The 72,089-nt window shown below is 37.6% G+C and overlaps 2 protein-coding genes across 9 annotated transcripts in view; both read right to left on the bottom strand.

Annotated features, from left to right (window-relative positions):
- Positions 1 to 14,345: 14,345 nt before the first annotated feature.
- Positions 14,346 to 53,224, bottom strand: LOC148843653 (uncharacterized). Of its 6 annotated transcripts, none has more exons than XM_088958262.1 (9): positions 52,743 to 53,140; positions 52,421 to 52,618; positions 38,781 to 38,857; positions 24,006 to 24,235; positions 17,251 to 17,589; positions 17,126 to 17,172; positions 16,953 to 17,015; positions 15,289 to 15,421; positions 14,346 to 15,210 (listed from the first exon to the last, which is right to left on the bottom strand). In XM_088958262.1, exons 4-9 carry the CDS (start codon positions 24,127 to 24,129, stop codon positions 15,194 to 15,196), a joined length of 723 nt encoding a protein of 240 aa, XP_088814388.1. In that variant the 5' UTR covers positions 24,130 to 24,235; positions 38,781 to 38,857; positions 52,421 to 52,618; positions 52,743 to 53,140; the 3' UTR covers positions 14,346 to 15,193. The 6 variants fall into 6 exon arrangements, with proteins under 6 accessions (XP_088814388.1, XP_088814386.1, XP_088814385.1 ...); XM_088958260.1 differs by having other exon boundaries at positions 52,421 to 52,565; XM_088958259.1 differs by lacking the exon at positions 38,781 to 38,857.
- Positions 53,225 to 56,101: 2,877 nt separating this feature from the next.
- LOC148843652 (serine/arginine-rich splicing factor RSZ21-like) overlaps positions 56,102 to 72,089 on the bottom strand; it is a 16,230-nt gene continuing 242 nt past the window's right edge. The window contains exons 1-8 of one of the 3 annotated variants that reach the window (XM_088958256.1): positions 72,048 to 72,089; positions 70,616 to 70,720; positions 59,473 to 59,561; positions 59,090 to 59,306; positions 58,351 to 58,470; positions 57,468 to 57,581; positions 57,066 to 57,224; positions 56,102 to 56,429 (exon numbers count right to left, since the gene is read on the bottom strand). The exon at positions 72,048 to 72,089 is cut by the window's right edge and continues 27 nt beyond it. In XM_088958256.1, coding sequence (XP_088814382.1) covers positions 56,354 to 56,429; positions 57,066 to 57,224; positions 57,468 to 57,581; positions 58,351 to 58,470; positions 59,090 to 59,306; positions 59,473 to 59,561; positions 70,616 to 70,704 — 864 coding nt within the window. In that variant the 5' untranslated portion in view covers positions 70,705 to 70,720; positions 72,048 to 72,089 and the 3' untranslated portion in view covers positions 56,102 to 56,353. Of the gene's footprint in view, positions 56,430 to 57,065; positions 57,225 to 57,467; positions 57,582 to 58,350; positions 58,471 to 59,089; positions 59,307 to 59,472; positions 59,562 to 70,615; positions 70,721 to 71,777; positions 71,914 to 72,047 lie in introns of those variants that run through there. The other 2 variants (XM_088958257.1, XM_088958255.1) reach the window with 2 other exon arrangements.

The raw sequence follows: 72,089 nt of genomic DNA, 5'->3' as shown, positions 1-72,089 counted from the left end.
GGCTTGGAACAAATCATATTTTGGCCAAATCTAGGACCACATTCATACACTATCAAACAAAATTTTCAATTTACAAATGTCCCATCTGAATGAAGAACAACATCACTTACTTAAGTCCCTAAAACAATAGTACCATTATTGGTTGTTGAAAGAAGAGCAATTATGGAGGCTCAAATCCCATGAGCTATGGCTCCAATGAAGGTGATAAAAACACCAAAAATTTTCACCGCATGGAAAATTTCAAGAAGACAAAGAACAAATTGAGTGGCTTAAAACCTCTTATGGCTCTCGGACATCCAATCGGGAAACCATAGCTCTCACCTTCAAGAATGTAGTATTAAACACAAGAGGACAACTAGAAACCTTTGAGCCCAACATGTTAAGTGATGTTCCACTACCCATGTTATCTGCCTCACAAAAAGATGCACTACTCTTTCCCCCAACCTTAGACGAATTATCCATAGTAATAAAGAGGATGGACCCTCACAAAGCACCGGGTCTAAATGGTTTCACAACTTTTTTTTTTCAATAGCTCTGGGAAGTGTTCAGTCATGATATCCTCTCCATGATTACAAATTTCTTCAACACAATACAAACCTAGTTTTTATCCCAAAAAATAATAAACCTGTGGATACCTCCAGCTATCATCCAATTAGCTTATGCAATGTTCTCTACAAGATCATATCAAAATGGATGGTGCACCAACTTCAACCCATTCTACAAGAGTTGATATCCCCTTTCCAATTGGATATGTCAAAATGGATGCTAATGGCCTATTTGCTAAGTAAAATGGATTTTCCATCGAAGTTGTGTAACATGATTCATCACTGCATTTCCACGGCCACATTCTCAATCAAAAGTATAGGTGAAACCTATGTGCAATTTCATTTGAACTGCAGGTTACAACAGGGTGACCCGATCTCCCCATACCTATTTATCATTGGTATGAAAGTATTCTCACAACTCCTGCTTCAAGCTTCTAAATCAAGTCAAATTGAAGGTGTCAAACTTTGTACAAGAGGCTCTCCCATCATTCATATGCTATTTGCTGACGATCACTTCCTTTTCTACAAAGCTGACATATCACAAGTGAGAGCACTAGTAAATATTATTAAGTTGTTTGAATACTTGTCTATCCAGCAAGTCAACTATGTGAAATCAAGCATATTCTTTAGTAAAAATGCCCCCTGTTAGCATAGGAAATTTCTCTCTCATATTCTTAGAGTTAACAAGCCTCTCACCGATACAAAGTACTTGGGATCTCTACTAGGAGTGAACACTCACCTTTAGGCTTCCCATAAAGATGTCATTGATTGTGTGTCTTCTAAGGTGAGTACATGGAGCTCTAAACTTCTATCACAAGCGGGTAGAACAACCCTTATTAAATCGGTTCTGCAATCAATCCCCACATATGCAATGTCAACAACTATCTTCCCAAGTTCAGTTAACTCACAACTTGACAAATTAGCTCGTACATTTTGGTGGAGTAACCCAAGTCATCCAACCCAACATACCATTTCCTGGAAGAAGCTCTGCCGTCCAAAGACTCTAGGAGGATTGGGCTTTAGATCAAGTGGTGATATGAACAAAGCCATGTTTGGTAAACAAATATGGCGTTTACTCACTGATAAACGAGGATTATGGAGCAAATTGATAAATGAGAGATATTTTCCCTCTACATCATTATTTGCGGCCAAGAAAGGACACTAGCTCATATTGGTGGTAGCAAGCTCACCGATTATCACAAACCCTGAAGTCTAATATGCTCTAGTCAACAAAGGATGGCTCAGCCATTTCAGCAATAGTCGATCCTTGGATCCCATCTATACCTGGTCATATCCCACATACAATTACCCCACCAAGGCAAAACAATAATAGGGACATCAAAGTAACAAAATTACTAACTTTTGACTTCAGTGGAACCTTGCAAAGCTCCATCAAATGTTTGATGAATTTACCATTGCTCACATCCAATCCATCACACCTCAGCCCAACCAACTAGAAAATTTACTCATTTGTAAACATAACACTTCTGAAATGTATTCAGTAAAGTCAGCTTATCACTTCTTTAGCCAAGCAGAATGCTCAAGTTTAACTATACACTTCAATTGGAGTCTGCTATGGAAACTTTGAGTACCTTATCGATTTCAACTATTTCTTTGGAAACTACTATGAGACGGGTTATTCACGAAAGATAAATGCCACAAATGGCTTAACCTTTTAGATCAGCTATGCAGCTCCTACAAGGAATAGAAAGAAACAACTTTTCATATATTCTTTCAATGCCCATTCACAAGAGCTGCTTAGTGTGGTTCGCAGATTGGATTAAATCCAGTATCATTTACACCCCAATCACCACATATCGTCCTATCAAATTGGTATGAGACAATGCGAATCCATTTTGGCAAAGCTCAAGCTCAGTCAAGCCTAAGCAAGTTCAGTTTGATTAGTTATTTCATATGGAAAGCACACAACAAACTGCTTTTTGAAAATATCATCCCAGATCTACTATCAGTTGTGCATATAGCTTCTCAACACTGCATTCAAGAACTAGTGCCATTCACAAGATCTCAACTTCATTCCCCAATATCATTGCACTCACTTACACCCACTTTGCATATTAATGGATCATTTGATCCAATTACAAGGAATGCAGGACGAGGATTCATGCTGGGCCATCAACAGCTACGATGTTGAAATATGAGCACTCTTGCTGGGCCTTCAAGCAGCAATATCATGTGGCATCAGGCAACTTTTGGTATTTTCTGATAGCTCCAACTTGGTGGCTCTTGTAAATACAGATCGACAAACTAAGCAATGGGTTGAACAACTACATCGTAGTAGGCTAAGTCACCTCATTGCAAACTTCTCATCTATATATTTTGTACATATTAATAGACACTATAACCAAATTGCTCACCTTTTTGCTTATATGTCATGCATGGGGCAGTTATGTATACACTACGACTCTAGACGATATTCTCATGTAATATTTTCAATGATCAAATGAAGAAGGTCACATCTTTTTGCCAAAAAATAAGGATACATGATCCAACTCTTCTACACCAATAATTTATACCCCATTTGAATATTTTGTTTTAAAATAATATAATGTAATTTAATTAATAACATAGGTCTAAAATTCTAAATTTAAAAATGAGGTCCTATCTAACAAAAGTAAAATCTAAAAAGCAGAGTCTGAATACCCTAGACTCTTCCTCTCTTCTAACTTCTAAACAACTGAAAGAGTGACAGTGAGAAGAAGGCGAAGAACCCTAGCTGCCGCACGCCACTGTGTTGCCGCCTGCCGCCATCGTCGGTGACCGGTCATAGGTTGCGACTTGTCGTTCGCCCATTTGGTTCAACCTTGACCATTGCTAGTCATTGATTGCCTCACATTCAGCCATTCATGACTCAATAGCATCGTCGGTAATGTTTCTTCCCCCATCTTCTATTTTTTCCATTCCCTTTTCTATGAGTTTTATCATATGGAATAGGTTTAGCCATTTAGGTTTGCCAACAATTTCTGATAATTCACAGGTTAACTTGTTGAAAAATTCACAGGTTAAATTGCTGAAATAGTGAAAATTTTATGTTAAATTTATGTTAGAAGTCAATGTTAAATTGTTGATATAAGAGGTTAAATTACTAAAATTTTAAAGGTTAAATTTGTGTTAAGTGTAAGTTAAATTGGTGAAAATTTACAGGTTAAATTTATGCTTAGAAGTGTGTAAAATTGTTGATAATGCATAGGTTACAAGTTAAATTGGTGAAATTTGAATCAGATCGAATCAGATATTTGATTAAAAAATGCTCAATCGAATCGACTCGGATCTGTACTAGATATCCGATGAAAAGGTCTGAGTCGAATTTGAATTCGAATCATTTGATTTTTGTTTATGAAATCAAATTCGAATCCACCCCAATTCGAATCCGATTCGATCCATTTGCATCCCTACTTTCCATCCCTTCTCCAAGTGTTAAAATTAATTTTGAATGCTCCACATACCGGTGGCTTGTAGCTCACTAACTCTGTAGCTCATGCTCGAGCTTGACTTTATGATAAGATGTTCTCATAAAAAGCTCTGGCTCTTTCTAAGACTAGATGAGACAATATTTATTTCCTGGTATCAAAGGTCTTGATGTTTCCATTCTTCCATAGGGTCTTGGAAACTATTCCCAACAGGAAATTTCTATTGAGTTTTTTATATCCTTTTACTCTACCCCACCATGAAAGGATGTCCGCATTTACATGAGCACACCAATTTTGGGAGGGCACCCTATTCTCCATATTTCAGCACAAGGAAATCTATTTTTAGATTCCATATCTCCAGCCTAGTCATAAGCCGATCTTATTGAAAATTTTCCTTTTAGGTTGGGTTTTCAAATTAATTTGTTCTAAATCTTTTCCTACACCTCCACTGGAACTTTTTGCAGGATTTTTTCCTCAATCCAACTTTGGTTTCTTTAGAGATAAAATTACTCTTTATTATTCTTGTTCGTCAGTACCATTGAGGTATTGGGACAATGGACCTACTCCCAACCAGTTGTCCTTTCAAAGGTAAATGGAATTTCCATTTCCAATTTTGTATCTTATTCCCTTAATCAATTCTCTTACAAAAGTCGTCTGTTTTGAGGTACTTGTGTTTGACCAATCTGGTTTAAAGATTCATTGGTTAGGTAAGGGTTTTCCATCTCAGTGTTTGACAATACATGTTGCATTCATCCATTGAAGGTTTTTAAGGCCCCAACCACCATACTACTTGAGTTTGCATAATTGCATAAAGTACTTCACTTTACCAAGTCTATCACATTTTTTACTTTTTTGTTGATTTTGTTCAATATTTCCTTTGGAAAATTGAAAGATCTCATAAAAAATTGTGGTACCATACAAATAGTCCATTTTAATAGGTTCACTCCCTACTAATGATAGGAAGTTTCTTTTCCACTTGGTTAACTTATCAATTTGATCTTCTACTTTTTTGAATGTATCATTGGTTACCCTTCCATTAATTAATGGAACACCCAAATAGTACTCATTTTTTCTCTCTATTGGAATTTTTAATATCTCAGAGATGATTATCTAGAATCTTCTATGCGTATTCTTTGAAAAGAAAACAGGAAATTTCTTAAAATTTGGTTTTTGCCTTGTGGTTTCTATAAATAACCCAAATGTTTCTCTTATTTTTATTGCATTATTCATACTTGCTCTAGAAAAAATGAGACAACCATCAGTCAACTAAAGAAGGGGAACATTTGGCCCATTTTTTGGGCATTGAATCCAAGGTGGATTTCCCTTTATCATGCTTATAGCTGATTAGATTACTTAGGACTTCCCCACATAACACAAAAATGTTTGTGGACAAAGGATCACCATGTACGACCCCTCTTGTGGGTCTGAATGATCCCCGCATTGTAATGCATTGCACTACCCAATTTATCGATTTCTAATGGAATCAAATTTTTTTAAAGAATTTTCTCTATAAAATTTCATTCTAATCTATCATATGCTTTTTTATATCAATTTTACACATTTTTTCTTTTTTCATAGTGTTCATAATTTCAAAAGCAATTAATATGTTGTTCATTATTTGTCTTCTTAGGATGAAAACACTTTGAAATGGGCCTATTAATTTATCCATAATAGGTTTCAACCTATTAGATAGAATCTTTGCAATGATTTTGTAAATTATAATACATGCATTTAAATATTAAGTTCTTGACCATATTTCGGTTCTTGGACTTGTGGATTAGAGCAAAAAAAGTCCTATTAATAGATGTTCCCACTATATCCCAATATTTTTTGGACAAAATTCACATTGAGCCGATCAAATTCAGATCCCAAGGCTTTGAACTCATTGAACTCAAGGCATCTCAAATTTCTTGGGAAGAGACATCCTTAGTAAGGTGTCATTTTGATGATCTAATATTACTCTTTTTAACCCCTCCAGAGCTTTGTTCATATTTCTTGTTTCACCTTTTATGAATCTTTTGCTGAATTTTTGAACAAACAAATTTTTATCCCTTTCACAGCCTCTATCCAACTACTCTCATCATTTTTTATTTTTAAAATTCTATTTCTATTTATCCTAATGAAGATAAGAGTATGAAAAATGCTTTTTTATGTCCCAACTTAATCCAATTTATCTTGATTTTTGTGCCTAAAAGTCTCCTCTTTGACTAGGGTGTTGTTCAATTGCTTTTGGAGGTCTAGTTCTTTATTGACAATGTCTCTTCTATTTGGGTTGTGGGATATACAATGTTTTCTTTGAAGTTTTCCAAGATTTTTCTTTTTCTTTTCAATCACATTTCCAAATATTTTTTATTCCAAACTTTTAGATCAGCTAATGCTCTATTTCAATTTCCTAAGAACTGTTGGCCCTTTGAACCATGATCCACAACATTCTAAGCTCGGATAATAGTCTCATTAGCATCATAATTATTGCCCCACAATCTCAAATCTAAATGGTTTGGTTGAAAGTTAGTCGCACTTTCCATAGTTACTAAGGCTAGGGTGTGGTCTAAGCTTGGAAAGGGAGAACTTCCATATAAGCATTTGGATATAAGAAGGGTCTCAAAGTTGGGTTAATTAAGGTTTAATTTAGTTTTTTGTATACCCATTTATTTCTCCAATTATAATGGTTACCTCTCGAATCCATTTCTAAGAGGTAGCATTCCTCTATCATATTGTTGAATGCTCCATTTCTGCTCACTCCTATTAGGAGGAGAATAAACATGTGCACACTAGTGGAGATTTTTTTTAGTCACTAACTAGGCAATGAATAATTCGATCATTAGAGAAAATCATGTTGACATCACAAACATCTTTTTATCCATAGGACCCAAATACCACTTGAGAACCCCACAAGATTTATAACATACCAAAGATTCAAGACTAAGTACTAGAAACAAACTTGCTAATCCTATTAGCCTGTACCTGAGTTTCTAAAATAAACAAAACATAAGAACAATGACTTTGTATAAGTTCTTTGACTTGTCTTCTAAGATTGGAGCGACCAACTCTCCTAAATTCCATGCAAGAACTTTAAATTACACTAGTGGGTCAATGTTGAAGTCGGTGTGGGCAATTGCCCCCACTGAGATTTAAAAAAAAATATTACATTGTTATGAAACATATGAATAAATTTAATTTTTTTTTCACAATTTCCCCCACAAATCAATTTTGTTTTCTGAAATGAGATCATTTTTTAGTACTGAATAAGTAAGAAATAAAGAAAAAATATACAAGAATGACATCAATATCCCTATCCCATGTGAACTAAATTATGAGTTTGGGCCTTAAGGTTTTACTTTAAAGTTTTTATGCTTTCCTTTTCTTCCTTTTCTTTTTTTCCTCATTTCACATCCTTCAACAGCTCAATCTTATATCTCTACTTTGTCTCCTCAAACCTAGAGATGACAATTTTTCCCAACCTTATTGGGTACCTGGCCTCTTCGACTTAATCAGGTCAGGGATGGAAACTACCTTGGCGGAGATGGGAATTAATAGGGATACACAATTGAGGATGAGGACAGGGATAGGGAGTGAAGTTCCTACCCTACCCTAACCCCAATGGAGAACTTGAGGATTTGGGTAAAATTTTTCCTTTATTTTGAGTAAATCTTTTTCTCAAATGAACTTTTTATTAAAAAGTAGAGGATTTGGGTAAAATTTTTCCTTTATTTTGAGTAAATCGTTTTCTCAAAAGAACTTTTTATTTAAAAAGTAGAGGATTTGGGTCCCTGGTGGAGAACTCGTCTCATCATGGATTGGAGATGGAGGTTAACCTTTCTCTTTATGGATTAGGGTTGGGATGAAGAGTTGGTCCCTACCCTCAACTAGGGATGTTAATTGAACTGGGTTTGGTTCAATCCGATCCAGTCCAATGTGAGTCCATTATAAATGGATCAGGTCCAATCCAATCCAATGAATATTTTGGACCATTTTGAACCAGTCCAATTCAATGTTTGGACCATCCAATTTGTTCAAATTCGTTTTGATTTAAATTGGTTTCAATCCAAACCTGGTCCATTGACACCTATATTCTTATCTTATATCAATGGACCAGATGTTGGCTTAATCCAACCCAATCCAATATAAATTTATTATGGACGGACAAAGTCCAATCCAATCTAATAAATATTTTGGATCAGATTGGTCCAATCCAATATGTCTTGCCGGTCCGTCCAAATTGATTTTGGATTGGATGGAGTTCAATCCAAAACCGGTCCATTGACACCCTTACCCTCAACCCACCCTGTTATGACTAAGTTGATACTATTACAATGCTTGCACCCACTGGTCAAAGGTCTTGGATCCACCACTAACTTATTGCTATTAATTTATGGGATAGTCTTGGACCCATTCCTTCCAAGTTATACTTGACCATCTTACCTTTTTGCCAAATGTTCAGTACAGGAGCTTCTGGTCATGCACTTGCCAGCACATTCTCCTTGTATTGCTCATTGCTTTGTTTGACCCATTCTTGGTCAATTTTGTCCATAGTATCACCTTCCTCCTCGAGATAGTCTTCTTCCTCTCCTCTATCCTCAACATCCGCCAAGTCATCATCATCCATGTTGTTGAATTGTAGACTCTTGTTGTCCCCATTTTCACCTATTTTGAGTGTACCTATCCCCAACAATTCTTTTAGGCTGTGTTTGGTTTGAAAGAAGTAGGGAAAGAAAGGAAAAAGTAAGAAAACCTTTACAAAGATTGTATAGGTTTTTCTTTCATTCCCTATTTTTTCCTTCAAACCAAACGTAGTCTTATTGTGGAACCATCCACCATTTAACTTGAGTTGGTCATTGCCTAATTTAGCTGATATCTCTTCACAGTCTAGTGTTTATTACAAATAAGCACTAGAGAGGTGCAACCGGCTCACATCTTACTATTAATATAACCATTTTTCTTTCCATTGGGATCCATTATCTTATCCACCATTGGATTTTTAGTAGTAAATTTCCTTCTCTTCTTTGTCTCAATCCAGCCTTCCCCAAACATTCGTGGGCAATTGTATGATTTGTGGCCAATGAAGCCATATTTTGGATATCTACCTTTTTCTTTGGTGCCCACATTGTAGCCACCTTTACAAAGACCACCTCCAATGAGAATATTTCACCCAACACCTTGCCTTGCATGCAAATGTCCCACTTGTTGAATTTTTCCTCATCAATCAGCTGGTTCGGTAATTTTCATGTATCCTTCATCAGCTGGCGGTTTATCTTTTCCTCTACTTTGACTTTATCTTCCTCAATGATAAAAAGCCTACCAAGATTCCTCCTAACTTTGCTCATCTTACTTGACTTAGCCATTGAGTGCTTAACAAATTTACATGGCCCATTTATAACTCATTTTCCTTAGAGCCTGTTTGGTTTGTTTCTTTTGGATTTTAAGGAGGGGGGATTTGGTCAATGGATTTTGATTCCCATTAAGGTTTTAAAAATCGATCCAGATCGAACAGTTTGACCTGTGACATTATAAATAAATTAAAGAACAAAAAATATTTATATATAATAAAAAATACCATAAAATTAAATAAAATACGGAAAAAAGAAAAACATATGAAAAGATAAAAATATCTAAATATAAAAATAATAAAATACAAAAAAAAAATCTAAAAAATATAGAAAAAAATCCAAAAAATACAGAAGACTAAGAAAGGAGAACTATGAAGGGCCATAGGCTACATACAATAAATTCCTTCCCAGGCCTAGAGGATGAATTGTGAAGACTAAGAAAGGACAATGCTTGAATCAATCCAATCAACTAGTCTTTTCAATTCTCCATTTCATTCTCAATGGATAGGTTAGCTAAACCAAAAATGTTTTTGATTGATAAAGTTTCTTGATTCTTAGTTTGCCCAACTCAAACTCAAAACTTTGCACACCCAAAAGGATTAGGCATTTTGAGATGCCTTCCATTCCACCCCACAGATGCTGCAAATGCAATCAATAATTAATTGCTGAATGTTGAAGGCCTCTCCCCCTACATTATTCACTGCCTTTTCCTTTTTCCATGCACCCTCAACTTCTCCATCTCGTCTCTCCTCACATTTTTTACTGAGAAATTTTACAATCAAGAATTTTATAGAGTATGCCAACTAAATGTGACAAAAAAATCTTGTTTCTCTATGCTGTTTTGACTTATTACTACCAACAATGCAAGCTGCATTATATAAAATCCAAATTTTAAGGTTTTAAGCTTCAAATAAGAAAGAAATATACCAGTTTAAGCTTCAATTCAAAATTGGAAAACAGGGGATGCCTAAATGGTGGTTCAGTTCCTTGAAAAATCGTAGTATTGCAAAAAAAAATTAATTAAAAATCATTCAAATGGATAAATAAGAGATAAGAACTGAAATCTGAAGTTCTGAACTGAATAATGGTGGTTCGGTTCCTTGAAAAATCACAATGGTCATCGGCTCACTTAGTACCTGAAAAATCACAGTGGTCGCCGGTAGCCGCAGCGGAGATAGTCGTCGGAGCTGTTCCTTTCAAGATGCAGTTGAGAAAGACTCGAAAGTCAAAGCTTTGGTCACTGGCTGCCACTGCAACTTTGGTCACTGGCAGGTGCTTGCTCGGATTCTGGGAAGGATGGTGCCGGTGTATCGCCGTCGTCATCTTCAGTGAACGCTTGAAGGGGGCAAGGGGCTTTTGGTTTTGGGTTTGGCAAAACAAAACCCTAAGAGACTTTCAAAGGTATTTGTCATTTTATTTTTATTTTAAAATTAAAATAAAAAAACAAAATTTACAAAATACTAAACCGCTAACTGTTGCTCGAGTTGAATGAGTCAACAGTTCGACCATCCGAGTTGACGATTTTTTTACTTTTTCAATGTTTTTCACTAAAAGATTATTTGAGGTAAACCTAGAACCATTCAAGTGATTGGTTTCCGATCCAAACGGTCCGACCATCCGTGTCGACGACGATTCGAAAACGTTGGTTCCCATTGACCAAGATACCCATGTTCTTTTTTCAGATTTATGTGGGGTCCATTGAAAAATTATTTTCCCTATGTAAGTGATACCCATCCCCCAGGTGGGTAAATAACTTTTCCACCTCTAGGTGGAAAGTTGCTAACACTGGGATGAGACAAAATTACCTTTTTAATAATGACTTTTTATGTCTAAAAGGATCCTTATTTTATTTACCTAAAAAATAAAAGAATATAAATAAAATACACTTACCCAAATAAATAACTTTCTGAAAAGCGAACATGGCCTGAAAAGAACAACATTTAATCTGTTTTTGGTTCCTACAATAAGTTCTCCATTTAATGCATGGGTGGGGAACTATCATTCATCACTTCAGTCTTAATTAATGTGCGTAGGTGTAATTCTAAATTTTATATCCATGTCCATTACCACTTCATCTTGTTTGTTTTCTACTCTTATTGTTCCTTTTAACATTCGAAATAATCATGGACATGCCACTATGTCTTTGAGGCATTCAGTAATTTTCTTTGTTTCTCAATTTCTTAGAGCTCCAGGAACATTAATGAGTTGATTGTTCCCTTTGTAGTTTAATTTCAAACTCTTCGAATTTTTCAGTCATTTAATTACTTTGGGGGATTACAGGGCTACCTCCCATCTGTTAGGTGATCCTTTGGTTTATAGTTTTACAGCTCTATCCTCTTACCTAAGCAAATCTTTGAAGATTTTCCTATCTTCCCCATTAATGGCCATGGATTCTCATCATATATAGTTTCTCATATCTTGTTTTCAATTCTTGTCTTCATATTTATTTGAATTCATTTCTTTTTTTTTTTTTCGAAATCTTCAATTTTCCATTAACACGCCTTAAAAAAAATAAAATTCCATTAACACTCACCATTTCATGATTGTTTCCAGTGATAATGACTTCTACATTATTTTTTTCATGGTTTTCAAAACCGGAACAGACCAGATGGTTAGGCCAGAAAAACTGGAAACTGGTCACCTGACCAGTTTTCTCTCAAACCCGTTTTTTTTTCCCAAAACTGTTGATTTTGGTCAGCAAACCACTGAACCGGTTGGTTAACCGTTTGAACGGTTTTGACCATTTTTCAAAATTTTTTTGTCAAAACAGGCCGACCGTTCAGGTCAAAAAGTCAGACCATTCGAACCAGTAAATGGACCCCTGACCAATTTAGTTTTTAAAACTATGTTTTTTTTATAAAACCAAAAAGGGCTACACAGAACGGAAGGTAGCACATCCCTAGAAATCAAAACAACTGATAACTCTTAAAGATAGCAAGATGAATTAACCTTCTACACGATTTCTTTCCCTTACGTTTACTTCCTGAATTAACAATCAATATTTAGTAATGCTTTCTTTCTTTTATACTTGGCATGGCCATTGCCTCTAGGGACCCGATACCCTATTTTCTTGAACGCCTGGTGGTTCAAAATTTAAATTTGAATATGCAGGTATTCTTTTCAAGGCAAGATCTTTCCTCATCCCACCTTTAACTACACTAGGATTCATCTGTTCAACTTTAGTATACCTTCCATTGATGTACTCATTCGTTGCTTCTTACTATTTGATTGTTGGTTCAACTTTTAAATTTGAATTGCAGGTTGATTGGGTTATCCCCATTTTAGTCCTTAGTTCATTGTCCATGGTTTTCCAATCAGTAGTGTTGTCACAGTTGGATATTATCTTTTTCTTTTTGATACAAATCACATTAAGGAATTATCATATCTACTTTACCCAATCCAGTATAGGTGGTGCCACCACTTCTTAATTGAGGCTACACAAATTTGCATAATTTAAGGCATTCCTCCCTTTAATTTCACTAAATTTGTTTAACTTAAGATCTAATGAACCGAGAGGGTGTTGATCATCATCAACTTTATTACCACCTTTCAAACCTTTTCTTATGGAGTTGAGTCTGATCTGCTTTCTAACCTCTCACTTTATTCTTGATATAATTAATTCTGACCAGATTTTCTCCTTAACCAAAGTAATACGTCGCATCCTATGCACCCTCTAGTTCATGGAGCATACATCGTCTGCATCCAGGGTGCAGAAAATTTTCTGCATCCACGAATAGGAAATTGCAACATTAGTTTTAATTTTTAAACTCCAATTTAATGGAAGTTCAGAGTTAACCGAACTTTGGCTCTGAAAAAATTTGATTTGGTTTATCCCGCCCAAGGTTCAAAATATCGCAACGTATTGGGCCGTATTGGCCAAAACGTATCATTCTTACAAGAATCCGATACATGTGTATAAATAATTTGTTCCATTTCTTTTCATATGTATCGACCAAAACAATTCGATACATTTGATTGTTTAGGCCTAATTTCTCTCATTAATTCCTTCAATTAATGATTCCCTCTCATTAATTTCGTTTTGTTAGTGTAAAAAATTCAAATTTTAGCTAACCACAAGTTCACCAATGAGGTACACACATTTGTTTGTTATAATCATATGTATTTTTTATTTTAAGTAAATTTTTACTTTTCTTAATGAGTGACAAGTGTTAATTAATAAATGCTAGAATTAATTATTAAAATTTATATACTAATAACTATTAAGATTAATTATATTGGTTATTTGAAAATTGACATTTACATTTTAGTTTTTTCTGTTTTCTTATTTTTTTCTTTTACATTTTTGTTATTTTATCATTTTTAATGGTTAATAATTGTGTCCCAATATGTCACACTTTATATAAACCATTAAATTATGGCTTTTTACATTTAAAATAGCTTATTTGCAATCATATAAAATTTGTTAGTAATATATTTTTTTAGGATTTATTTGAATTTTCTACTATATTTATACATCTCTTGATTTTTTGTTTGTATCCATACATATCCAAAGCATATACCAATATGTCTCTTAAAATTGTCTTTCAATACACCTTGATTGCCCAATACTTTGAGCCTTAATTCCAATTCTGATTTCAATCACCTATTCCTAGAAACCAAACATATTCTAAGTCTCCCTCTTTCTTTGCCCGTCTCCCAAGAAAAAACTCCAAACTAACTTAAAGAGCGGCAAAGGCGAAAGCTGGTAGTTTGTAGAGAAACTTTCAACCTCACTCCCACCGGCCCCATCATTGAAGTTTGCACCTTTGATACCCCTGATGGCATTTATGGTTGCAAAGAAACCTTCTCTCTCTCTCTCTCTCTCCATTTCTCAAAATAAAAAATCCCCTCAGAACCCAGCTCTAGATCATAGCATCTTTGTTCTTTATCGCGTTTCACTAGTTTTGAATTTATGTTAAAATTAAATGATATATCTAAAATCTACTTGTACATAGAGTAAAAGGAAGCATTGGCCTACATCATGGGTGATGGTCCTCGTAAAAAAAACATCAATTTCAAAAGAGTTTGCATCAGCGGCAACTACGGTATCAAAGAGATTGGGATTCAGTACTCATTCAAAGCCAATAAATAGCACCAATGACAATGGGCGGATTTGTTTCAAAACCTCAACCAATTTAATGTTTGTTTAGGTTCCAGGCTTCCAGCTAACCCCAACATTTGCTCAAAAATCAACTACTCTCTTTGGAGTAGACCAAGGGTAAAACCGTGAATCACGGTCCTTCATGTATTAATATGACCCCATCTTGAATCGGATGAAGTGATGTAAGTTGCAGTCACAGCAGTGCATCATGGATCGTGATTTTACAGTCACCATACCCTCCCATTTGCTCCACTCAAACGAGAGTTTCTCTTCTCCCCTTCTCTGAACTACAAACCCCACCCCATTCTCCAATCTGGCGACCACAGTAAAGTGAGTTTCCTCTTCCTACAGAAACAAGTCTGAAATTAGTTGCCTCTGTCGCTTTCAGGGATGGGGCCGGAGTACAATACTTATTATCTGCAACTCTGGCGACCACAGAACTCGTATCTGCATCATCTCTGCGTTCATTAGAGTACAGTAATTTTGATATAAAAATCCATAAGTTGGTCTGGATATTTTTCTTTTTATATATAAAAATCCAGACCGACCGCCTTATCATCCACTCACAAGTCTTCAACTGATGATTTTACACGTACTTAGAAAATGATGTTCCTAACCAAGCTTTAAAAAACTAAAAGTTATTCACGCGAGCAGATTTGCAGCTTATTGGGTAACATATCATCACTGCTGGCACAATGGTGTGGGAATCTTCATGATCACCTTCACGATGATAAACTATGTAAAATCTCAAGATCCATGGTTCATACCCAAGTAGTTGAAACTCGAAAGTAGTCAACCTTCTTCTGATTCTGCATATTAACAGTCAAAAGAAATAAACAAGAATAGCACTTGATGAGACATATCTATTTGGTTTAAAAAACACATACCATGTATTGCTTCCATGTTATCTTCCTTGTAGACTCCAAGGGGTGAACCATGGATAGAAAGAAGCATTTCACCATTCTTTGGTAATCTTCGAGTTCTGGGTGTCATTCCAACAGATAGCCTCTGAGTGCCAACCTATAATTACAGATAGGAACAAGTAAGCCACTGCATGCACCTTAAAAGGTATAGGATCAAAACCTAACAGGGCATCAAGGAAATACTTTATACAGAAACAACAATATAAAAAAAGTTATGAAGAGTCACTATTGAGCAAGTTACTTAACAACAGCAACAACCATTGTAAAAAATGAAAAGTGCCATATCAGACAAATGCAGAGTCACTATTGACCAAAGTTTCTTGCCTCCTTTTGTTCCTTGATTATAGGGTAACCTTAATTCATCTCCATTTGGGTAAATTGCTTAAACCCCCCCTGTGTTTTCTGACAAATGCTTTAATCCTCCCATGAGCTTTGACTAAGGATCAAAATATCTGTATCGGTGCACCCAGGTACCCATGTATACACTGATACAGAAGTGTTTCAAAACTTTTAAAACCTTGTGACTATCAAAGGCATCCCTCTAATCATTGTAAAATAAAATAAAATAAAAGTTAAAAGAGTAGCAGTGATATTGATATGCACCAATGTCCAATTTTAGGTATCAGGCGTATCGATATTTTGATCCTCGACTTTGACCTTTGCAAATTTCTACCTTCACATTTACAAGAAATTATACAAACCAACCCCTTCAGTCAGTTCAATGTCAACAACTTAACTGAAAATGATATAGTCATGCTTTAAAAAAATAAAAAATTCCCAGTTTGACCATGTATGACAATATTGGAGTCTCTATTGATGAAAATACCCCCTAAAGACTTACATATTTCAATAATAAATTTATATTTCAATAAATTAATACAAGAGCCTTTGGGGCGGGGGGGGGTGTTGTGGTCAATAGAACTCCAATATTGTCAATCATGGGCAAAGTGGAAATTTGAAGTGTTCAAAAACATGACATCATCATTTCCAGTTAAGTTCTTACCATCAAACTAAGGGGTCCGTGTATACAGTATAATTTCTCTAAAATGTCAAGGGAGAAATTTGCAGATTGTCAAAGTACAGGGGGAAGTTAAAGCATTTGTTAAAAAACAAAGGTAAGGTTGAAGTACAGGGGGAGGTACACGTGCCTCCATGTACCTCATTTTAGTTTCATCTTGTAACTCTACTTTTGTATGCTCATTTATCAAAATGCATTTTCCTTTTAGATCATTACATGATAGAAGATTTGAAATCACCAAGATTTATATTATTTAATCAGTAACAGTTCAAGGAGATTTTATTCATGTAATATAATAGTAGAATTATCTTAACATATTAAAGCAATGAGAAGGGGCAATAAGAAGTTGACTTCATGGTATCATTACTAATAAAATCCATAAACCTATTCCACTGACCTCACATACATGCTTGGTACAGTAGTTTATCTTCAAATAATAAGAATAGTGGAAAGACTTCATTTGTTGGAATCGGTATGTCTGAACTGTGTTTTGCTTCCTAATTGATAAACGTACCTATATCTAGGTAATATAACCTATAAACCATGCAGATATGGTACACAATTGAGCTTAATATTGGATGAAACATTGTATGGTCAAGAATCTACTTACTCCAGGAGTTTGGAAAGCATCTTGCAAGCCAAGCATCTGAGTTTCTGATGGTTCCTCCAAAACCTACAAAAGGGAAGGATCAGAATGGAAAAAGGAAAAAGAGTACAAAGAAAAATGGGATTCTTTTTGAGGTTCAAAAGTTTTGACCATAATAAAAACATGGAGTTACATACCAAATCAGGGATCTTCAGGTTTGCAGCACCTACAAGATTTGTTTTCACTGCCAAGAAATTGAATGCAGCTTCTATTACATTATAGCTAGGACATGAAATTTATGAAGCCTAGTAAGCAAAGTTACCTGATTTACTTGAAAATTCAAAACCACCAAGTGCTGGCATTGCACTGGTGCAAGCAGGGTATGCTATGGCCATCTGATGTAAAAGAGATGCATGTATATTACTATCATCTGCATGACTAATGGATAAATGACCATCTTTATCCTTCCATTTCAGTTCAAATTGCCCATTTTTTTCATTTCTTACTACTGATAGATTGGGCAAAGTTTCCTTGAAAAACTGTAGCACAGGGGTTTGCTGCTGTTCCTTGTTAAAATTTGAGCGAAGCAACCGCAACCCAGTTACCAGATGTTCAATCTCCACATTGCGAATAGCCCTGATAGCTGTAATTCTCCGTTCAACTGTATGCAGGAAAATAATATTTAGCACTTCAAGATCTTCTAAAGAGAATGAATAAAGAATAAATGGTATGTGTTGAAGTTTGACCTGCCCTAGAATTCTGTCTTGTTTGTTGACTGTAAAGTAAAGTAAACAGCAAGAAGTAGGAGAGGAAAGAAGAAAGAAAAGAGAGAAGGGCTGGTTCGAATTAGAGAAAAAAGTTATCCCTAGATCCGGCCAGACCTGTTATTATATTATTAACTTACTGGAAAAGACTTAAGTGCCCTTCTTTAAGAAAGATGCACTTGAACTAACATAACAGTACACATCAACATTCTCAACAAGTACAAAGACCGAAATACCCCTTCACTAACACCACTAACAGTATGTATAACAGAAAGACAAGATTTTATCAATTTCTTATTACTATGTAATATCTACACACTATATGAACAGCATGTTTATGATAGCTCTGCAGCTTTTCAAAACACGCCATCAGAATTTCAATCTACAATCTCTTTCTTATAAATGTAATATTCATCTAAGCTCCTAAAGATATATTAATAATTATATATGTTAGAAATAAAAAAAATGCATGCATTTTCAAACGATACAACTCAACTCAACTAAGACTTGTCCCAATTCCCAACCATATGGGCTAAGATACATGAATCTTGTTCCACCATTCCACTCAGTTTGTACCCATTTGCCTAAATGCACTTAGGGAATGACATTCCCTTTAGGATTCAAAGCAGTCCTCCTAGTCCCCTCAGACTGAACCAAAGCAAATACTTCTTCAAGACATGGAAACTCCTTACCACCCAAAATCTGAGCTCCAATAGGCTCATAAACTGAGTACAAACATGCCAAAAACATAAACACCCTTGCTTGAAAGAGCAACTTTCTGTATGTTAAAGCATCCTCTTCACTTTTCCAAGTGGAAGGAGAAGTCCCTTACAGCCTACTATTCAACTATTACTTCCATGTGGAAGGAGCTGGATTGTTACAATGCTGATGACCCCCGCTTGGAGTTGGTAGATCCAAGCAAAATGTCTTTGTTTTGAGTATGTTGCCTTTGCTTGGTCCCACATCTCCTTGGCTGTTTCAGCCTACATAATTTTTTTTTTCCAAACAAGCTGAATCAAAGATGTAAGCCAAGACATAATCAGATAATTCTCTTGTTCCTAATCCTCATTCTTAGCCCCTTCACTAGTAGGCTTCTTATGGTCCGTTTGGTTTGCAGAAATAGGGGTTTGGAATTGTAATCGGAATGGGCCATACCGATTCCAATTGTATCTCCTTACCATACATACCAAGGGAGAGAGACATATATACTTCTTTAGTGAAGTCACCATTCAAGAATGCATTCTTAACATCAAACAAATAAAAGACCAATCATAGCTCACTGTCAAAGATAAAAGAACCTTCACAAAGTCATTTTAGCAACTGGACAAAAGGTCTCAATGTAATCTATCCCATGCACCTGGGTATATCGCTTGAAAACAAAACATGCCTTATATCTCTCCATCGACCCATCAACATGATACTTGACAGTGTAAACCCACTTACACCCAACAGGTTCCTTCCCAATTGGCAAGTCAACAATGTCCTAGGGATTATTTTTATAGAGTGCTTCTATTTCAGTCCCCCTCAAAAGGATGACTATAAAAAGGAATTGACTCTACAAAGGTGACATCCATAGAAACAAACCAAGAGCCACTAATGGGATCAAAACAATAGTACCCTTTTTGTATGGAGGCATAACCAAGGAAGATACACTTCTGAGCCTTGGGTTTAAACTTATGTATCTTGCAACTAGGAATGTGGACATAGCAAGTACAACCAGAGACACGCAGAGGAATAGAGAAGACATCAAAACTAGGAAAGAAGGCACCGAAAGGAGACTTTATCCCAAGACTAGGGAAGGCATAAGAATAATAAAATAAGTAGATGTTAAAACTACATCACCCCAAAATTTCACAAGAACATAGCTAGCAAAAAGAATACTCCTTGCATCTTTCACAATATATCTATTTTTCCTCTCCACTACTCCATTTTGTTGTGGAGTACAAGCGCAAGAACTCTGATGAACAACCCCAAAATTTTGAAGATAGGAAGTAAGGTCTTTCTCAAAATATTCCTTAGCATTGCTTGATCGGAATATTTTGATGTGGGTATCAAACTAAGCGAGGAAATATTGGTGGAATTGTTGCACAAGTTTAGGCACTTCAGCACAAGAGCGCATAAGGTAGATCCATGTATATCATGAAAAATCATCAATAAACTGGATGAAATATTTATAGCGACCCACACAAGGTAAATGGTAAGGCCCCCACACATCAAAGTGAACAATATATTCCTTTGAATAACGTTGGGAATAACTGACTCAATGAAGAAAAAGACAAACGATCCAAATGATAATGACATAACATAGCACAATTAGTGGACTCTAAAACAAAAGTAGTTAATTGTGCTTGGCTCTGCTCAGGCATGTCATAGATATATCATGTTTGCCTCATGGCCACTCCCAATCACCTTCTGAGATTTCATCTCCTAAAACACAATATCAAGGATTAAAGGTAACACTACAATTCAAGGAATTAGTTAAACTATTAATTGAAAGCAAATCGGTATTAAGTTTAGGCACATGAAGAACAAATGATAAGGTCAAGGCATGTGATGTTGTGATGTCTCCCTTTCCTATGATAGGGGCAAGAGAGCAATCAACATGGGATATTTTGTCTCGACCAGATAGGAGTTAGTAACAGGTAAACAAGTGTAAAACACTAGTCATGTGATCAGAGGCACTAGAATCAATTATCTAAGGGATTTTATGAGTACCTGAGATAGAAGCATGATTTGCAGTGGCACGAATACCTGAGTGTGCATATGTAGAGGAAGGGACTATCTCTAATGAAGTAGATGTTGTAGCAGTAGACTCTAAATGACTGATTATCCGGTCATACTTCTCATACTCAGCCTTGGCAACTGCAAGTTGCTCTCCTATTGACCTCTCACCACTCTGCCCCTATTCACTCTGAGGAGGTGGCTACATTTGCATTTCCACCTTTTCCACTCTCAATCCTTTTTCCATTGTTTCCATTCTTGAATCTAAAAAGAATGAGCTCTAGGTGCAGCTTCCAACAGGTGTCTTTAGTATGTTTGGGCTTCTTGCAGTACTCAAGATAACATCTTTCTTCCCAGTGATGATCTTCGGCTTCGTCCCGACATTAGTATAGTGATCAACCTGTGGATCTACAAACTGAACCTGTCATCTACTCTCCTCACTACTCACCATAGCATAAGCTTGAGGTAAAGTTACCTCATCCTTTGCCAAAACATTCAGGCTCACAATATTATACTTCGGGTTAAGTTCGGTGAGGAACTCAAAAACCTAATTTCTCTCCACTAAGTTCCTATGTGTTTCAACATCCTTAGTGGTCGTGCATCCCTAAAAATTAGTTTCCATCAAATCAATCTCCTACCAAAGAAATTTCAGCATGGAGAAGTAGACAACTAAAGGCTTCTCTCCTTGTCTTAAAGTATCCACATCATTCTTCAATTTGTTGGCCCGAGCAACATTCAGCTTCTAGGAATAGGTCTCCATGACACTATACAACTAGGGATGGCAATTTTCCCCATTTCCCCAATCCCCATGAGGATTTTCCCCAAATGGGGTGAGGATGGGGATGATTTCCCCCACGGGGATGGGGATGGGGAAATTTTTATCCCCGTTAGCGGGAATGGGACGAGGACGGGGAGAGCACTCCCCGCCCTGTAGGGACCCCAACCTCCACCCCGTGGGATCCCCACTAATATATATATGTATATGTGTATGCATCTATTATATATGTATATATGTAAACATACATCTATACATTAATATTTTTAAAAATATGTTTGAATATGCTTGAATTTTTTCTAATAGCATTGTAAATTTTAATTATTTTATTTTTATTTTTTAAATAAAATAAAAAACAAAAAGAAAATGGTTAACATTATAAAAAATCACAAGGAATGGGGATCCCCGTGGGGATTAACCTTGTCCCCGTTTGCAGGGATAGGGATGGGGATTGGGATGGGGAGAGGCTCCCCATCCCCGCCCCATTGTCATTCCTATATCCAACACTTCCTTAGCAATTTCCATCCATAGATAGTGTTGACTAATATGTGGCTACATAGAGTTCACTAACCATTCCACTACTGTGTAAATTGTGTAATTTTCCCGCATCTACCTTTCATAGGTAGGGTCATCCTCCACTAGTTTCTTCTTACTCTCGGTGATGTAACCCCATTTCCCTCCATTACATACATGTATCTTTAATTGACTAAGACCATGCTAAATAATTGGTCACATCCAACTTTACAGTAGTCATTGCCCCTAATAGAGTCTTCACTGACCCTCCATGTCTAAACCTAGAATCTATGGAATATTTTGCTTCTCCAGTTTGCTAAAGAATTAAGTGTGTATTTCTTGGATATTCTTTCACTCAATGAGATATAATGTTAGACAATGCATGCCCTTAGCTCCGATTAGATTGATGTACATAAACATTTATAAATGAATAACATAAGTACATTATTGTTTTATGTTCAGATCGGTGTTTTTTGTGAATTACTCTTTAAACTGAACACTTGTGAGACTCATGTTAGTTTAGAATGTTCTCAGCCATTGGAGAGTTTATCCTGACAAGGCTGACACTAATGTGCTACCGAATTGGTGGAGCAGCCTGTCTCAACTACTAGGGTTAGACCCCAATCATAGTTAATGGGTGTTTGAAAGAAACACTGAACCTAGACCAATTTCCATTTTTGACTTAGACCTTGGAGACAAATGGGAAAACTTGGAAAGTTGCACTTAACCCCAGACTTGATTATGATACTGCACTAGGTCTTGGACTGAACTGTTTTTGATATACCAACCAGTGGGATCCGTCAAGGGTCAAATAATTGGGCATGTTAGAGTAGTTTGGGAAATTACCTGAGTGGGTGATCATAATGATAGGATCGACCCCTTTTTTAGACAAAGTGAATATCAGGGTTTACACTCTCTCATGGGATCCATCTGAGAAGAGAGTATGGCACTGCATTTTGTAATTAGGGGAGGGGTCCTTCCCTATGAGCAATGTTTGGATGATTATGGGCCGAGAGGTTAAGGGCAAAGACCATGATAAGGCTAATTACCAAGTGGGCTTCATCTTGCATAAGTCTATTATCGTTGGGTCTTCATAGGGTGGTTGAATCCAATGATCATTTATGTTTAAATATTGAGTCCAAACTGATCCCAAGCCAATTAGGTTAAGGGTTCTACCCTTATGCAGTGACCACACAATATTCAGGTCTTAAGTGGCCATACAATGCCTTGGGACATGAGCCATTAAAGAAAATGAGCCTTAAGCCCATTATTAATGAGATTAATTAAGTGATCACATGGCATGGGTCTAATATGACATGAATATGGTTATGGAGCACCCATTTCTATTAAAAAAGATAAGGCTTATCTAAACACGGAAGAGTCCTGATCCAAATCTGATTTGGATCAGTTTCTAATAGGATTACAAGAGTGGTCTATATAAGAGATGAGAGGGAGGGGCAAACCATCCAATTTCTCTCCACTCTCTTGCATTTTTTCTCTCTTCCCTTGCACCCCAAAACCCTAGTTTGAACCAGCCATTGTAGGGGCTGATTCTCTTCAGTCCTTAGTTGAGTTTTTAGAGAAAAAATCAGTCACATCAACGTTCACATAGCTACGTCGATCTAAGGAGGTTGGAGTTCAATTTTGCTAAAATTACATTTTTGAATCGGCTTCACACACACTGCTATACCATCTACAACAGGAGGCTAATCTAGGTCTAATACTAAGCGTGAACTACCAGTTTAGGAGCTGCTTTTGTAGACTCCGTACTAGGTACGACCAGCATTTAATTTGGGTTTGAAATCTGGTCCAATTCAATGCAAGATTGATCCAGAAATTCATATTTCAAATTACCGAGAACTTAGTTCTCAGATTGGGTTAGAAATTTTTTTATAATTTGGCTAGCCACCAAATCTGGTTTGGCCATGTTAAAATTGATTTCTAACCTAACCAACATATAAGTATTATTACTCTTCTAGTACGAGTATAATTTCCAAGGATATTACCTTTTTTACCATTAATCATATTCCCCCCCCCCCCAGTGTACTGACTAGCAAAACTTGCATTACTTTCTAAACATAATTTTCCATGGGCCAGGTTTTGAAAGCTAAGATATTTCATGACTTAATGAAAAAAATATAAAATTTTATAGAATATATCTAAATCGGATATCTTCTAAGGCCCTAAACTTCAACAGTTTAACTAGCAAAGATGGTGATCATATATAAATCTAATGATCTAAGAGAAAAACAAAAAGGTAAAAAAACAAAAGCAAGTTACAAGTGAAAAAAGTGTAACTTTTACCTTCATTGTCATTTGATGTATCACATTGCTTTTTGACTTGTAGCTCTTCATAGGTACCACCTAAGTTGTTACCAAGGGACACAGATTTTCTTTTGGCATTTTTCCTAGGCCTTCCTCTTGCCATTAGAAAATTATTATGAAAACAAACCTTGATAACATAAGTTGATAGAGGTTCTCTTTACACCAATGAGAAGAAGTCATGATGCGCCCATTTATGAAATCGCTTCTTTCTATGGCATCATACATAATAAAGATGTGAAATATGCACATGGATAGAAGCAAAGTGAAAGAAGAGATCCATTAGGTTATAAATCATCATAGTGAAGTGCAAATATAAAATACATATAAACTATCTCTCAAATGAAAATGTCAGCAAAGTCGAATAAGCAGCTATTTAACAACCCAACAAAATCAATAAGTACAATTTCTTCCTTGAAATTTTACTTGTTTTTTTGCAATTTGAAACTTTTGCTCCCATTTCAAAAGAACCTTCTGCTTCCATATTTTAGATAATTGCAATATCTCAAATTTTTAGAGAACATATCTAATCGCTTTCAACCCACTTTGTACAATGAGATACACCATAGAAAATTTACCAAACAATGGTGACCTTAGTTCAGCTCATGAATGCTCACATTGTGGACAAAAAGGTTACACAGTTAACTTCTACTATGATCTTTATGGCCCTCCATCTTCCTAGGCTAACCATTCTATGGTGGGAGGTGATTTTGGAAGTCTTAATGTGACTTAAGATGACCCTGCTTCTAGTGTTGGTAAGGACAAAGATATAATCTCTATCTCACGTGAAGAGTATCAAAAGCTTCACCAATCTGCTTCTTCCGATGCAACCACTGCTACATTGGGAAGTCAGGTACTGCCTACCTTGTTTCTTGTTCTACACCTTCACCCTAGGTAATTGATTTTGGAGCCTCAAACCATATGACTGACTCGTCAGATATGTTTGCATTTTCGTAACCTCCTTCTACATCCCAAATTGTTATTTTAATTTATGGCTACTCTTCTGCTATTACTAGTATTGGTAATGTGTCTCTTGGTTCTAACCTTAGTTTACACTTTGTATTTTATATTCCCAAGTTTCCCTTTAGTCTCTTGTCTATAAGTAAGCTTACTCAAGCCCTTCATTGTTTAGTAACTGTTGAAATAATTTATTTTATTTTGTTAGGGTCTGTTTGGTTGGTTAAAGCATTTTATTTTTCCTGTTATTGTACTTTACTTACAGCAGGGGCACAAAGGTCTTTTCCTTTCTTATTTTTTGTCGCCCTATATATTATAATAGAAGTTAGCGCCGCTAGCATTGTTCCGTTGCCTCTAATCCTTCTTCTTCCTTTCTTTCTTCTCTTCTTCTCCTCTTCTCTTTTCTTCTCTTCTCTTTTCTTTTCTTCTCTTCTCTTCTTCTTTATTTTTCAATCAGATTTATTGTCAAGATGGTATCAGAGTAAGGGCATTGAATCTGGGCGATCAAGTTTCTTCTCCAAGTTGCTGAATCGGGGCAGAACAGAGGATTAAATCTGGGTTGATCGAATCAGATCTGCAACTGGTACAGCCCTATTTTTTTTTCTTTCCTTGGTCATATACCAAAAAAAAAAAAAAACGAATGAATCTGAACAACTGTGTCAGCAGACCCTTGTGAGGTTTATACCTCTTTTTGTTTTGGATTGTCTGATCCTGTACCTGTGAAAAGGTGTCTATAAGTCACGGATGACCTGTTTTCTCTGCTTGTTGGCTTCATTTCATGTGTGTAAGGATCTCTCTTAGTGTTTAATGCTTGTAGACCTTCTGGAAAACTAGTAGGCTGGAACCGTTATTCTGTACAGGTCTGAAAATCAGTTTTGTCATATTGTTTTTTCTGGAAATTGGTGCTGTTCTTGTGCTCAAATTAAGTCCAAAACTGAAGTGTGTGTGGACTGGTCACTTGTTGTGTGGAAGGATCTCTCTTAGTGTTTAATGCTTGTAGACCTTCTGGAAAACTAGTAGGCTGGAATTGTTATTCTGTACAGGTCTGAAAATCAGTTTTGTCATATTGTTTTTTCTGGAAATTGGTTCTGTTCTTGTGCTCAAATTAAGTCCAAAACTGAAGTGTGTGTGGACTGGTCACTTGTTGTGTGGAGCTTTTTGTTCTGATAAAAGGAGGGGTCCTACACTGAGAGTTTAGATAAAAAATTCTGGGTTGACCATGTCATTTGAGAATTCTGCTACTTCAGGGGTTTCAGGAAGTCAAAATGGAGTGAATGGGAGAATGGATATGAGTTTCCCCATGGCTGTTATTCCCTTTGATGGTCTAGGGAGAATGGATATGAGTTCAACTTTTGTTTCCTACCGCTCCGTTGTCCCCCATTCCAATGCGTGTTTTTGGGTGTCATTACTTTATCCATAACTTGTCCCCTACTCGGAGTAAACTTGATCCTCGTGCTATTCCTTGTGTTTTCCTTGGCTACCCTTTATCTCGAAAGGGGTATCGTTGTTATGATCCCACCTCTCGCAAGTACTATGTCTCCTTAGGGGGAGAGTAGGATTGAGAAACAGGCTCAGACTCAACTACCTCCTTTACCTGATCCTCCTCCATTCCATGTCTTTCTTCGCCACCACAAAAGCCAGCAGAGTTCAAGAGCCGTGGAACCTGACACTATGCAACCAACACCATCGACTTCACTGGAGGTTGATCCTTCTCATCAGCCAGGTACACTTGCTCCTATTGATATGCATGTTCTTCTCAATGTTGATTCCCCTGCCATTAATGATCTTGATGTTCCTATTGCTAAGAGAAAGGGTGTTAGATCTTGTACCACTAATCATCCTATCTCTCACTTTGTGTCCTATGACCATATTTCACCTTCATATCATGAATTCCTCTCTTCTGTTGACAGTATCCCTATTCCTAAGAATGTGGCAGAAGCTTTATCCAAACCTGAACGGACAGATGCAATGAAGGAAGAAATTGATGCATTACACAAAAATGGCACTTGGGAGTTGGTGGATCTTCCTGAAGGGAAGGAACCAGTGGGTTGCAAGTGGGTGTTCACAGTGAAACACAAGGCTGATGGAACTATTGAAAGGTACAAGGCCAGGCTGGTGGCAAAAGGTTTTACATATGTATATGGAGTGGACTATGTAGAGACTTTTGCTCCAGTAGCCAAGATTAACTCTATCAGGATTCTTCTTTCATTGGCAGCAAATCTTGACTGGGAACTTCATCAATTGGACATTAAAAATGCTTTTTTGAATGGTGACTTAGAAGAGGACGTGTACATGACCCAATCTCCAGGTTTTTGTGCCGAAGGCAGTGAATAGAAAGTGTGCAGGTTAAAAAAATCTTTATATGGGCTAAAACAATCACCTCGGGCCTGGTTTAGTAAGTTCCACTTAGCGGTTCAACAGATGGGGTTCAAACAATGCCATTCAAGCCACACCCTATTTGTGAAGAAAGGTGAAGGGAAAATTGCAGCTGTAATTGTGTATGTGGATGACATAGTAATCATAGAAGATTGGGAGGTTGAAATACAGAGACTAAAAAAATTCTTAGCCAGTCAATTTGAAGTGAAAGATCTAGGCCCCTTACGTTATTTCCTTGGAATTGAAGTTGCCCACTCTCACAAGGGCATCTTTATTTCCCAACGAAAATATGTACTAGATCTACTAGAAGATACAGGCAAACTAGGGGTGAGACCAATTGAAGCACCAATTGAACCTAACCATCAACTAGGAGACAGTTAGGGAGAGTTCTTGAAAGATGTGAAGAAGTTTTAGAAACTTGTAGGGGGACTCTTATATTTGTCTATGACCAAGCCTGATATTACTTATGCAATGGGTGTCCTTAGTCAGTTCATGCACAACCCTAGGACAACTCATCTTGAAGTTGTAGAGAGGATCCTTAGATACCTCAAAAAGTTTCCCGGAGCCAGTTTGTTGTTCCAGAAACATGGACATTTAAAGGTGGAAGTATATATTGATGCTAACTGGGTAGGGGCAGTTGATGACCGAAAGTCTACTAGTGGGTATTGTGCCTTTGTAGGAGGAAACCTAGTCACATGGAGAAGTAAGAAGCAAAGTGTGGTGGCTAGATCTAGTGCTGAAGCAGAATACAGAGCTATGCCTCATGGGGTTGTTGAAATCATGTGGATAAGAAATCTATTAAGTGAATTGGGTTTTGCAGTTAGCAACCCTATGTCACTTTATTGCGACAACAAGGCTACTATCAACATTGTAACTAATCCAATCCTCCATGATAGGACGAAACATATTGAACTGGACAAACATTTTATTAGAGAAAAACTTGTGAATGGAGAAGTGTGCACCCCGTATGTCAGCTCAGAAGAACAACTTGCAGGCATCTTCACCAAATGTCTTCATCATGCGCGGCATAATGATTTGTGTGACAAGTTGGACATGATTGACACCTATGCTCCAACTTGAGTGGGAGTGTTGAAATAATTTATTTTATTTTGTTAGGGTCTATTTGGTTGGTTAAAGCGTTTTATTTTTCCTGATATTGTACTTTACTTACAGCAGGGGCACAAAGGTCTTTTCCTTTCTTATTTTTTGTCGCCCTATATATTATAATAGAAGCTAGCACCGTCAGCACTGTTCCATTGCCTCTAATCCTTCTTCCTTTCTTTCTTCTTCTCTTCTCCTCTTCTCTTTTCTTCTCTTCTCTTCTCTTCTTCTTTATTTTTCAATCGGATTTATTATCAAGAGTAACCTTTTATTCTTCATATTGTATCTTTCAGGACCTAAAGACAAGGAAGACTATTGGTGACAAGAGTGAAGTTGGAGAACTGCCTAGATGACCATGGTCCTTAAAAGGCTCTTCATTCCTCTCTTAAACCACATCAATGGTATTGTCATCTTGGTCATCCTTCTCTACGTGTTTTAAAAAGGCTAGTCCTTACTTTGGAGTTTATAACTCAATTGGATTGTGAATCATGTCAATTAAGCAAACATCATATAGTCATTTGTTTCTAGAGAAGATAAGAGAGTCCTGAGTCCTTTTGCTTTAATCCACTTAAATGTTTTGGGTCCTGGTCGTGTGTCATCTTATAATGGATTTAGATATTTTGTAACATTTATTGATGACTATTCAAGAATGACATGGATTTACTTAATGAAGAATCATTCAAATTTGTCTCTATTTTTTCTATATTTTCATGTTGAGATAAGGAATCAATTTGGTGTATGCATTAAGTGTTTCAATCTAATAATGCGAAAAAAAAAACTATTTTCATAATAGTTTTCAGTCTTATTTTGACTCTCACAATATTATACATCAATCCTATTCACATACTTGTCAATAAAACGATGTGGCCCAGAGAAAGAACTATCATGTGATTGAAACTACTCATGCCTTGTTGATTCAAATGCCATTCCCTAAAATCTATTTTGGAGTGTTGTAGTTCTCACCTCTTGTTTTCATATAAATTGTATGCCCCCTTCAAACTAAGATGGTGAGTCACATTTCTCTGTCTTGTTTCCTTCTACTTCTCTTTCTCTCTTCCTCCTCGTGTGTTTAGTTGTGTGTGTTTTGTTCACAAACTAGGCCCAGACCATGATAAACTTGACTCCAGAGATATTAGATGTGTTTTCTTTAGTTACTTCCATACTCAAAAATGTTACAAGTGTTATGATCCTATTTTACTGAAAACTTTTGTTGCTCTAGATGTTAACTTCTTTGAAAGTTTACCCTATTTCTCTGGACATGAACCTTGTCCTTTTATTCCTCTTCCCTCCGACTCCAATGATGTCTTTAGTCCCTTACCTATTGTGGAGCCTATTTGGCCATCTATTTCATAGTGTACTCTAGACGTGATCAACTGCAAAATCATCACCAGCAATTAATCCAACTCTAGCTTATAACCTACCACTAGAATCTTTTCCGTTGACAGATCCAACACCCCCAAATCTTGATCTTCTTATTACTCTTTGTAAGGCAAGTGTGTTTGCACAGATCACCCCCTTTCTTGATGTGTCTCCTTTGTTCGCTTATTCCCTTACATCATTAGTTCATTTCCCTTTTATCCTATGTTTCCCTATCATGTTCTATACAAGGCCTCTCATCCCCTAACTAAAAGAATACAATGGATGAAAAATTTCATGCTCTTCAATCTAAAAATACTTGGGATCTTACTTCCTTACCTCCTAAGAAGCAGGCCATTGGTTATTAGTGGGTCTATACAATTAAACATCGTTAAGATGGCAGTATTGAGCAGTTCAAAGCTCGACTTGTTGCTAAAGAGTATACTTAGACCTATGGTGTAGACTATTTAGAGACTTTCTCTTAGTGGAAAAAATAGGTTCTATACGAGTGCTTACCTCTTTAGGCACCCACTTTGATTGGCCCCTATTTTAGCTTGATGTCAAAAATGATTTCCTTCATAGTGATCTTCAAGAGGTGTATATGGAGCAACCGCCTAGGTATGTTGCTCAGGGGAGTCAAAGAAGGTGTGTCGGTTGACGTAGGCTATCTATGGGTAAAGCAATCACCATAAGAATGGTTTGTCATTTTAGTAAGGGCTCTTCATCTAGGAAAATCATACTAGCAGTGTATGTGATGATATTGTACTTACTAGCAATGATGCACATGGAATTAGTGAGTTAAAACAATTCCTACAAACTTTCAAATTAAAGATCTAGGAATACTGAAGTACTTTCTTGGAATTGAGATAGTTCGATTAAAGTGGGGAATCTCTGCCTCAATGAAAGTATGTTTTGGACATGTTGGGTGAGACTGGGTTGTTGGGATCCAAGCCAATTGAAACTCCTATGGACCCCAATGTGAAGAAGACTGATAGTCAAGGCAAGCCATTAAAAGACCCCACAAGATACCGAATATTAGTGGGCAAACTGATCTATCTTACCATCACTATACCTGCCATCTCCTTTACTATTGGAGTCCCCAGTCAATTCATGCAAAATCCTACAACTGCTCATTGGGATGATGTTTATGAGGGTGTTGAAGTATTTGAAGAGAGCTCCTAGTCAAGGGTTGTTGTATAAGAAAGGATGAGTTATGTCTCTGGGCAGGTATACAAATGCAGATTGGGCAAAGTCTCCAATGGACAAGAAGTTTACTACAGGTTATTGTACCTTCTCGTGTGCAAATCTTGTCACTTGGAAGAGCAAGAAGAGAGTCTAGTTGCTATGAGTAATGCTAAAGCTGAATAAAAGGCAATGGCCCATGCTACTTGTGAGCTAGTTTGGTTAAAGTATCTTCTTCAAGAGATGAATATCACAATTAGCTAACCCATCAAATTGTTGTAATAACCAAATCACAACACATTGCCTCCAATCTGATGTTTCATGAAAAGACTGAACATATTGAAGTTGATTGTTATTTTGTGAGAAAGTAACAAGTGGAGATATTGTTACTCCCTATGTTAAATTTCAAGACCAATGCTAATGTTTTTACCAAAAGTTTGGGTCACTCAAGGATGGATTATATTTGTAACAAGCTGGAATTTTATGATATATATGCTCCAGCTTAAGGGGGAGTGCTAGAAATGTTAGAATTAGTGATAGGGGCATACTTGTCTTTTCTCCTATTATTTTTTCTTCCTTATATCTATTGTAAATTATCTAGGGGTGTTGTTGTCATTTTAGCAATTAGTAAAACGTTAATACAAGTTGGATCCATAGTAAAGAGAGTTAGTTCAACTTCTCCTTGCTTAAAACAGGTCCCATCCCAAAAAGACCTTTTTTAACCTAGGAAAGACATTTGAGACCAAGATATCTCGGTGTTTCTTCTTCCTCCTAAATCTTCTAACTACGAGCAAAGTCTCTCTTAGTTTCTTCATATCCTTAAGCTCTTCATTGATTCTTTCCAAAACTAACACTGAATTCTTCTCAAAAAAAAATGCTTGAATTAGACACTCCAACCTTCTTGCCCTCTCTCCAATAAATTAACAAGTCATGAACACTACAAACCACTTCTAGAATTTAGTGAACTTCTTCAGTATTTACAGCAATTCTTTTTTTTTTTTTGTTATTAGCAACAAAGAAATGATTTCATTAATAAGAATAAAGCAAGGTTACAATAAGAGATTATGAAAAAAAAAAGAACACAACTTTCAAGAAGCTGACCCAATATTACAATTGAGCCCAATAAAGATGAGTTCTTTGTACCCCTTGCTTAGGTAAACCATCTACAAAGTTGTTGGCAGTTCTCCTCACCCATTTAACTCGAATTGACATGTCCTTTGATAGCCATTTAAATCACCTAAATTTAATCCTCAAATGTCATGTCACCTCCTCCCACTTCAACCATTTGACAACAATTTTCAAGTCTTTCTCAATGATTAATATATTAATACCCAACTCTTTTGCTATATTCACCCCATATACTACAGTCAAAAGCTTTAATATTGCCACATCTCCTTGTTGAGCAAGTCCAGAGTATAAAGCAACGACATTTCCTTCATCCCTAATGGCCCCCCATGCCTAAGGGGCCCGGATTACCCAAACAAATCCCATCAAAATTTAGTTTCTTCTTAGTTTCTTCAAATTATTAGAAAAGGAAAAAAAAAAAAAAGCTTTTTCCAACCGCCTATTAGGGGTGACCATGATTAATCTATTAATACCCAACTCTTTTGCCATTTTCACCCCATCCGAATTACCCAAACAACTCCCATCAAAATTTAGCTTCTTCTTAGTTTCTTCAAATTATCAAAAAAAAAAAAAAGCTTTTTCCAACCACCTATTAGGGGTGACCATGATTAATCTATTAATACCCAACTCTTTTGCCATTTTCACCCCATATACTGTAGCCAAAAGCTCTAATCTTGCCACATCACCTTGTTTAGCAAGTCCTGAGTATAAAGCAACAATGTTTCCTTCATACCTAATGGCCCCCCTATGCCTAAGGGGACCGGATTACCCAAACAACCCCCATCAAAATTTAGCTTTTTCCAACCACATATTAGGGGTGACCATGTCTCAACAAATTTCTGTCTTCTAGATGAAGAGGCAACAATAACACCCCAAGCCCTAAAAGTCTTCAACCTTGAAATCTGAAAACATTTTTAGGCTTTTTAACCAGTATGCCACTCTCGAGGTTATGGTTTCTACCAACTTCCTTGCTTCTTTCTCTTTCTTCAAATATTCTTGCATTTCTTTCCTCCCAAATAGTCCAAACCACTACTGCTCTAGTGCACCTCCCAAGATCCTACCCCTCCTTTTAGTGCAGCTAAACCTAATAGAGTTAAACAGTTCCAACCTATCAAGAGAAGACCATCTACAACCAAAGAGGGAAGCAAACCAATTCCAAATAAAGCTAACAAAAGGACAAGAAATTAGAAGATAGTATGCAATCTCACCATTTTGACTTACACGTGGCACACTAGTTGGAGGAAAAACACCAAGTTAGTCTTTTTCTTTGAAGCAAGTCAAAAGTACTAATACAACCATGAAACACTTCCCAACAGAAAGCACTAATTTTCGAGGGAATAGGGAAGCACCAAACTTCCATGACTAGTGTCAACACCCAATTTTTGCTTGCCTCCTTCACCCTACGACTTTGTACTCGCTCCCAACACTCTAAAATCATTCAGATATGTCAACCACCAAATCTCATTCCAAAATCCCAACAATCAACCATAGGAATTGATAAGATCTTATTTCAACGGCCCCAAATTAGACAAGATTGAAACAACTAAGACCTATGTGTCTTACAGTAAATCTAAACTCCTCACACAAATCAACACCTTAATTTGCACTCACATACTAAATTTCAATTCAATCTCTTTGATTGACCATCTCATTGACAAATGTTCCAATTCGACGTTTACAATTAAACCACACCAAGAGTTACAATCCTAATGACCAAACCCCTCTCAATAATAACAAAACCCTAAAAGTAATTCACCCGTTCAGCTTCGACATTAAATTCCCCCATTTCTTTCTGAAATTAGCAAGATTTTGTTTTAAGCCTTCTCATTGGTCGATCAACTATAAGTTGAAACCTTAATCTAAACCAAATATTTCAATCCACACCTCTAATCAAAGATCCATCTCATCCACTAGATTCAAGACATTTAATAATGCATATCCACCAAATTTCATCTTGAGATTCCCTCATTTGGCCGATCAATCAAGCTAGGGTTTTGTTTAAACAAATCTTATTGATTAGAGCAATCAAGCCCTAGATCCCCATTATTTAAGATTTATTTGACCAATTGGACCTAACCACCACGTTCAAAGACCAAAAAATCGCAATACGTCAAATTTCACGACCTAACTCTTTCATTTGACCGTTAAACTAACAGATTCCATTTTAGTACATCAAATTAAATTTCCCTTAGTTGGCCCTAATCTAGGGTTTTAAGGAGCTAGTGGCTGATGTTAGCCCTTCACTTAAGCCCCTCTAACCATTTGGACCAATCAAGATGCTCCTAATATGCTAAATAAGCCCAAAAACCCTAAAATAACCCTTCTTGAACTTAAAAAATGACACAAAGGCCAGTATGGCCATCTCTATTTTATGTTTTCTTCCATTAACATGCCTAATTCGAGCCATTCAGGGTCAGATAAGAAAAACACCTCATTGGGAGGCTAGGAATCCCAAAATCTCTTTAATTTTTCATGGGGAACCATCAAAAATGATGATAGAAAGCTTCTACAAGCAAAATCCTTGAAATTTCATGCATGAAGAGAACCCTATAAAGCCTTGGACGCATGGAGAAGAAGTTGCAGACCTTGCCTGCATTTTATCATCTATAAATAGCACCTTGTTAAAGGGGGAAAAAGAAGAATAGAGCACCTCCAACTCATGAAAACTTGGCCTTGAGCGAAAATACATTCAAACCCCATGTAAATGGCAACCTTAGGGTTTTGAAATGCATCCAAATCGTTACAGCTCTCTCAATCTTGTCTCCAACACATACCAAGTCTGAATACTTTGAAATATTCATTTTTTTCACATATTAGAACGTCTGGAATCAAACCACTAGTCAAAATTCACCTTCAACATACATTTCAGAGTCCATCTTAGCTGCTGGAAATTGTCTGTCAAGGTTACACTCAAGAGGTAAGCCTCTCAACTCATATTATCAATGTTTTAGCTTGATTTTTAGTAAGTTACTTTGATTTCTAAGTTCTTTGTTGCTTATTGTAATGGTAAGATTAATGGAAAATAAGGTTCATGGAAAGATTCTTTTTTGTCGACCATGGTGCTTAAGGGAGAGAAGTGAGGGGTTTAGTGAATTCAGTACCCACTTTTCAAAAACATCCCTATTAAGCCATAGTTGACATTTTTAAGAAATCATTTTCCATGTACTTTGCAATCTTCAGCCCTTTCTTGTGTTCTAGTTTTGTTTAACTAAGTGAATTTAGTTTTTTTAAAAGCTTAGATAGACCTCAAGTTGGGTGGCAACTCTATTGGGCCAATCATGAGCTTTCCAAAGCTCACAACTAGTGACTCCATTGGAAATCGAACCCAAAATCTCTAGGTTTAAGAAGAAAAGAAGCAAATAGGGATTTTAGAGAGGACTAAAGAAAGAGAAAAGTCACTACTAGAATTTCCAATGAAGGCCATAATTGATTTAGTACAATGCCTCTCACCTAGAATATGTACTAAAATCCGAAGCCTTGTAAGGTGATGTAACAAGTGCTTGAGAAAACAAAGTGGTTCCATCCGAAAAAGTGGTCAAAGTGGTTTTTGTTTCCTATTACCTTCAACGTCTAATATGTGATCCTATTTCCATTTTCAATATGTTGGTGCCTTTGAAAGGAAAAGCCTGTCATAGTTTTGACTGGAAAATTTTCCCATTTGAATCAGTTATTGGAAGATTGAATACCAATCAATTATTTTCTTGGCCTTAGCCTTGAAAGACATTGAAGGTATTGATTTCAATCATTTTAGGAGTCACTAAGAGCAGAAGATTTTCATGCTTCTATAGACATGTGGAGCTTTAATTTGCACTGCATGTGGTTTATATGGTTCTTTTCCATTAACCATGTAAAAGATTTTGCATCTTTTTGGGGTAAATTCATCTTGCAACATTTACATTGCCTTTTGTGGGTAAGTTCACCTTCTATGCAACATACAAGTTTCTACTTCCCTGTCATTTTATAGATTATGATATTTACCACATGAATTCTCTGTGGGTAAATGCTTGGATACATTAATTAACCATTCTTGGCTCATATCTTTGATTGAAATTTGATGTTTTTCCATATGCATTTCTATCTGCTCTATCTTCCTAATTCTAATGTATAACAATCCATTCAGATTTTTAGCATCCCATAGAGAACTTAAACAAGCTGTTTGTGCAGTTCGTGTTTGTAGAATGAATATATCATTTGTGATTTTAGTAGCACTGTTTTTATTATCCATTACAACCAATTAAATGGAAAGAGTTTGTATGAACATTGAAGTTTCCATTATCTTATCTAAAAAGTTATTCAGTTTCTTGTTTGAAATTTGTGCATGTAGATTTAATATTTGCAGTCATGGCAGGATTGGCACCAAAAGGTTCACAATTTGATGTGCATTAGTATGATGCCAAAATGAATGAGCTACAAGTCTTCTTCCCCTTCAAAAAAAAAAAGAAAAAGAAAATAGAATGTGAAAAATAAAATAAAAGGATAAGAGAAGGAAGAAATAGGGAGAAAAAATGTTGGTGATACATTTGGCCTTGCATGAATTTCCTTTGTGTTTGTCCACTCTACTCTTGTGAATTTAATATGTACATAGGATTTTAAAGCCTTCCTACTGATGATTTTGATTTAATGAACAGGTTCACAGCAGATGGACAAGATTGTTTTACCTCGTATGATGAGGTCTATGAAAGTTTTGATGCCATGGACTTGAAAGAGAATATTCTGAAGGGCATCTATGCATATGGTAGGTACAGGTCCTTCACGTTCGGCTATTTTGCAGTTAAACAACATGTTGTGTATTCACATATCACGTTTAGCATGAAGCATTAATTGACATGCCAGTTTATGAGATCTTTCATCAAACTTGGTCTGATTGACGGCACCTGATAAATCTGACCTGGGGTTCAAAAAATAGTCCTGACATGGTCTGGACTCCCACCTAAACATTCCTACTGTTGTCATTGGTGGTTTTATCATGAAATTTTGTGCTGCAATACACCATAAAGTTTGTTTTCCATTCATGTTATGGAACTTTTTTCTGACCTATTTAGTTTATTTTGCATGATGTTTTGATGATTTGGCATTTCTTTTTCAAGAATAGATTATAATACTGAAAGTCTTTTACTTTATTTGTTTAAGGGTTTGAAGACTCTAAAATTACAGCAAAGGGGAATTTTGTCCTGCAAAGGGCTTGATGTAATTCAGCAGGCACAATCTAGAACAAGAAAAACAGCAACTTTCTGCTCTGGAATCCTACAGCAGATTGATTATAATCTAATTGAATGCCAGGCCTTGGTTCTTGCACCTAGGGGTGCTCGTAGTTTGGCTTTTTGTAACCGAACCGGTACTACGGTTTTTGGAAAATCGGTAACCAAAACCGAACCAAAGCCAATCGGTTAACCGGTTGACCGGTTCAATTAACCGTCAATTCAGTTCGTCGGTTTTTCGGCTTTTTAATTTTTACAATGTATATTATAAAAATATATAATTATATAATAAAAATTTATAAATATATATATATAATATTATATTTTAAATAATAAATAATATATCATATATTATAATTATATTTAAATATATAATGCATATTTATTAATTTAGAATATATAATATATAATATACATAAATATATATAAAACATATAGAAATATATGTATACCAGTCAGTTTGGTTAACCGCTGGTTTTCTATATTGGTTAACCGAAACCAAACCGATACCTTTGGTTTTTTAAAACACCGAACCAACTGGTTCAGTTAACCGATTTTTCGGTTCGGTTTTTCAGTTTTTTTTCTGCTCACCCCTACTTGCACCACTTGAGAACTTGCATAACAAATGGAGAAGTGTCACACTTATGGACATTTGGTTGCCTGTAAATGACTTGCATATGTGGTTTTGCTCATGAATTTCCGCAATGTCTGTACAGGACAGTAGGACACTACTGCTATTGAGAATGAAAAGTGTGGGATATGTATGGATGTTATCTTATCATTCTACAATAGATTGCTGCTAGCACGACTATGTTCATGGATATATCATGCATATTTTCTTGAAGTGTTATCAAATTTATATTTTAGATCATTTATCAAACATTTTTCTAAAATTTTAGATTTTATGTAGTGATGAATGTGAAAAATAAGATTTGGGGCTCCATGCTATTTCAGCATGATAACCTGAATTGCTTTGTTCTAGTTTAATCTTATGTCTTTTGTTTCTTTAAATGATATTTTGTAATTTGTTTATTTATTTTTTACCCTTAAAAAAATAAAATATTCCTATTCATATGTGGAGGGACCTATGGTAGCATATTCATGTCACCTCCATATAGTGGTATTATTATAATGGGTCCATGAGAAATCTCTTTGAAATTTGAAAATAGGTTCACTAGAAAGCTCGAATTCAAGCATGAATAAGCTCGATTCATTATCGAGCTCAACCTGAATCAAGCTCGAACATAGGAATTCTTCATTTGAGACGAAGTTGAGCTTACATTTCTAGTTTGAATCGAGCTCGAGCCCGAACTCGAGCCTTGTATTTTTCTACCGAGCTAAGCTCAAATACTCAAATATTCGGCTCGGCTTAGCTCGAATTCACCCCTATTTGAAATGAGATCTTATCAATTTCTATGGTTGATTGCTGGGATTTTGGAATGGGATTTGGTGGTTAACGTACCTTAATGATTTTAGAGTGTTGGGAGCAAGTACAAAGACGTAGAGTGAAGGAGCCAAGCAAAAATCGGGTGCTAACAACTGCAAAAAAAGGAGAAAGAGATGAGGCTATCAAGGAATTAAAGAAAGATTTACAAGAAAAAACTCATCAGAATTAATCCCCCAAACCCTAGAATTCGAGCCTCCTTCTCCCAAAACCATTGAATTCAGCAAGCTTAACAATTCGGACACACTAAGAATTTCAGATTCTCTAAGGTTCCAATTAAAGCCAAGGTTCTAATACAGCCCTAAAGGATGAGGGTGCTGACTTATGAAGTCAAAAATAGGTTTACCCTTAAACCTGGAAAGATCAAGCAACAACTTTGTGCCATAGTTTCTCATTTTCATTGGGGAATCTCCACAACCATTTGCTAAGCAAAATCCCTCATGCATAGTTTTCAAGGCGCCAAGGCGTGGCTAGGCGATAGGGGGGCACCTTGTTGCCTAGTCACCTAGGCAATGGATTTTTTGAAGTAAAAACCACATATCTAGGGTAGTTCCCTAGGTTCCATAACCATCTTTCCTTGATAACTATCCATAATTTTCATTAGAAGATTATAAACCTCATGTGTAAGTCTAGAAAATCAACATATTTATGAGAAGAAAAAGAAGAAAGAAAAGAAAATTCAAAAAATAAAGGGGCTGAACCCCTATTTTTTATATAAGGAAAAGAAGAAAGGAAAAGGTGGAGAAGGAAGAAGAAAAAGAAGAAGAAGAAGAGGAAGAAGAAAAAGAAAAAGAAATGTGTTGAATAGACAAATTTTCAAGTTCTTCCCTTATTGGTTCAGATTTTGAAGTCTTTGAGGATTCAACAAAGCAATTAGGAAAGTTAGTGTTGATTAAACACTAACAAATAAGAAATTAATAAAAAGAAATTAATTTATAAACACAAAAAATGAATATTTTGGTTTATTATCTATTTTATAAAAAATAACAACATAAAAGTATTTTATAAGACAGTACAAAAAAGTGCTTGACGACTGGGCAAGGTGAGCCTCCAAGGGCACCTTGTTGCCTAGGCGTTGCCTTGACAACTATACCCTCATGATTTTTTCAATTTTCCTCACTATCTCTTGTGGCATCCTAACCACTAACGTGTAGTACACTGGAAGATTTGCATGGGTGGACTTAATAAGAGTTATTAACCACCACCCCCCATCGAAATGTAGTTCCTTTTCCACCCAACTAAACGCTTCTCAACTCTTTCCACCAATGCAGACCAAAAACTAGCAGATCTGGGGTTATCACCTAGGGGTAATCCTAAGCATTTCAAAGCCCACTCTCCTTTCCCACAACCTAGGGAACTTGCCATAACCCTTAATTCTTCTTCTATATTGATTCCAACAACAAAACTCTTCAACCAATTGATCCTCATATTAAACAACCTCTCAAAGAGTTTCACCACCAACTTCAAGTTTTCTGCCCCCTCACTATAGTCTCCACCACAAAATATCATCTACAAATTGCAAGTAATCAAAATACAACCTCTCCCAACTGGCCAACCTCTGAACAACTGCAAGCAATTTGCTCTTGAAATCTACTTACTGAGAATAAATAGATTGTAAGCAGCCTCTAATCCATTTACACCACAAATTCCAATCCACCAAATCATAAGCTTTCTTCAAGTCCAACATTACAGCCACTCCCTTCCTCTTTAATCACTTTTGGGCCTCCACACATTCATTCACAATTAGAATTTGTTCAACTATTTTCCTATCTTGTACAAAAGCCCCTTGAGATTGTGAAATAAGTGGGGGAATCACTTTCTTATCCTCAAAGACTGCACCTTTGCTATTACCTTGTAGATACCGATGACTAGGTTTATAGGTCTAAAGTCCTCTGGTCAGTTAGCATTGCTCTTCTTTGGGACCAATTCTATAAATGTAAAGTTCATATCCAGACTAGTAACCTCTCTTCTATGAAACTCACTAAACACTCTGAGTAGATCTCCTTTGATTATGTCCCAACAATCTTGATGGAAGGCCATTGTAAAACCATCAAGCCTCAGAGATTTTGAGCTATTCATAGAAAAAAAAAAAGAAAAAAAAAAAAAAACAGCTTCCTTCACCTCATCCTCTTCAATCTTCTTTCCAAGAACTGCACTTGAGTCACCCCAATGTCTCCCTATCAATGCCTTCAGCCATCCACCTTTCAATTAGAGGTCTTCCATAAATTGACTTGAAATGCTCCAAAAATGCCTTAGCAATCTCACTTGATTTGTAATCTCATTATCCTCATCATTAGAGATGTAATCAAGCCATGGAAAAATCTTGTATTGCCATCCCCTTCTTTGATCCACCTCTCTCTAGACTTTTGCTTCCAACTCATTTCCTCTCTCAATACTATGTCCTCAAAGACCATCTCAATTCCCTATCACCACCAACTAAGAAGCCCTCTACCTCTTTCCTATCAATTTCCCCAATTTGAAAAATCAAATCAGCTTTTTTCTCCTCCAATCTTCTAAACTTCTCCTTATTCCATTCTTTAATTTCCATTTTCAACAGTTGTAATATCTTTAGGAATTTTTTGACTTCCCACATGGTGATTGACCCAGGCTATCCCACCAAATCTTGACCTTCTCTTCAAAATCCATGTGAGTGAGCCACATATTTTCAAATCTAAATGGAATTGGGCTACCATCATTAATCTTCTTAAACAAACAAACGGGCCAATGGTCTGAGGTGATTCTAGGTAGAGTTCTCCCAAATAATCCTGGCCAATGCTCTTTCCAATCTAGTGAAACTAAAAATCTATTGATCTTAGACAAAATGGGGTTCGCTTGGAGGTTTGACCAAGTATAGCAATATTATTCCAACTAAGTATCTCTTAACTCAAAGGCCTTAATGAAAGTATTGAACTTTCTCATGCTTGATGTAATCCTTTGTCTACCCACATTTGACTCACCCACAAATTTGACAACACTGAAGTCTCCTCCTAAGCATCAAGGTCCTTTGAGAATTTGCCCACCAACTCTTCCAAACATTGAACTACCTCTTCCTTCCAAATTGTTATTATGCTCCTTGATGCGCCCTATGATGGATTAAAGCTCCAATTAATATTCCTCTCTGGCCAAATACTTCTTATCCATTTCTTATCTACATCTTGAATTTTAGATGCCTGGATCAAGACAAAGTCCAATCTTTCCTTCCTCATCACCTCTTTAATTGCTCTTCTTTTTGTGGCACTCCCCTAACCCCTTTACATTCCAACTAATAACCTTCATGATCACAAAGACTGAACCCAACCCCCACCTATCCTATAGGCCTCCCTTCCTTCTTCCTCCTCTAGCACTAATCTCCTTATCCCCTTCCACATCATTAATATGTTTCTCAACTTCATTTAACTTCCTTCTCCTTTTACCTCCCTTTCCTTTGATTTCTTTACTTTGAGGCTTCACTTCCTTGACTTTTTCCATCTTCGAGCCCATTTTGTCAACCAGATCCATCATCGGGTCATTTGCATTCTAAGCTTCTTCACTTCTTATATTCTTTCCAACTCCATCCTTTTCTTCCTTCCCCGACTCCTCACCTTCTAGTCTCTCCTAGGTCTGATTTCCTTTTGAAATCCCTTTTTCCCCATACATACCCAACCCCTTACTAGGTAAAAGTACAACAAGGTCTTTAGTTTTCTTCAACCTTTCCTCCCTAGCCCCAAAGTCGAGCAACCCTCCTTCCCTGTCCCCAACTATTTCTTTTCCACCAACTCCTCTTCCAAAGCCACTCGCAAACTCTCTTTCTATAGGCACTACGAAATGCACGTTGGAGCCATGGATGGGATCTGAAAAAATCTGTAGAACTAGAAAGGTAGAGATTACAGATTAGTATCAAAAGCTAAACCAACAATGTTACAGAGGTTACCAGTATTTGATTGAGAAGAAGACACAATAGGAGATAGAGTAGCAGCTCCTTTGAATCTCTGTTTCTTTTAGTGACTCTCCACACCCCTAGCATCAATACTGTTCACTTGGGAGTTGGGAGGGCTTCAAACTTGCACTAGACTTAGCCACTCAAGTGTTGATCTCCCTACCAAATTATCCTTTACAGTTTCATGGTTCCCTTGCCAAATCATCAAGTGGTCATCTTGTCCTTGTCATTCGCATGGACTGCTTTCCTTATCCCTTGGATATCTTTGTTTACCTCCTAACATTGAAATTGATTCTTTAGGCCACTACCTGAAATTAGCCACACTTCCCTACTTCTTCCTTTATTGGTGTGAAATTGCTTCTTGCTTTGTACACCCTTCCTGTTATCATCGATCTTTCTTCCCTTAAAGAGAGAAACTAGGTGAAGGTCATTGTCACTATCCAAACAAACTTGAACTGTGCCTTCACAATCGACCCATTGCTCATCTTCTTCATCTTCTCTCCATTCAGCCTTGGCCCCGGCATAGCAAGGGTTAGGCCTGTCTCGCCTCACCCATTGCATCTTGGAAGAATTTGCCCATGTTCATCTGTCAGAGTTGGTGGGGATAATAATAGATCAATTTTATTGTCCCCCTTCACCTCACACTTGCTCCTGCGCATGCCTCTTAAGTCATCATGTGGTGGGTTCCTAGAAATCGAGTCAGCTCAACAATTCATTCTCAGTTCAACAATTGTCCTACCTTTTTAATGCTTCTGCATAGGATACGTCTCCCTTTGTCTCAATCGTTTTGATAAAATTCAAAAAAAAATTGAAAATCCCAAATTTAATGGTAAGATGGAGCAAAACAATATATTATTCAACGGTCCACCTTCTAAAATAGGGAACCTACCTGTAGGTTGTCAAGACTGCTATTCAGTCTTGATCACTAAGAGATTTCAGGTTCGATGAAAAGTGAATGTAAAGAAGATGTAGAGGAAAGAGTGGTGGAAGAGCAATAGAACATAGAATTTTAGGAGAAGAACAGAATGTCAATATTCTGCCGCCGCCACTTTAGGTTAATATATATATAGGTTATGCTAGTTACATGAAAGGACATATCTTCCCTTGGTGTTTACATCATAACTGCTAACAAATAACAAACAATATAAAACTGAAACCAGAAATAACAGAACAGAAAAATAACCACAGCTGTGACTAGATACATTCTACCCTACGGACAGAGTGGGACCACAGCTGTGGGGCCCACATCACTGTTCTCTACACTCCCCCTCAAGTTGGGAGTATATGTTCATCATTCCCAACTTGGATAGATCCGCCTCTAGCTTCTTTCTTGATACGGCTTTAGTAAGAATGTCTGCTAATTGCATACTGGATGTGATGTAAAGGAGGCATACTTCTTGAGATGAGACCCTCTCTCGCACAAAATGACGATCAACTTCAATGTGTTTGGTTCTGTCATGCTGTACTAGATTATGTGCTATATTAATGACGGCTTGATTATCACAATACAGCATCAGGGGCTTCTCATACTCAATACCCAACTCCTCAAGTAGAGATCTTAGCCATAGGATTTCAGCCACTCCATTGGCCATGGACCTGTATTCTGCTTCAGCACTTGACCGGGAGACAACACTTTGTTTCTTACTTCTCCAAGAGACAAGGTTTCCTCCCACAAGGGCACAATATCCCGAGGTAGACCTTCTGTCATCAACACTCCCAACCCAATCTGCATCAGTATAAACCTCCACCTTCATGTGATTGTTGTTCTTGAAAAGTATACCCCTACCTGGGCATCTCTTCAAGTAAGCTAAGATTCTTTCTGCCGCAAGATGTGTGGTTCTAGGAGAATGCATGTACTGGCTAACAACACTAACAGCATAGGTAATATATGGCCGAGTGAGGCAGAGATATATGAGCTTTCCTACCAGTTGCTAGAACATAACTTTGTCTTCCAAAGGCTCCCCACTCTCGGCACTAATCCTGTGATTCTGTTCAATTGGTGTATCTGTAGGCTTGACACCTAACTTTCCAGTTTCTACCAACAGGTCTAGGACATATTTCCTCTAAGATATAAAGATCCCCTATTTGGATCTAGCAACCTCAATACCCAAAAAATACCGAAGTACATCAAGATCCTTCACCTCAAATTCTTGGTGAAGAAGTTGTTTAAGAGACTCAATCTCATGGCTACCATTCCCTGTGACCACAATACCATCAACATATACTGCCAACAGTGTCAAAGAGGACTCCACCCTCTTGATGAAAAGGGTATGATCTGACTAGGCCTGTACATATTCAAACTTCACAAGTGCTAGTCTGAATCTATCGAACCAAGCCCCAGGTGACTGCTTTAAACCATACAAAGCCTTGTTGAGCCGACAGACCTTCTTACCTACTTCTGCATCATAGAATCCAGGAGGCAAACGCATGTAAACTTCTTCCTACAGATCTTCATTCAGAAAGGCATTTTTCACGTCCATTTGGTATAAAGGCCAGGTGTGACTTGCTACAAGAGACAAGAGAACTCGAATAGTAGTCATCTTGGCTACTGGTGCAAATGTCTCCAAGTAATCTATGCCATAAGTCTGTGTAAACCCTCTTGCAACTAACCGAGCTTTGTACCTCTCAATAGATCCATCTGCATTATGCTTCACTGTAAATGCCCATCTGCATCCAACTGGTTTCTTTCCTTTTGGAAAATCAACTACCTCCCAGGTGTTGTTCTTCAATAGAGAATCCATCTCAACTTGCATTGCATCTTTCTATTCAGGGACGGATAGGGCTTCTTGCACTATTCTTGGAATAGGGACATTGGAAATGGAGCTAAGGTAGGACCTGTAGGTAGGAGATAGGCGATCATTGGATAAAAAATGGGAAATACAGTGGGTTGTGGAAGTGGTGCAATGTCGTTTCCCTTTACGAACTGCAATTGGAAGGTCAAGATCATCTGTAGGGGAAGTCTTTATGGGCTCTGGGACTGAAGTATCTGGACCTGGAGCTGCAGATGAGATTGGAGCTAGTCTGGACTGCTGATGATCAGGATCAACCTGCCTGCACCGCCTGTGATAAACCCTCAACTCCTGATCCCGTTGACCACCCTCACCATTGTAGCTTTCTCTCAACTCCTGATCCCTCTGACCACCCTCACCATTGCAGCTTTCTCTCAACTCCTGATCCCTCTGACCACCCTCACCATTGCGATTCTCATCACCCAATGGAATAGGTAAAGGAACTGCCCCACTCTCACTGCTCTCCCCCTGAAGACAAGAACTCAAACCCCCACTCTCACTACTCTCCCCCTGAGGGGCAACCCGAGGATAATAGGGTGTCCCCTCAAAGAAAGTGACATCCATGGAGACAAACTTCCTCCCAGAGACAGGATCATAACAGCAATAACCCTTTTGAGTTTGTGCATAACCAAAGAAGATGCATTTGGAGGCTTTGGGTTCGAACTTGGAGGGATGGGGTCCGAGAAGCAGAACAAAACAAGTGCAACCGAATGTCTTAAGGGGAATAGAAAACAAGTCCTTACGTGGGTGTAGAAGCAAAAAAGGATATCGCATATCAAGGACCCTAGAAGGGACTTGATTAATAAGGTATACCGCCATGAGGATAGCATCCCCCCAGAAGCCAATGGGGACATTGGAAGTAAACATGAGGCTTCTAGCCACTTCCAAAATGTGCCTATTCTTCCTCTCGGCAACTCCATTCTGCTGAAGTGTATGAGGGCAAGACCTCTGGTGGATAACCCCATGATGAAGAAAATAAGATGTCAATGATTTGGCAAAGTATTCCTTTTCGTTATCAGATCGAAGAACTTTGATCTTGGCATCAAACTGGGTTAGAATCATTTGGTGAAATTTTTGGGTCAGGGAAGGTACCTCGTCTCGTGAACGCATGAGATAAACCCAAGAAAAACGGGTATGGTCATCAACAAATAACAAAAAATATCTGTACCCACCCATGGAAGGGATATGATAAGGCCCTCAAACGTCAGTATGCACAATATCAAAAGAATTATCACTCTTTTTATTACTCAATAAATAAGGCTTTCTACAATGCTTAGCAAACTCACAACTTTCACATTGTAGTTGAGACAACTCAATAGACTCAAATAAAGTAGGAAACAGACTCTATAAAGATCGAAAAGACAAATGACCTAATCGGTTATGCTTTGGCATAACCGAACTCACACTCTGAGAAACAAAAGACAACTTCTCTACTGACTCTCCCTGACGAAACCGCTCCCCGAGCAGATAGATCCCATTCGTCTCACGGCCAGTCCCAATCACCTTCTACGTCTCCAAGTCCTGAAAAACACATCGGTCAGGGAAAAAGGTTACTGAGCAGTTCATATGCTTGGTAATACTACTGACTGAAAGAAGGTTAGTATCAAGCTTAGGCACATGCAAAACAGATGATAGGGACATAGTATCTGAAAGCTTGATGTCACCCTTCCCAGAAATAGGAACCAGGGAGCCATCAGCAATAGATACCTTATCTCTACCAGAAGACAAATGGTAAGTAGTAAACAGTGAAGGCAAGCTAGTCATGTGATCAGATGCACCTGAGTCTATTACCCAACAAGGCTCAGTAGTACCTGGAACTGAGGCATGATAGACTGAAGCTCGAGTACCTAAATGGGCGAAGGCAGATGTGACAGGGGCTGATGGAGGTTATGGTGGCTGAGCTGAATTTCCAACATCCTTTTCTAGTTGTATTAGGGCAGCCCGAACTGCAGCTAAGGTCTCCAAAGATGTTCCTTTTGTGCCAAATGAGGATGCTGAATCAGTGTTCATGGCTACATGAGCATTGCCCTTCTTGTTTCTTAACTTCGCGGGAACCAAGTGAGGATGCAGTTTCCAACATGTCTCTTTTGTATGTTTGGGTTTCTTACAATGTTCACATACTACAATCTTTCTTGTCTTCCTTCCTCCTGTCCTTCTCTGAATCACCCACTGATTTGGGTGTAACCGCTACAAAGGCTGATACAGGTTGCATCATAACCTTCCTTCTGGTTTTTTCACTGTGTACAAATGAGTAGGCCTGAGAGAGAGTCACACTGTCTCTAGTCAAAATCTGCTGCCTCACAATATCATATTCTGGGTTCAGTCCCGCCAGGAACTCAAACACTCTGTTTGTCTCGATGTGCTTTCTATGGGTTTGAGCATCTTGGGGACTCTCCCACTCAAAAGTCTCTAAGTGATCAATCTCATGCCACAGGGACTTCAAGGTAGAGAAATAGACTGATACCGGTTTCTCTCCTTATTTAAGGGTGTTCACTTCACATTTCAATTCATATGCTCTGGCAACATTAAGGGGTTCGGAGTAAGTTTTTTTCATAACATCCCATATCTCCTTGGCTGTCTTTGCCCACAAATAGTTCCGACTAATATGAGGCTACATAGAATTACACAGCCATGTCATAACCAAGTAGTTTTCTTGCATCCACTTGGTATATGTCGGGTCTCCCTTAGAAGGTTCTTTCATATCTCCCAAGAGGTACCCTAATTTACCTCTTCCACCAATAGCCATCATGGCTGATTGGGCCCATTCCAAATAGTTTGATCCATCAAACTTTACGGTCGTAATCTGACCACCCATCTCAGATACACCACCATAACTAATGTTCCCAAGACTGCCTTCTGCTTGAATCTTACACTCCATTTCTGTCAAGTCTCAAAAACAGTACTTGAGTCACCAATCACAATCAAAACAGTATAGGCCTGATCTGTATTGTCAGTGTATGTGCACAAAACCAAAGTAATTCTGATCAGAAACCAACTAGCCAACACAGCAGTAGCTGCCTGTAGATCTCTAACCCCCTTAGAACTCTGAGAACAACTTTAAAACAAAACTGATATGCTAGGGAAAGTTAGGGTTTTAATCAGCCCTGAAAGGAAGCAATTCAGTCGCACAGTCCAAACTGTATAGATGAGCTTGCAGTAATAAGAAACCCTAGAATCTGATCGGACCTACCAATCAACTTAAGAGTAGCTCTAGGTAGATCACAAGGTTCAGTCAACCACTAGGGCTTGTCGCAGATCACTTTCAAACCAAGGAAAAATAGTTCGTTGCCTTCTAGTGTTACCTGAACCCTAGTCTTCTCTGATCCTTCCTGACCACCAACACTCTGCAACCCTAGCAAGTTTCCAACAGCTGCTAGTACCTCTGGCGATCTCCAAGAATCAGTTTGCGAACTCCTCCTCTTCAGCTTTCAGTCCTAGGAGATTCTCATGTGGTTGGCTGGTATTAGACTCACATGAAAAACCTTAACTTGGCTCTGATACCATGTAGGTTGTCAAGACTGCTATTCAGTCTTGATCACTAAGAGATTTCAGGTTCGATGAGAACTGAATGTGAAGAAGATGTAGAGGAAAGAGTGGTGGAAGAGCAATAGAACACAGAATTTTAGGAGAAGAACAGAATGTCAATATTCTGCCGCCGCCACTTTAAGTTAATATATATAGGTTATGCTAGTTACATGAAAGGACATATTTGCCCTTGGTGTTTACATCATAACTGCTAACAAATAACAAACAATATAAAACTGAAACCAGAAATAACAGAACAGAAAAATAACCACAGTTGTGACTAGATACATTCTACCCTACGAACAGAGTGGGACCACAGCTGTGGGGCCCACATCACTGTTCTCTATACTAACATTGGGCTTATTAATGATAAGCATATGATATTTTGCTTCCAAAGTATTGAAATATATCCCATTTGGCACATCTTTCCACGCAGTCTTTCGGTTGTTTACAAGTCAGGGCAGACCGCACCATGGTCTTTTTTCCGTTTGGTTCATAAGAGATCTAGCCGCCAAAAGTTAGTGCGCCGAAAAGACGCGAAAAGCCCATTTTAGGCTGATTTCGAGAAGCTCCAAATGGAGCTTTTCGCATCTTTCTCGCTTTATTCTCGCGCGGAAAGACAAGGAAAGATGCATGGTAGCCAAAACTAGCTTCGGGCTGCTCAAATCTTCATGCAAAAGCTCAATGCGTCTTTTGAATGTCAAAGCTACTAGAAGATCTTCCCAAAAAGACTTTCCAAACAGCCGCATAATTATTATCACCTAGGACAAACAGGTCCATTGATTTGCAAACTTCAACTTCTACATTTACAACCTTTTCCAAATCCACTAATTTTTCAATTACATGGCTTTCATCCAATAGACTAATTCAACCTCTTTCTTTTCCAAGACCCACCATATTATCTCTCAAAGACTCTATTGTATTTTTTTCTAGACCAATGAACACCATATACACATCTCCTTTCTTCTCTCTAAACTTTTCTATCAATTTTCTCAAAAGAAAGATAGCTTCCATGGTTGATCTCTCTAAAGTAACATGGACCCAAAAGAAATAACAAAAACTTAAGAAAAAAAACAATAGTAAATCTATCTCCTATACTTCTTAGAACCTCAAGGGGCGAACAAGTATTGCATGCTTCCCCCATTGTTCTGGGATATAGCCATGATACTTGAATTGGCAATCATGAAGAATAAGACCTATTTGTTTGTACTCCATTTTTATAATTTATAATTTTTTGTTATTTACTACCAAAAAAATCATGAAGAAACAGAAGCAACTGAACCTCCAAATGTGAGTTCAAGGTGATAAAATCAACTAAGCACTAACAAGATAGAGTGAGATAAGATTGAATTTGAATTAGAAGAAAAGACCAAAAAACTACAACTAGATTCAATAGTACAAGTTGAAGATGTGACTAAAGTTCTGGATTCTTGCACTATTTATCTCATGCTTCTATTCCTTTTCCCTGTGAAGTGATGAACCTCTCTTTTCTTGTAGGGATCAACTCGAAGGAAAAAGGAGTTGGGCAAAACTAATGTTGAAGCGAGGAAGAAGGGCCAATTATGGTGTTAAAGAGTGGAAAAAGCAGACAGAAGTAGGACAGGGGAGACCAAGATAGGAATGATGAGAGGACTAAAAGATATGCGCAAAAGAAAAGAGAGAGAATTAGGATTCTTACCAGAGATTGTCATCAGCGACACAGTTTCAAGTTTCTTTGCTGCCTAGTTAGAGTCATTTGGAGAGGACCACTACCGCCTAGAATTCAATCTTTTTTATTGGGAGGTCTATCACAATAAAATTAATTCTATGGAAAACTTGCAATGGGAAATACAATCCTAGTGTTTATCTCCTCATTTATGCCCAATGTGCAAAGCTAATGGTGAAATTTCTTTTCATCTGCTAAATCTCCAATTTTATGATTGCTATCTGGGTTAACTTTTTGTTGTTGTTTGGGTGCAGGTGAAGGCTGCCAGATGACATGAAACAATTGTTTGATGAATCCTTTACTCCTTCAACGAAGGAGGCAAGATGTTGTGAAGGTGTGCAAAGGCTGCTACTTTATGGTGTCTGTGGGAAGAGACGAACAATCACATTTTTAATGATAAAAAATGGTCTAAGGATAAGCATTGACAACATATCCATCAAATTAGCACATTGATTTAGGACCGAGGAGATGATTGCCCCATTTAAGACTGAGTGTGTTATAAGAAGTTAAAGGGAAGTTGCTGATTCTGCTCCAAAAAGATCAAGAATACAAGCAGAGTAGCAAGCACCACTGTTTCCATTTTTTCAAACTGAACTTTGATGGGTGCAGCTTACACAACCCAGGCCCATCGGGATATGAGATGTGGTAAGAAATCCTTTCTGTGATGTTTGATCATGTACTTTGGAGCTACAGATGTGGGGGTTCGACCAGAGCAGAATTGAAAGTTGTTAACAGGTTTAGAAAAGGCAAAAGAAATGGGATATAACAAGCTAATAGTAGAAGGGGACTCCAAGGACATAATAGACTGGTTGGGAACTAATAAAGAGGGGCCATGGGAGCACGGATATGAAATCAGAGAAGCAAAAGAGAAATTGAAGGAATTGGGAGCAGTCATTCAATGGACACCAAGGTTTGCTAATTGTCTTTCCGATGGGCTGTCAAAGCAGGAGGTAACAAGGAATTCAATGTGTTGGGGAATAGTACAGTAAGGGGGAAGACTGACCATATCCATTCTCTCTTATGTACTATATAGCACATGGGAGCACCATAATTTAAAAAGAATTTTTTTCGTGAGGCACCAAGACCTTCTGTACTTCATTTGTTGAACTATAAGTTGGGACTTGGGATTAGCTGAACACCCACATGCAATAGCAATACCCCTAACGGAGACCGACAGGAGGGGATTCAAAATGCTCATTTGTTTTGTTTTTATTTTCATTTTTTCTCCTCAAGCCAGAACCCTCTTCCTTGCCCCTTTCTCCCCCATTCCACCCTCTACTCGCCCACCATCAACTTCTACCACTGGCGCCCCCTCCCCCGTTCTCCCCTTATGGGATGTCTTCTACTTCCTTATGAACAGAAAGTTGAATACTAAATGAAGCAGATTTAGTAGTCCAGATTTGAAATACGAAATTACAAAGGAAAACTAGATGAAGTCACAATTTCTAGCAGAGGGAAACTTCACCCATCCATACATCTAGCTTTATTACAGGAGCCAACGTCATATAAAATGTAATTAGAAAAGTTAAAATGGAAGAACTGACGAGTTACGAAGGAAAAACAAGAAATTCTCTATCCTAAATTCTAGAATTTTTGGCGAAGGCCACATTTGCTTTTAATCACTAAATACCATAATCTGTTGTTCAGTTGCAAATCCCAATTATGGTTTTCAAAGCAATAACACTTGCATTAATCTCCATTATAATTTTCCAAGCAATAATACCTTAATCTGCATTCCAAAGCTTGCAGTTTCAATTTCAAGCCATCAACAAGGGGAGTTGAAGGAAGAGCTTTTTCTCAATGGGATTGGAATTCCAAATCATTGGCCATGGTAGGAAAACTCGGTGATTGAATAGAACCACTTAAGCCTACAATTCAGACTCGGATCAGTTGGTGCGATTGATGCAGACCGGGAGAATACCTAACTCGATCAGATAATATACAATAGGTATCGAAGTCTACAAACCAAATGCAGATATATTTGACTATAACAGAGTTGTAGAAACGTTTAACTATTAACCAAGTTGTATATTTCTATAACTTACCTGGTTTTGTGGTGTTGTCGCCAGGCGTGGGAGGTGGACAGATTTGCGGCGGCGCGTTCGTGGCGAGAGAAGACGAATAGAATAGGGACTACCGAGAGGGGGAGGGAGGGATCGCCGGTTGTGGAAGTTGATGGTGACCGGCGGGGGAGTAGAGGGTGGAGGAGTGAGAGAAAGCGGAGAGGAAAGAGTTGGGGCTCGAAGAGAAAAATATATATATATACATGAAAGCAAAATAAAACGAAACAAAATGCAAAACTTTGAAATTATTCCCGCCAAATGACCCATAGTTGAATTTGTGTTGAGGCATCTGACATCTCCATCCCTCCAAACAGTGGAGGCGCAAATCTTCAGGCTCTCTCCCCCCTCCCTTGGTGACCATCGGCTTTCGGCCAGCCCAGAGGTGGGCTTTGCACCTCTAATAAGCGCTATAGCCTAAGCCCCGGCCCAGCTTTTGGGCCTGAAACATAAGCTAGGGCGGGATCAGCTCTGCTTTCAGCGCTTAGACTTATATTTAAAATAATTATTAGCGGAGCCCATTGTAAGTCAAATTGATTCTAACCTAAACATTATTTTTGGGTTATTGTATTGATTTTTGAAAAAATTTTTAAATTATCCCTAAGTTTTAAGAAATTGATTGAAACATCTACTCTTTGCAAAATCCCCTAAACCCCATTCATTTACCACTATCTTACTTATCATCATTTACCCAAATTTATTTGGATAAATTTGGCCCTGTTTTGTAATATTTCCACTTGTTTCCGTTCTTTTAGAAATTTCTGTGCTAAAATAAGAATTTTATTTCTTACTCTTCAAGAATAATAAAGGTGTTTGACAAATTGTTTTCAATAATGAATTTTCGTTCTACAGAAATACAAACCATATAAAAACTATTTCTTAAGGAATCCCCTAATTTTAGCCTATCTTCCCCTTAGATAAGGGAAAAATTATGTCACTATAACTGATCAATGCAACACAAACAATGGCAACATATTTTTATACAGTTTTACAGTGAAATAAACATGGCTCTTCTAAAAAAAATTAGACAAGAAAGACATGGTCGGGAATACTGAAAAGATCGCCCATAAACACATTTTTACATAGAAATAAACATCGTTCTTCTAAAAAAAAATAGAGAAGAAAGACATGATTTGGGAATACTGAACAGATCGCCGATTAACACATTTTTACTTAGAAATAAACCAGCCATCTAATTGTGTAGCCTCAACTAACGGCTCCCTGGGTTTGCAGTGGTAGAAGCTCAACCGAATGAAGTTTGGGACTATGGCTTGGAGTTGGAGGTTATAAATTTCATGCAAAATGACAACATTACCCCTTTTCTCACCTGGGAGCATTGTGCATGTGTTCGTAAATCCTTTAGGACATTGTGGGAACCATGCGTTCCCTAAGAATGTGTTCTTTGGGAGTGTCGATTTATCACTCTCAAACAATACATTTTTTGGCTGTTGTTCTCTCTCAAGAATGGCTTGTTTCTTGTAATTTCTGTTGTCAAACATGTTTCTGTTTCACAAGAGAGCCTTTATTTATCCATGTTCTTTTTGCTGAAATTTATTAGGATAAATGAAACACCCCAAAGCTAAGAGAAATAAAGATACCTTAAACATAGGATAAATGTGACAAATAAGAATTATTTGTGATATAAGATTTAATAAGGATACTTTAAGCATAGGATTCAATGAGATAGAATAGGAGTTTAATACCTTAAATAAAGTATTTATGAGAGGGAATAGAATGAACTGAATATTAGTGTTTAAATTGCCATTTCTGACCTTACCATAAGAGAGTGACTAATATTCAAAGAGAGGTATTTTCGTTTAAAAAAAAAAAAAAGTCTAGAAGCTATGTAGCGCTATTAGAATAGTATAAAATTATTATTTAATAATGATATAATGGGTTAATCCATTTGATTTAAAAGATTTGACACATTATGACATGTTCAAACAGAGGTAATAATGCATGCTACCAATACGAACTGAAAAACAAATTTATGAGCAACCCTCTGAGATCTAACATCCAAGTACTTACTAAACCAACGCTTGCTTCTCCATAGAACTAAAATTTAAAAGTACTAGTTTTCCTGTTTTGGAAAGTTGTTGGTCCTCTTATTCGAGATCATTTTAATGAAGCTACTTTTTTAGCTAAAGCTTCAGCTAGGGTTCCCATCCATCTGTCCTTGGATCAGAAATCACATGGGCTTCACGAGCATTTCGTAGCGTCTCCCCAAAGATCACCAGAATCTAGTCATTGCGGAACTTGGTTCACTCAAGATAATCAATGGACTTGCATTTGCTTCAACAAATTTGACATCTTGAATTAATTGATCAAATTATGCATACCCAAATTTATTGAGAGCACCATTGATTGGATTTGGTTTAAAAGTAGAAATGACATTTTTTTTCTTCTAAAAAGGCTTTTTTAGAAGAACAATCCCCCTTCTTCTCACAACTCTTGGCTATAATGATATTTGTCATTCCTACTCTTAATCCAAATCCAATCAATGATATTTGTAACTTTAGAAACAGGGTTTGGGTTACCCGATGAGGCTGAGCTAATGGGATTATATCAAGATTAAAACTAGCAGTTTCTAAAATCTAGAAAGGCATTATGATCTGCATGGATAGACAAACAGTGTTCTCAGCTCTTCAAAATGGTGGTTCTCTTTCCTGGTAGTGCCTCTCTCCGTTTTGAGTCTCAGAAGCTGTTACTTCAACTCCAGCCCATCTGTTTACATAGAAAAGATAATACCCCAGCACACTGTTTAGCCAATCTGCAAAGAACTTTTCTGTACCTATGTATGACAAATATAAGAAGTGAGATAAATTCATGAAATAAGGGTACGGGACTGGGCATCGTAAACCCTCACCCTTTTTCCAGAAACTTCGTCTGGGCTTCATCTCTGATTAGACCATTGCTACTACTACGGTACTACCTCGTTCAGGACAACTAGTAGCAATAAGAAGTGAGATAACTTAATTCTTCCTATCATCAAAAATTACTCTCGTCTGCTTGTGAGACCTGGTTGATTTTATTAGCTTGTTAAAGTCTCTTGTTTGGAATTTGATTTTCACCATTCATTGTCGTCTTTGTTTTCTCAACCATTCAATAATAGATGAAACCCCATTGGTCGCATTCGAAACAAATTCAGTCATTTTATTACTTGACCAAATTCAAATTCGACAGATCATGTTAAAGATCCATTGAATATCGAATGGAATTCAAATAATCATCTTTGTAGAAAGATTAGAATAATTCAACTGAAGAATGAGGCGGGTGCAGAACCACAAAACCGGTATGTGATAAAGCAACATGGATTCTTTATCAAGTCACTAAAAGAAATAGGATTTCAGTCAATTATTTATTTATTTATTTTTATGGATGACCCTGGTGAGTAAAGAAACTATATGCGCACCAATACACAAATAAGATAAAGTTCAAATGCAGCAAGTGGAACTTATCCAAAACTGAGAAGTCAAGGCTCAGTGCCCTCACCCAATTAACACAGTTGCGAAAGTTTAAGTTTTTTTAACCATCTCAACATTCTCAGTCCATGTCAACTCTCATGTCAAAGTGAAGTTATGTTGGCTTTACAAAAATCAGCTCCTGCTCCTCCTACTTCTGCTTTGACTCCTGCTCCTGCTCCTGCTCCTACATTGATCTTTGACACAATTTCTGCACACCAGTATGACCACAAATAATTTAGTGTTAAAAGGTTTATTAAATATCAGTGCAATGCATTTGGGTCCTACAAGAATATGCAAGTCTAAATGCTGAGAAAAACTATAATAATTAAAAAGACTAATTAGATCAAATTGTTGGAGCATCACACAATTAATACAAACTTGAAATCTTGGACAGATCCTACATAGGCTATACTGTTAAAAACATCACATCTACAACCTATAACGTAGTAACTATTAAATTACCTATTCAACATCAAATTCAAGGATAAAAAAATCAAAATATAGAAACAAGCCAGGTAAGATATACCCCGCAGGTATGAACCCACTTGTTAACCAAGCTGTGCCTTTAAAAATAACAAGTAAACTAAAAAAAGTTGTATAATTTAGAAAAAAATAAAGAAAAATCCATAATAAAGTGTTTAGATGGGATGAAAGGACCATCTGCAAGAACAATTCCTAGATCAAATGATCAGTCATCTTACAGGTTGGGGACTTTGGACCAAAAAAATGTAGGTCCATCTCCACTGCCTGGAACCAATATGCTGTAGGTGGGTGGGGATTGCTGGAAGGTTTGGCTTAAAAATACGAATTTTAAGTAATAAGCCAAAGCAATGTGAGATTTTACCCATTAACATATTGTGATTCCTCATGTTCATGTTGATGCTGTGGTGACCTGCTACGACTATGACCATGAGATGGTGATGCACTGTGGCGCCTGGGTGAACAACCATGAGATGGTGATGCACTGTGGCGCCTGGGTAAACGCCCTTGTGGACTGTAATCCCTGCCAGAAGTTGAAGCAATCGTGGGTGATGAAACAATAATAAATAAAACACAGGCAATCTCCGCATCTCTTAGGTGGATTTTGGTTGATGGTTGAAAGTACCTGTGGAGGGCTGAAAATTTGGCCCCACAGTCCTCACAGCAAAAATGTTTTTCTTTTGGGGGAAAAACATATGCAGTATAATAATTGTGTTTGTGTCGAAGGGAATGATGTTAATCTCAATGTCAGCAATATGAGCTTTACCTGTTAGCAGCATATGGTAATTCCTCACGTCCACCTTGAGGCTGTGGTGACCTGCTACGGCTGGGACCACGGGGTGGTGATGCAGTGCGGCGCCTGGGTGAATGCCCTCGTGGACTGTAACAAGGTGAAGCAATCATGGCTGAATCAATGATGAAATAATAATAAACAAAACATAGGCAGCCAATCTCAATATCATTTAAGTAGCCTTGGTTGCCAACTGAGGGGTGGTTCAGTTAGTACAATAGCTGGTTTGTTCCAGCAGAGACATGGATTTGATTCCCGCTACACCAACTTTGGGGAGGGAGTTATTAGTGTGGCACTGCACCATTGAAACAACCCCTACGGAGGATTTAAGCATATCACCAAACATCAAAAAAAGTGACTTGGGTTTGTGGTTTAAAAAATGTGGTAGCCATGAAACATGAAATTGTATATCCTACTTGCTTATGCCCCAGTTTGAGAGTGCTTATTGGAATAAGCACTTATTTGAGGCTGGGTCTACACCAACAAGAACTTATTGGTGTTTCGTAAATAAGCCCCAATAAGTGTTTATCCATGGAAATAGGCCCATTTTGAATAAGCACCCAAGAAAGCACTTATTGCTTTCTGACCCTTCTTGGCCCACCGCATAATTTTTAAAAAACCTCTACTACCCTAGTTTGAAAGAAGCACTTTTCACCAAACACTGGTAAGTGCTTCTCTGAATAAACAATTAGTTTTACAATAAGCACCCCCAAACAAGGTCTATATTCTTCTAAGCCATGCAACCAGCAAGAGGGTGTCTATATAAGTTTCACTTTTGGAAAAAGAAAAACATATGTATAATAATTATGTTTGTGCCAAATGGGGATGTAAATCTCAATGTGAGCAGTGTGAGCCTTACCCATTAACATATGGTAATTCCTCACGTCTGCGTTGATGCTGTGGTGACCTGCTACGACTGCGGCCACGAGGTGGTGATGCATTGCGGCGCCTGGGTGAATGGCCCCGTGGACTGTAACTCCTGTCAGACATTGAAGCGGCCATGGATTATAAAATGATAATAAATAAAACACAGCCAATCTCTGTAGCTCTTAGGTGGTTTTTGGTTGGTGGTTGGACAAACCTGTGGTGGGGCTGAAAATTTGGGTCCCACTGTTCTCAAAACAAAAAGTGATTATTTTGAACTATTCAAATTTTCTATATCCTACTTGCATATATTTTTCTGAATCATACACATGTATAATAGTTGTGTGTATGTAGATCTCAATCATCGTCATTGATCTTTGATCAAACAGACATGTTTGCATGAGTTTATTTCGGCATTATCATAAAATATATGCAAAAAAAAATTCTTGCTAATGCCATAAAGCAAGGGAGATGCACAATCATCCAGTGTATGAGATATACACTGCATCACACATGATGCCATGCTTGAATCAACAAAACACTTTCCTGGAACCATGAGGCGTATGGTTCCAGAACATAAATATTTGTCAAACAACAGCAAGTTGTGGTTTCATGTTCCCAAACAACCACCTGTGGTCCCATCTTACCAAACAAAGCCTAAGATGAAAAAGTGCCACAAAAAAAAAATAAGACATTCATAGATTAAATTGTGCAAAAAGTCTCCATGGTTTCACCTTCTACCATAGCTTGGACTCCTCCGGTATCTAGGACTATGGCTGCGGCGCCTCCCAGGACCAACACGTAGACGACACTCTCGAGCAAAATGACCAGGCTCACCACATTCATAGCACTTCATGTCATAACCTCCAGAACGTCCACGATCACCACCACGGCCACCACCACCACGGCCTCTAGAGTTATGAGAGAGCTCCACTCTCCACCCATTTTTACCTATTCCAGAAGAGAGAGAGAGAGAGAGAGAGAGAATAAAATCAAATCAAAATGCAACTAAACTACAATAAATTAGTACTCAAAAACAAAATTATGAAGGTATAGTTCTGTTTTATTTAGAAAAGCAAGTTCAGCCTTTCCTTTTTTTGTCTTGGGATGCACATACCATCCAATTCATGAATTGCATCTTGTGCATCTCTTCGATCTTCAAAATCAATAAATGCATAACCTGGTGGTTTTCTTGCAACCCACACACTGCATAAGTATTTGGCATGTCAAATAATTAAGCATCAAAAGTTCAAAGTAGAAATACATTGTACCTAATTAGAATAAAGAACAATGACTAAATCAAATTAAGGGAAATTGGTCAATAATTATCTCAAGCATTGGCAGTAAACAAATCATGCAACCAGAATAATGTCAGCCAACCAAGTCCAGTTACAGTTAAATAATAGAATATATAAATATATACAAAGTTCCTCAAGACTGCTTTTAATAGTAAATTTTTACAGTGAAGCTATGAAGGGAGATAACTGATTGGTTGTTAGACTCTGTAGTTGGCTTGCTGCAAGTTTTGGACAAAGTCAAGGTGAATCCCATGGAGGTGGACAAAATCAGATGGACCAAAGAAAAGTCTGGTATTTTTACAATAGTAGTCGACCAAGACTACAATCAGTCTTGAATCCGAATGTAAAAGAAAGATTTCAGATGGAGAAAAGAAGAAGAAAAGAGGGAGAAAGCAGAAGCACACAAAGGGTTTTAAAAAAGGAGAGAGAGGGTCCAATAGAATCAATCTGCCGACCCACTCTTAATATTTATATGTTTACTAATTGTAAAAAAAATGCTGAATTGCCCTTAACACTTACATGGCAAATAAACTAATAATAAAGCTAAAATAACAAGTTGTAACAACAAAACTAAAATAACTACCAACTAACACTGATAACTAACAAAGAATACATGCTGTGCTACCATACGAACACAGTGGGGACCACAACCGTGGGGTCCACATCAGTGTTCTCTACACTCCCCCTCAACTTGGGAATAGATATTTGTCATTACCAACTTGCATAAGTCAGCCTCTAACTTCTTCCTTGGAACAGCCTTGGTGAGAAGATCTGTGAGCTACATGTTGGAGGTGATATACGGAAGACACACTTCTTGAGATGAAACCCTTTCTCTGACAAAATGTCGATCAAATTCGATATGCTTAGTTCTGTCATGTTGTCCCTGATTGTGAGCTATTAATAGAGCCTGATTATCACAATACAGCATTAAGGGCTTCTCATAATCAATACCCAACTCTTCAAGTAATGACTTTAGCCATAGGATTTCAGCCACACCATTAGCCATCGATTTATATTCAGCTTCAGCACTAGAGCGAGAAACAACACTTTGTTTCTTACTCCTCCAGAAGACAACGTTACCTCCTACAACGGCACAATATCCATAGGTAGACCTCCTGTCATCAGCACTCCCTACCCAATCAGCATCTGTATAGACTTCTATCTTCATGTGATCATTATTCTTGAATAATATACCTATACCTGGACATCTCTTCAAGTATGCTAATATTCTCTCAACTGCAAGGAGGTGAGTAGTTCTGGGAGAATGCATGTATTGACTGACAACGTTGACTGCATAACTGATGTCTGGTCGTGTGAGACAAAGAAAGAAGAGTTTTCCAACTAACGATTGAAACATAACTTTGTCCTCAAGAGGCTCTCCACCCTCTGCACTGATCTTGTGATTCTGTTCAATGGGTGTATCTGCAGGCTTAACACCCAACTTTCCAATTTCTACTAATAGATCTAGAACATACTTCCTTTGAGAAATAAAGATCCCGTGTTTAGATCTAGCAACCTCAACACCCAATAAGTATTGTAGCTCACTCGGATCTTTCACCTCAAACTCTTGATGAAGGAGTTGTTTAAGGGACTCAATCTCACTGTTATCATTCCTTGTCACCACAATATCATCCACAAAGAAGAGTCCACTCTTTTAATGAACAATGTATGATCTGATTGCGCCTGTACATAGCCAAATTTTTCAAGGGCTTGTCTGAATCTATCAAACCAAGCTCTGGGGGATTGCTTTAGTCCATACAAGGCTTTATTCAGTCGACAAACCTTCTTACCTGTCTTTGCATCATAAAATCCAGGAGGAAACTACATGTAGACTTCTTCCTGTAAGTTTCTATTTAGGAAGGCAATTTACCATCCATCTGGAATAAGGGCCAAGAATAACTGGCTGCAAGGGTTAACAAAATTCGAATAGTGGTCATCATTGCCACTAGAGCAAAAGTCTCCAAGTAGTCTATACCATAAGTCTGGGTAAATCCTTTTGCAACTAACCAGGCTTTATACATTTCAATGGAACCATCAGCATTATGTTTCACGATAAATACCCATCTACATCCAACAGGTTTCTATCCTTTGGACTAGTCAACTAGCTCCCAAGTATTATTCCTCAGAAGGGCATCCATTTCAACCTTCATTGCATCTTTCCACTTAGGAAATGACAAGGCTTCCTGCACTGTTGTGGGAATAGGAATATCAACAATGGATGTGAGAAAGGACCTGTAAGAGGGAGACGGACGATCATAGGACAGAAACTGGGAAATGCAGTGAGCTGTGGATGTGGTGCAACGTTGTTTCCCTTTACGGACTGCAATAGGGAGGTCAAGGTCATCCAAAGAAAGTGAAGTAGCAACAGTGGAAGATATCTCAGTGGGACCTGGATCTGATAAGGGGACTATAGTACCTGAATCTGAATCCGTAGAAGGAACTGGGGCTGGCCTGGACTGTTGATGATAGAAATCAACTTGCCTCCACCGCCTGTGATAGGCTTTCAACTCCTGACACCTCTAACAACTCTCTCCATTACATCCCTCATCACTCAATGAAATGAGTAAAGGAACTTCAAATGAGTTAACCCCACTCTCACAAACCCCATTCTCACTACTCTTCTCCTGAGGAGAAACCCTAGGGTAATAGGGTACCTCCTCAAAGAAAGTAACATCCATCAAGACAAATCTCCTCCCGGAAGTAGGTTCATACCAGCGATAACCCTTTTGAGTTTGTGCATAACTAAGAAAAATGCATTTGGAGGCCTTAGGATCAAAATTGGAACGATGAGGTCCAAGAATCTGAACAAAGCATGTGCAACCAAAGGTTTTAAGGGGAACAGTAAATAATTCTGCATCTGGGTATAGAAGGGTAAACGGAGGCTTCATGTCAAGAACCCATGAAGGAACTCGATTAATGAGATAGACTGTTGTGAGAATAGCATTGCCCTAGAAACGGATAGACACACTGGAGGTAAACATAATGCTTCTAGCCGCTTCCAAAATGTGCCTATTCTTCCTCTCGACAACCCCACTCTGTTGCGGTGTATAAGGACAAGTACTTTGGTGAATAATCCCATGATCAAATAGATAAAAGGCCAATGGCTTGGTAAAGTATTCTCTCGCATTATCAGATCTGAGGATATTGATTTTGACCCCGAACTGGGTATAGTCATCAACAAACAACAAGAAATATCTATACCCCCCCCATAGAAGGGATGTGATACGAGCCCCAAACATCGGTGTGCACAACATCAAAAGAATTACTACTTTCATTACTCAAGGAATAAGATGTTCTACAATGCTTTGCAAGCTCACGACTCTCACATCTCAAATTTGAAATCTGAACAGACTCAAACAAATTAGAAAACAGACTCTTCAAAGACCGAAATGATAAATGACCTAACCAGTTATGCCAAAGCATAACCGGACCAACAGACTGAGAAATAAAAAACTTCTTATCTTCATGATCTTTCCAATGAGAACTCTCTCCAAGCAAAGAGATCTCATTCGTCTCACGGCCAGTCCCAATCACCTTCCTTGTCTCCAAGTCCTAAAAAACACATCGGTTAGGGAAGAAGGTTACTGAACAGTTCTAATGTTTTGTAATACTACTGACTGAAAGCAAGTTAGTATCAAGCTTAGGAACATGCAAACCTAAGGATAAAGAAATGGTATTAGACAACTTGATGTCTTCCTTGCCAGAAATGGGAACAAAAGAACCATCAACAATGGACACTTTATCTCTACCAGAATATAAGTGATAGGTAGTGAACAGTGATGGCAAGCTAGTCATATGGTAAGATGCACCTGAGTCTATTACACAACAATGTTCAGTGTTACCTGGAGCTGAAGCAAGGTAAGCTGAGGTTCGAGTACCTGAATGAGCAAAAGTTGATGTGGAAGGAGCTGATGATGACTGAGATGATTGAGTTGAATTCTCAACCTCCTTTTCCAAATTTGTTAGGGCAGCCCGAATAGCAGCTAAGGTGTCTAGAGGCATGCCTTTTGTGCCCGATGAGGATGCAGAATAGGTATTAATAGCCATATGAGCATTACCCCTTTTGTTCCTCAGTTTTGCTGGGACTAGATGAGGGTGCGGCTTCCAACATGTGTCTTTAGTATGCTTAAGCTTCTTGCAATGTTCACACACTAGATCCTGTTTATCTTCCTTCTTCATATCCCTTTCTGTATCACCCCAGACTTAGGCTTAACTGCTGCCAAGGCTGGTGGGAAGGGTCGATGTTGCATCATAACCTTCCTCCTAGTTTCTTCAGTATGCACCAATGAGTAGGCTTGAGATAAGGTCACACTGTCCCTTGTTAGTATCTGATGCCTCACGATATTATAATCAGAATTCAAACCAGCTAGGAATTCAAAAACCCTATTAGTCTCAACTTGCTTTCTATGAGTCTGTGCATCTTTCTAACTTTCCCACTCAAGTGTTTCCAAATGGTCAATTTCATGCCACAGAGATTTCAAAGTAGAGAAGTAAACGAAGACTGGTTTCTCTCATTGCTTGAGGTTATTAACCTCATACTTCAATTCATAGGCCCTAGCAACATTAAGGGGTTGGAAGTAGGTCTCTTTCATGACATCCTAGATCTCCTTGGCTATTTTGGCCCACAAATAGTTTCGGTTGATATGTGGCTGCATAGAGTTGCACGGCCATGTCATAACCAAGTAATTTTCTTGAATCCACTTGGTATACATTTGGTCCTCCATGGATGGTTCTTTCACATCTCCCAATAGGTAGCTAAGTTTTCCTCTACCCCCAATAGCCATCATGGCCAATTGAGCCCATTCTAAGTAGTTGGATCCATCAAACATATTACCAGAATTGCTAGTCACAAAAACACCTTCCCCCTGATTCTTGAACTCCATTCTTGGTTAAGAATTAGCAATCAAAGGCTTTTAAAGCTACTATAATAGAAAATAGCACTTAAACAACTGATAACAACCAGCCTAGGTCTTCCACAAACAAGGGGAAAACAGAACTCTATATGAACTCAGTTCAGATATGATCTAAAACCAATCGACAGTTCTGACTGTAAGCAATCCAATTCTTGAAAAAGGTTCTCACCCCCAAAAACAGGTTTTGAAGCTGAAACAAGTCTAGAACTCACTTAGAAAACAATCTGGAATGCTGAAACAAATTTAGGAATTACCCAAAAGGTGATAAAGATCAGGTTTGGTCATAGGGTTAAGGAAAACTTGGAGAAATCTTTGTGAGAACAAAAGCAATTCTCAGTCGCACCTTCCAAATAGGTCCACAGTCAAGTCTGGTCATAGGGTTACGAACAAACCCTAGAAAAAAACAAAAGAACTATGATCGCCTCTGAGAAAATAAGGGAAAGCTCAATCGTTCCTCCTAGATAAGTCCAACCTTTCTTTGACTGATGACGATCTCAAGAAAAGATCAAATCCCACCCAATAAACTTTGATCGCCACCTTCAATCTTGACCTGAACCCTAATATTAATCCTTTTAACCTTCTCTAATTCTTCTCGATTACCAAAACACTCTCCAAGCCTCTACAAGCCTTTGGACAGCTGTTAAACCCTTCTGGTAACCTCCAAGAATCAGCCAATGAACAGTTTTTTCTAAGCTTCCAGCCCTAGGCAGATTTCATGTGGTCAGCTAGATTAGACACACATGAGGAGGTGATATTTTAGAAAAGGAGAGAGAGGGTTGAATAGAATCAATCTGCCGACCCACTCTTAATATTTATATGTTTACTAATTGTAAAAAAAGGCTGAATTGCCCTTAATGCTTACATGGCAAATAAACTAATAATAAAACTGAAATAACAAGTTGTAACAACAAAACTGAAATAACTACCAACTAACACTGACATAACTAACAAATAATACATGTTGTGCTTCCAATACAAACACAGTGGGGACCACAGCCGTGGGGTCCACATCAGTGTTCTCTACAAAGGTAATGTTGACTTCCTTACTTTCAACTAAAGCTCCTAACCCTCCTTGGATCTAGTTTTGGAAAACTTCAACTCTGCTAAAAGTTCAATTCATTTGGGTTGCTATAAAAGAAAAAATTCCCAAAATAGATGTTCTGAGAAAAAAAGAGCATGATCCTAGTGAACCACTGCTGTTTATGTAGGGAGGACGTGGAAATTGTCAATCACATGCTAATCCTTTGCAGTTTTTCTCACAGAATATGGGCCAGTGTTTTAAAAGGCGTGGGAGGCGTATGCCTGGAGGCGCACCTCCAGGCGAGGCGCTCCCAAAACGCCTTGAGGCGTATGCTAGAGGCGCTAATACCTCTGAGGCATACGCCTCTTGCGCCTCATGCACACCTGATATGAAAATACAGGAAAAAAAAAGAAAAAAGAAAAAAAGGAAAGGAAAGGAAAAGAAAGGTAAAGAAAAGGAAAAGGAAAAGAAAGAGAAGAAAAAAAGAGAAAAGGAAAGAAAAGAAAAGAAAAGGAAAGGGAAGGGAAGAAAAGATAAGGGGAAAGAAAACGGTTTGCCCCCTGCCCCTTCGGCTAGGGGGCGAACCCCTTTTCAATGCAGCCCAATTTGGTTTTTTGAGTTAGGGGGTTCTTGCTCCGCTTCGGTGACCTTCGCTTCGACAAGACCCCCCCTTTAATCTACTGTTATGCATCTTTATTCTTCTTAATATAAAATTTTTTATTAAAAATAAAGAAAAAATGAGATCCCCCCTTCCTCTTCATCCTCCTCCTAACCCCCCTCCTCTTAAGAAGGCTTACGCCTCCTTGTGTTCAGTAAGCTTACGCCTCTTGCATTCTGAATTACGCCTCACGCCTCTAGGTAGTGGAACGCCTCGCATCACGCCTCCGCGTTTTAAAACATTGATTTGGGCTCATGTTTTAAAGTTGCTTGATCTGAACTAGGTCACCCCTCCAGATTTGGCGTCCCTTACAGCTTAATGGAGAAGTCAAGCCTTTTCCAAAAGGGGTAAGGTGTTGTGGAAAGCTTTTCCTTTGGTGGTCAGTTGGTGCTTATGGAGAGAGAGAGAGAGAGAGAGACGTATTTTTGAAGACAAGGCCAATCCCCTTGAGAAAGTGTGTGCAGCTGTTGAGAAAACTTTGGTGAAGTGGACCTCCATTAATAGTCTTTTAAAGAGTTGTAGATTTAAGCTTTTTGTAGAATAATGGAAATCTTTATCCCCCTCTCAACAAAACAATAATGTTAAGCTAATAAAAAAACAATGGAAATCGTTAATTTGGGACGAGAATTTTGAGTTGTAAGCTACAGACTTTTGTTTTCTCTTTAGAATAATATTATTCACCATTTCTCAAAAGAAAACAGTAAATTTTATTAGTTAAAAACAGCCATTATAAACATGATTTACTACACTCTTTGTAAACCATAACTCATAACCAAGCCGCCATACTCCTTTGATTGTACACTTCATTTTGCTTTTACAACCTAGCCCAAAAAAAAAAACACCTGATCCCTGATTGCTCCCTGTTTGGCTAATGCATTGGTTACGCAATTAGACGACCTTTGCACCCATTGGATTTTCACTTCAACATTCTTTGTCATCCGTTTAACATTTTGTTCCTCAAGTGCACCAAAAGGCACTGACGAAGGACTAAAACATTTCTTTACTGATTTGACTTGAACTACGGCTTAAAATTAATCACTGACAAATAGAACCCAGATGTGATAGAAGGGTAAAAGAAGAAGAGAGACCTCGTGCATGGTTAATCTTTACCGAACCAGCAAAAAAATGTGAATTTGAGGTAAAGAGAATAATAGAACATGCTTTGATAATTACTACTACAGTACTACTAATCACATACATGGAATATTACTTAGTCCTGGATAGTCAGGACCAACATTGTCTAATGACCCTTCATCAGAATCATGAGTTAGGGGGTAAATAAATGACTTCTATGAACCAAATGCATCAAGAAAAAAGGAATCAGCACTTTCACAATCTTAGAAGTACCAAGTCAAACGATAGCAAAAGAAACACGCCAATTTGTTCATTTTGCTAAAAACAACTACAAGGATATTTGTGGGGAATATATAATAATCCCTCAATGTTTACCATATATTTTTTTGATAAATAACATAATACTAATATAATAAGTAAGAAGGCACAAGACACTCCTTATTCTGATGATTTCATGGTCTTTTAATTTGTCACATATACATCATGTATTCACTATTCACTGCATTGACTCATGCAGATGAAATGGCAATGTTGTTGCAATCCTTATAGAAACTTTTCAAGGCCAAAAATCAGATGGCATGCTCTACCTTCAGGGATGATCTTGAACAGGGCAGGGTCAAGCACAGGCCGAATTTTTACTGGGTAGTAACAGCATTTTGGTCTACCAGGGCCTAGTTGGCCCACACCCCGGACCTGATAATATATCCCTAGGCCCAGACCGAGCATCCAGGCCTACCACTATAAGATAAAAAATTATATTTAAAAAATAACCCAAGTTTATATTTAGAGTTGCAGAAAATATACATAAAATTTATTATGCATATTATAATAAGTTAATCATCATGATATCATCAACATCTAAGCTTTGTCCCCACTATATCAGGTCAGCTACATGAATCATGTTTTACCATTCTGTTTGTTAAGTGTCATATTTTAATTTATTGTTATAAATATGATATATATATATTGCATAGAATGTATCTTATAAATATTATATATGTAATATATATCATATTCAGTGATTTAAAAGCACGCCTATCTAGGCACACAGTGCACACCATTTTCAAATTGTGCACACCTGGTATGCCCACTTGGTGCACCTTGCGCCTCAGCCTAGGCATGCACCTTTTTTATTTTTTGCACTTTTTGGTGTTTTTTAAGAATGGTGCCTAAACCTGTCAAATGATACCTGAAAATCCAAGGCCCAATCCGACATCAATCCAATTATCTCAGATTTGGATTATGTATTTATATAATCACATCGAGTTTGGATTTTGAAATCTGCATCTGACTAATAAATCGGATCGGATTCGGATTTGAATCGATCCCAGTCCGATTATATTATAATACTTAATGATTTTAATATATAAACTTTATATGATTATATTAATTATAAAAAATATATTTTATATATTATACCATATAATATATGAATTTATATATAATGAATTCAGTATGTATATAAAAGTTGAAAAGTAATTAACATTTTAATTTGTTTTATTTTTAAAGATTAAAGCATAACCGGATTAAATCCAAATCCGATCTGAGTCCACCTGGATTCGAACTTAAATCCAAGGTCTTCAAATCTGATCAGATTCGGATGTGTAAGGTTTTAATAATCGGATCATATTCGGATTTCACTGAATCCAATTCAATTACAGTCCTAATGGTGATTGGGTAGGGGCAGAGCCCCCAGACCCTTGGCCAAGCCCCTTGAGGCAAGCCCAAACAAGTCCATGCTAGGGTCTTAAAATTCTTAATCCCTAAAAAAGTGACCCCTATTTGCTAATGTTGTTCATTCATTCATCCTATTAAAAGATATTTTTAATTGGGTGGGCTTGCCTCAAGGGGCTTGGTACAAAGGTGGTTTGTAGAATTAGGAATTTAAGACGAGGCATCACATTTACTATTTGAAATAATGCAATTAAGAAAGAACTCAAAGCTTGGCATGCTTGAATATATTTTGTATGCTATTTTTTATTTTATTTTTTCATTTTTCATTTTGAATATGCTTTATATGTTACATATTTATGTATTTAAATTTGAGCTAATAGGATTTTTTAAAACATTTAATTTAAAATTAAAGTTTGAATTTTTTTTATCAATAACCAGAAATTTCATTAAAAATGAGCAAGATACAAGAGAACATCCATGAGAGAAATAAACTCTCTTAACTCTCTCCAAGATGACAATAGAGGACAGAATTACAGAACAGCCCAGAAAAGTTGATACCTTCCAACCCCTTGCTTTGCCAAGACATCGGCAAAAGCATTTGCACTCCTTTTAAAATTTAACCCACTGCAACTTGATCTCTATATCCTGAGCTAAAAATTTAAACTTCCTCTTTTCATTAGCAAATTTCCACCAGCCAGTCTCGTCTTTCTGCAGCCAGCTAACTACCAGCTTTGGATCCCCTTCTATGATCAACTTTCTAATATTCAGCTCATTTGCTTTTTGAATTCCTTCCATCACAGCCAGGATTTCTGCCCTCAAGGAGTCTCCTGCACCTATTGGTCCCGAGTAAAGGGCAATAACACCTCCAATACCTGAAGGGCCCAGATTCCCCTCACTGCAAACATCGAAATTCAGTTTCTTATATTCAGCTCCTTTGCTTTTTGGATCCCTTCCATCACAGCCAGGATTTCTGCCCTCAAGGAGTCTCCTGCACCTATTGGTCCCAAGTAAAGGGCAATAATACCTCCCTCCTCATTCCAAAAAACACCTCCAATACCTGAAGGGCCCGGAACCCCCTCACTGCTACCATCGTAAATTCAGTTTAAAAAACCCACTAGGAGGTGGTACCCAAACTGGCCTAAGAACAGCTCTTGGAAGAGAAGAATCAGCCACATCCTTCCACTTTCTAAGCAAGTCATTTGTGGGAATGTCATCAAAGCTTCTCAAGGATTTAACCCAATGGATAACTATGATAGTGATGGCTTCAATGTACATCCATTTCTGCCCTCAATGTACATCTTACTATCCCAATTTCCAATGCAATAATTCAAGTAAAAATGTTAAGACTCAAAACGCCATGCTACTAAACATTACCTAAGTCAACCCTTAAGAAACTAATTTGAGTTCCTGTATTATCAAGCAACAAGGAAAGAGAAGCATCTAAATAACCGCGAGGAAATATTATTATTGTTTGTTGAAATAAAATAAACCCTGAAATATAAGAGCTTTTTCCATAGATAGCATCATAGCACTTATCAGAAAAAGGCAATATTTCCCATCTAGTTTTTGGCCCACAGAAAAGCTAGATTAGATGCCTATAAAATGCTTCAAATTCATCTTACCTCCGTAAAACTCCAAATACACGAAACTCATCTTCAAGTTCTCGTTCAGTCACACGCAGATCCAAATTCCCCACATAAACACGAGTCATTTTTTACAAGAGACACCTATAGAACAGAAGCACACAATGGTAAACAAGACATCTTAAATTCAGATGAAAGAAAATGTAGAGAAGAATCCTATGGCTTCAGATCATTATATCAGGCCAAAACTGGGCATGACCAAAAGTATCCAAGCAAAACGGCATTCAGACTCCATCTCCATGAAATGGATGTACATTGCAGACACAGATCATACGTTGTCATTTTCATAAAAGAGAAAGAGATAACACAAACAAGCTAAGCAGCTTAATGAATCACAGTTCCACATACTATTTCAACAAGGATGGGAATCTACCAATTTGAGCTCCCCTATTTTTGATGGAATGAGACACCTCTCTTAATTATGAAAAATGCAAAGATAAGGAGGTCCCCGTGACCAAAAACATTGGGGGTTTGGGTGGGGGTCAATGGGAAGAATGTGCACATGCATAATTAATTTTTCTGAATACTTATCCTGCACTGATCCAAATCCCAGCCCCCTTCCACAAGAGAAAAACACCACTAATTAATCAAATCTAAGTGCACCAACAGCCAAGAAAAACCCCTTAGAAGCAGTAAACCAAGAATACTAAGAAAGAAACACCTCAGGAAAATTCTTCAGACTATGCATGATATGCCACTGTATAATGTTACTACATAAAGAAGATATAAATAAAACCCAGCAAATAGGAATTCGGATTTGGTCCTCACAAAACCGTCCTCGCAGCCCGTTGCAGCTGTGCATTGGGAATATCTCCGTACTTTTATGTTTTTATTCATGGGGAGATACACAGCGGTAAGGCGCTGTGACTATGAGGACGGTGTGAGGACCAAATCCGAATTCAGCCCATACCTAGCCAATATTTAACATAAAATTCAGTACAATGCATCAAAACGTGTCAATGAATGCCTCTCCACCCTTCATAGATCCTCAATGGTGGAAGATAAAAAAAAAAAAAAAAAAAATTCATTTTGTTCTCAATACGGCTGCAATGCGCACCCAATCGAGGTGTATCGAACGATGCGGTAATTATATAGATCATTCTCGTCAGAACAAACAGATCTAGAATGGAAAGAGATTTACTCTTGCGGGTTTAAACGAAAAGAGGAACCGGAGTTCTTCTATTCCTCACCATACATTTTCAATAGCTTTAACCGAAAATCTAAAGTACCAGGTTATATATAGAAACACATGCAGATTCGAATGGAGTTCCAAGAAGACGTTCCAGTTCCACCAAAACAGTAAAAAAAAAAAAAAAAGTTGCAGGTTTCACAGAAGAAGATCCAAAGGATCCTTATCCAGAAATTCACGTGATGCTGTGTGTTTGAGAGAGAGAGAGAGAGAGAGATTCACCAAACATATCGTGTCGAAGCAAGTAAGCAAGAGTAAAGCAGA

The sequence above is a fragment of the Nelumbo lutea genome, chromosome 8 (genome assembly GCF_056320005.1).
Source record: "Nelumbo lutea isolate HS-2025 chromosome 8, American lotus-T2T, whole genome shotgun sequence".
Lineage (NCBI taxonomy): Eukaryota > Viridiplantae > Streptophyta > Magnoliopsida > Proteales > Nelumbonaceae > Nelumbo > Nelumbo lutea.
Note: the sequence above shows the minus strand (reverse complement) of the source record. Positions and strands in the feature narration are given on the sequence as shown.

What these genes read in the sequence shown, in the direction of transcription:
- LOC148843653 (XM_088958264.1), bottom strand. Translation starts at nt 24,129, where the DNA reads ATGGCAAGAGGAAGGCCTAGGAAAAATGCCAAAAGAAAATCTGTGTCC. An exon ending in TGAATTTTCAAGTAAATCAG is followed by an intron (nt 17,173 to 17,250) that starts GTAACTTTGCTT and finishes ATTTCTTGGCAG; the next exon opens with TGAAAACAAATCTTGTAGGT. An exon ending in ATGCTTTCCAAACTCCTGGA is followed by an intron (nt 15,422 to 16,952) that starts GTAAGTAGATTC and finishes CTGTAATTATAG; the next exon opens with GTTGGCACTCAGAGGCTATC.